This window comes from Falco peregrinus, unplaced genomic scaffold, assembly GCF_023634155.1.
Source record: "Falco peregrinus isolate bFalPer1 unplaced genomic scaffold, bFalPer1.pri scaffold_29, whole genome shotgun sequence".
In the NCBI taxonomy this organism is placed as follows: domain Eukaryota; kingdom Metazoa; phylum Chordata; class Aves; order Falconiformes; family Falconidae; genus Falco; species Falco peregrinus.
In genome coordinates this window covers 2,065,463-2,135,815 of record NW_026599598.1, presented here as the reverse complement: position 1 = coordinate 2,135,815, position 70,353 = coordinate 2,065,463, and the positions used below count along the sequence as shown (strand labels likewise).

Below are 70,353 nucleotides of genomic sequence, written 5' to 3'. Positions count from 1 at the left end.
TTTTTCTGTCCTATGCTCAGATCTTCAGGGCTGTGCTGAGGATCCCCTCTGAGCAGGGACGGCACAAAGCCTTTTCCACGTGCCTCCCTCACCTGGCCGTGGTCTCCCTCTTTGTCAGCACTGGCACATTTGCCTACCTGAAGTCCCCCTCCATCTCCTCCCCATCCCTGGACCTGGTGGTGGCAGTTCTGTACTCGGAAGTGCCTCCAGCAGTGAACCCCCCCATCTACAGCATGAGGAACCAGGAGCTCAAGGGTGCAATGTGTAAACTGATAGATGGATGTTTTTCTGAAGGAATAAATTTATGAATAGAATTTATAATGTAATTCATCAAAGACCCAGACTGCCTTCTGAATTTGTTGTAGTTGCTTGTGGTATTTCATTTCTGATAAAGATGTCATCCCCATTCTAATTCCCTCTGTGATTTTCCTTTCTGAAGGTGCCCTGCTCTCTCTTTGTTTAACAAAGCCAAAGGGCCACTGAGCAACTTTATCCTTGGATTCTCCCTTCCAAGGCCTTTCTGGATCTGCAGGGACAGTTCCTGTGTCCACAGACGGAGGGGAAAAGGTTCCTGGCATGGCAGCACTGCCAGGGAACACCACCCCTTGGCTCTCCATTGCTGTCCTCCTTCCACTTCCACACTCTCCTTCTGACCCCCTGTCTTGGTGTAAGGCCTGAGTGCTCTGGCAGCTTGGGCACTGCCGTGCTGCGTGGCAGTCCTGTGAGCGCAGGCAGGGGCAGGCAACGGGCACTCTGTGACGGTGCTGGCCTCCATCAACTGTTCTGGATTGGTGGAGACCACCTGAATGCAGCGCTGCAACGTGCTTCCTTGAACCGCGGTCCCCGTGCCCGTTGGTCATGACGAGGGCCATCTCCGAGAGGTGCCGAGCAGGGCGCGACACCCCCGGGCTGAGGTGCTGCCAGCCTCTGGCAGGGGCAGCAGGAGGCCAGGCAGTCACTGTGCCTGCTGCAGTGCTCTGCCTCCGCACGTGCCAGGGACGGGCTCGTGCCTCTGAGCACCCCTGTGCGCGTGAGGCTGGGGTTCAACCACGCCAGCAGTGCATGAGGCCAGCTGAGGTGGGGACACCTCCCAGGGCACAGCCGTTCCTGTGTGTGACTGCAGGAACAAAGGCCACTGTCCCAGGGAGATTCATCTCACGCGCCTTGGGCAGGCTCATTGCAAGTGCCTCTGTCTGATCACGGCACCCTTTCTGGATGGTGCCCTCAAATGTGTCCGAGCAATCAGGGAGGTTCTGGGGTCCCGGCAAAAGGCAGACACCCAGCCTTTGTTCAGGAAAAGCAAGAAGGACAATTGGGAGAAATACAGGCTGCTCATCCTCACTGTAGTGTCTGGGGAAATGATGGTGGAAGTACTGCTGCAGCCATTTCCAGGTAATTGTGGGACATCAAAGGGGTTGCTGCACCCATACGTATTGAGGAAAGAAGGGGATGGTTTGTACCTGCACCTTTGCAAGGGCTTTGAATTTTTCTCCTGCACTTTCTGTATAGGCAGATGGGTGACTTCTGGAGTGAAGAAATGGAGGACACTGTGGGTGGGAAGTTGGCTGGGGGCTTGTGGCTATGTCTCGAGCTAGCTCAACAGCGTCAGGGAGCGAAACCCCACCTTGGGAGAGAGACACAGTTATGCCTGTTGGAAGGAAGCCATGGGAGCAAGAGGAGAACCTTGAAGATAGGGAGTGGTCTGCAGAGCTTGTGGCCTTGTAGATAAAGGGAGTTGCTGAGCTGCTGTGTCTGTAATAAAAGAAGAGCCCAGAGTGGAAACTTGCTGAGCACAGTTACAGGCTGACACGTCAGCCCCCTGCAAAGGTATAAAAGGCTTGCTTGATTTTAATAAAGTGTCTTCGAGGTGTCTTCGAGTGTCTTCGTGCCTTCGATCTGCTCCCAGAGTCGGTGCATCATACGCCACAGGGGCTCAAGACCAAATGTCACCAGTGGTCAAGTCCTCCTGGTGGCCACTGACTAGTGGCATCTTCCAGTTCAAGCAGTTGGGCCAGCTGTGTTGAATGTCTTTATTGTCTCCCAGTACAAGTTGACAAAGTGGCTTTTCAGACCCTTCTGTGGATGATGCCAAAGTGGGCAGAGCCCTTGAGAGATGCCATCCAGTTCACCCTGCCTTGAGCAGGACAGCTGGACAAGGGCCTTTACAGGGGCCTCTCCCAACCTGAGATATTCTGGGACTCATTGACTCACTTCCCTGGAGAGCCATCCGGTGATGGGGGCAGTGGTGGCATTGGTACCAACCTGCAGTTAGAGAGGGCTGCAGGGCAGGCTGGGTCGCCTACTGACTGGGTCGTTCGAGTGAGATAAACCCTTGCTTTTCCTCAAAATCCAGCAGTGGAGCATCCGTCCTTGAGCACGACGAGCTTTGTGCATTTACCTGCTGTGCCCCATGCGCTGCTGCGATGTCACTGCTGAGGCGGGTGGGAATGGCTGCGTGCAGGTGCTTGAAACGGGAAGACCTGGAGCTAAAAGCACTGCCAGAAATGACAGGTGTTAGCTAAAAGACTCAAAAGTGTGTGCTGGTTTTTAAATAAAGCGTTTTGCCCCCCATGGGTTGCTTGCTGCGATGAGGAGCAGGTAGCAGATGTGTCACCGGGGCCGGTGAGACAGCCCCTCTCTGCAGTGACCCCTGCGTCACCAGGACAGTGATGGGCGGCAGCGATGGCCCCACAGAGCAGAGGGGAGATGCCCATGTGGTGTTTGTTCTCTAGTGGCTTTTTGATTTAGGAACTGGCTGGAGGGGATGTGAGCGGTGACACTTCACCCTGAGCAGGGACCCGTTCCTCTCGGGTATTGGTTTCTTCCCTTCTGTGCTCCCCTTCCCGCTGTCCCTCCCCACCGCCGCTTGCTCCTGTGTTTTAGAGACCCTGCCTGAGGAGGCTGCAGCCATCAGCATCTCACATCAGAGGGAAATTCTCCTGGAAACAGCTCCAATGTAGAAAAATGGCTTAATTCCCCAGTCGAGAGCAGCAGGAAGGCTGAGCAGACACCTGGCTTTGCAGTTGGAGAGCACGTTTTATTGTTTCAAAGAACTTTTCCCTGGCTTGATTTGGTCCAAATTAACAATTTGCTTAATGAAGGCTTTCTGGTAGCTGAGTGCGGCACCACTTGGCAGGAAGGGGCTGCAGGCAGCCAAGGGGAGGACTGGGGATGGGGTTGGGGTTCCTGCAGGCTGCCCCCCAGCACTGACCCTGAGCGAGAGGGGGTGGCCTGAGGGGGGGTGCAGGGAAGCCTGTGATGGGGAGGCACACTGCCCATTTGCAGCCCAAGCAATGCCCTTCTGCCCCGTCAGATGGACTGGCCCCGTGTAACTCAGTTTATCATGTGTTTGCATCACTGTGGTGGCTGAGGCTGCTGGCCACACCAAGGGAAATGCTTGTCCTGCCCCAGCTGTGCTGTTCCCCACTCCTGCCTCCCTGCCTGCACCTGGCCACGCTGAGCACCTCTGATGATCTGCCTCTTATTCCTGGAGTACTTAGTACTTACTTACTCTCACTTCACCTAAACTCTGCTATGGACACAGCATCTTTCCCAGATCAGTCTCATTGCAAATATTTTGTTTCATCTCTGCTGATTTCCCAGCAGTAGCTGAGCCCAGCTGTGCTGTATCACAGAAAAGCTTGTGGCAGCAGCCACAAAAAAAATCATCACAAAGCCACCGCATAAAATTTGCTGTGAAGCTGCAGCATAAAATGCCCTAGTGGCTTCAGAACATTTTATTGTACCATTGCTACACATTTGGAGGTTTTGTAAAATCTGTATTTTTGAAGCAGACTGTTCCCAGTGGGCTGAGAACTGCCTTTGAAGTGTGCCATGGCCTTTTGATGCCACATGTGGCTGAAGAGTGGGAGTTTTTTGGGTGTTGGAAGTGGTGTCAAAGCCACAGCTGGTTTACTGGAAAGTCAAAGGGAGCAGAATCCCTTGTGCATCTCTTGCTTTCCAAACTGTAAATGCCAAAATATACAAACACCTGCAGCAGTGAAACAAAAAAAAAAACCCCAAAAACCTACAACCAAACCTGAAAAATAAATCCCCTACTCAGTGTAGCTGCCAGTAGCAGGCTGAAGTGCTGCTCTTCTGTGTCTCCAGACCTGAGCATGTCACCTCTCGATTCCCATCGGTGTGATTTGGGACATAGCTTTTGGCCACATGATTGAGCTGTCATTGCTGGGGGTGGCTGTTACAGCTGCACCTGTGCTGCCTCCTTTTTCATCTTCCCGTTTTGGATCCTGCCTCTCTCTGTAGCATCCCAGGGCTGTACAAATGAAGGGACCTGCTGGGAAACAAAGTGCTTCATTTCACATGCTTACACATCCTAGCTGTGCTCAAAGCCACTCCTTTCGCTGTGAAGGCTGCCCCATGTGTGAATGAGGAGAGAAGATTGCCTCCCAGGCACATGCTCCAAGCTGCAGACGAGATTCCCACACACCTTCTGGGCCACGTGTGTTGCAGGCTGAGCCGTGGTGCCCGCCTGGGCACCGAGCAGAGGGGTGCGGATCAGCACCTTTCCCATCCCCACTACCCAGATGCCCATGATTTCTCATTAACCCACACCCTAGCTCTTCCTGGGCTGCCAGCACTGTTTGCATGTCTTTAGCAAACTGTTTTGAATAAAGTGATTCTCCAGGCTAGGACACTGGAAGTCAGGAATACAGACGGGCTTATGAGCCCTGTAAAGGCTGGTGGGATGCTTTTAAGCAGTCACCGTTTTGCAAGTCATCTGTGTGTAACACAAATGAGAGATACTGGGCACCTGCTGCATGGGGTGAGTCGTTGTAGCACAACCCGTCGTTGTTGTGAGCCTTTAAACACCTCAGGTGTTAAGTGCAAGCAAAACATTCAAGGGTCTTAGTGACTTCAAGCTCCTTTAGCCAGCCTGCATTAGCAGTGCCTGACTCTTGCAATTAGGTACCCCACAACCCTTCGCAAAGAGGCTCTTGGTGACCTGTGCTGACCCTGTCTGAGCCCCAGTCCCCTTGGGACATTACAGAAGTGTTGAGCCAGGGCTCTGTGCCACTGCAACATCTGGCCGTGCCTCCTCCTCGCAGCACAGCAAGAGCTCCTCCTCATTTCTCAGCTGTGCGCCGAAAGCAATGGGAGCTGACGGCAATTTCACTTGACCAGAAGAGAGGGGCAGCTTTCTGCCTTCACTCCCCACGCACGGTGGCAGCTCTTGCCAGCAGTATCAAGCATGTACTCATGTACCTTCCACTGCTCGATCTTCTCATGAGCTGCCCCTTGCAGCTGGCTCTAGCCATGGCTGTACCTCCGCAGCACCGCAGCCGTGCCAGGGCACGCCGGGCAGGCACTCGCTTGACTGCTTTAATTGCCTCAAATTAATTACATTGCAAGGGGCTATCATGGTCTGTGAGTGTGGAGGAGCATTTGCTGCTGGAGCCCTGTTAGGCATGCAGACCTAGCTGTGAGACTAAGATACTACTAGGATCAAGAAGAAAACAACTTTAATTTGTTGACTGGACTTCCTCTTTACTCCCCAGAATCTCTTTGCATCATCAGCAAACGCTGGTATTTCCTCTTTGCTCTTTTTTTCCAGCTCATTTGTGAAGGCATTGGATGACTGGACACTGCAGGCAACGCTGCCCGCTCTGAAAATTGACCATTCACTTCCACACATTGTTTCTTATCTTTCAACAAATTATTTATTCATATGATGACCTTTGCTCTTTTCTCATGGAGGATTAGTCAAAGGATGTTGCTCAATGCTTTCTGATAACCCAAGCAAACTGCAGTAATTGTATTTTCCCTTTTCTACCCCGTCATGGGCTCCTTCAGAGAGCTCCCATCTGCTCCTGAGGCAGAGCTGCTCTTTTGAAAACCTATGATACCTTTTCCCCAGTATCCTTATCCTTCTGCATCTTCATTCTCTTCTTTATTCTGCTTTCTCTTAATTCATCATGGTCACTGCTCTGTAGTCCCTCAGCTTGTCACTGAAACCTTTCTGGAAAACTGGCATCATATTAACCACCGTCATCGTATTAACCTGCTACACCAAGAGCTTTCAGCAAGAGGCAACGCCACAGCTAATGCTGAAGCTATTTCATCCCTGAGCTTTTTTATCGCTTTCGGGCGAATACAATTCTAAATCCTTGAAAAAAAATTCACACAGGAGGGAAAGAGCATAGTCTGGCGTATTTATTTTACTTCATTGATTTTCTGGACCTTAACTCACTGCATAAAAAGAAATCTATGTTTTAGGACATAGGGTGGATTATACTGACTGCAGAATACTTGAGATGGGAATGGTGCTTTTAAAAATTCGTTTAAAAATACCAAGTCTGGACTGTTGACCCCAGGTCCTTACAGAAGGGATAAATGAGCTGTTAAATATGCCAGAGAACATTATTCGCTATCTGCAGCTCCTAATACATAACCCCTGCCATTATCGGGGGTGGGGGGGTGGTGGTGTTAGAAAGAAAAGGAACAATGAATAGGAATAATAATAATAATAATAATACTTTTTCTACTATACAGAACTCTTTTTTTTCCTACTAGGACTGGTTGTGCCCAGGCTCTTGCTGCTCCAGGCTGCCTGCTTCGCAGCTCTTTGCTTTCTGCAGTTACAAATCTTGTCATGAATTTGAGTGTTTCTGTGTCTTTACGATTCTTCTTAGAAACATTTTCTGTAAATTTTGCACGCATGAGTCTGGAAAATAAATCCCCACAAGGGCTGTTAATGCAAATTGGCTGTGTTAAGCTCAGTGAGCGTGAGTGGCTAATGCCTGTCAGCTGTGGTGAGACGTGGGCTGCAGCTGTAATTAGGGGGTTGAACCATGGAGGAGTAGCACCAGTTTTAGCGGGGCAAACCCAGGCTGGGGGGTGGTGGTTTGAGAAGCTGAGGAAACCTTGTAGCTCCAGGAGGGCTGAGAGGCTGCAGGAGTCACAAAAGAGGACCATGAGCGTGTGAAAGCTGGAAGTTTTGTTATTCCTAATGAAAGGTTTTGCAGTGTTTGGTGTTTGTACTTAGAGGCAGTTGGGCAAAGGGGAGCAGGAAAGCCTTTTAATAAATTAAAGCTGGGATTGATGCTTGAACTACTTGTGGGGTACAGACAGTAACAATATAAAACCTGATCTCCTACTTTGTCCCTGCTGCAGGGGTGCAGGTATGGATGTAGCAGTTACAATGTAAGGAATGTTTAAAGGACATCTGTGTTCCCCTCCACGTTTCTTGTGCTCCAGAGAATATTAAGTCCCAAATCTGTTTTTCACTCTTTATCCTACTGCTACTCCCCTTCCCTTTAAGTTTGAAACTGTAGTGGCTGAACCCTTTGGATCTTTATGAGCTGTCTCAAAGTATTCAATTCTTTCCTGTAAAAGGAATTGCTTTGCTTTGCTTTCCTTCCCCACCCCTCCTGAGACTGCCCATCTTTTGCACACATCTGTTCTGACTGGATGGTTGCCCTTGCTGTGATGGCTGGTGGATGGGAAACCACAGACTGCAAAAAGAACCATTGCACTGCTTTCTTCCCATGTGCAAGCAAGGGAGAGGGGCCTGCCATACCTATGTGGCAGCTGCTTTTCCACAAGCTGGGATGTCCTTAGAGAAGCTGGTTTGCTTTATACCTACTCTCTGTGTGTGTACTCCTGGGCTACTTCGTGATGGAGGAGCAGGGAGGCAGCCTGAGGTTGTTGGAGGGCACCTTGAGTGGAAAGAAATGGGATGAAATGGTCTCCACTCCTTCTGAATCCTCAGAAGCAGAGTCTGAGTGAAGGACGGGTCTTCATGTTTGCTCAGACCGAAGAGCATCCAGTGTCCCACCCGGGTGGCAGACCTGCCCCTTCTCTTGTTTAGCAGCAGCAGCAGCCAGCGGGGTGGGAGGGAGGTGTCTGTTGCCAGCTCCAGCCTGGCTCTTCAGCAAGTCCCTGTGCTGGGAAATCTTTTATTCTTTGTCCCTCTACTAGGAGGCTCTGCTTCCTCTCAGGGTCGCAGTTTTGCACAAAGAAGAAATCTCCCCCACCCCCCACACTCCCTTGCACAGTCCCCACGTGTTTCCAGGTGATTACACGGTGATATGTGCAGCCTTCTGAATACTAAAGCACTTCAGACCTTTGTCTTTTGAGTCACCCTTCTGCCTTGGATTTTCTGCATTTTTAATTTCTGCTCATCGCTATTTTCTCATTCCCTTCTTCCCTAGGGTAAGATAAAATTGATCCTGTGGCTGCTCTTTCTATGCATCTCATGTAAAAGTGCAGCCCTCCATCTTCTGCTGTCATGGCTCAGGCTGTGATAAAGCAGATCAAAATGTAGGTGATGTTGGTTTTGTCAGGGGTGCCTGAGAACTGGGATTTAAAGCTGGCATGCTGTTCATGCATGTGGTCTGACAGCAAACCTGCGGAGATGCTGTACCTCTGCTGACTCAGCTTCCCCCATGCCTAGGGGGTGCCAAGATGGGGAAGGCTTCTGTGACTTTTGCTGAGGATGGGTGTCTTGTTTTCCTTTTTACAACAATCTGTGAGTGGACAGGTTTAAGTTACTGGTGCTCTGTCTTTTTTGCTGCAGGTCCGTGATACCAAAGAGCTCACTCAGCTGCAGCTCATTGATAAGGAGAGGGAGAGCTAATACTCTCCCCTCTGTCCCAGCCAGATGAGGCGTGGGGGAAGAAAGGAGGATTCTCCCATTCTGACCAGAGCTCCTAGCCTCCTCTCTCAGAATTGGTAACGTGTTGTCCAAAAAAATCCCAGCTCTTGCTAGTTGGCATTTCTTGACAAAGCTTTTTGTCAGGACATCTGATGAGTTCTGCTGTGATCTCTGCTGGTGTGTGCCAGCACCTGGGAGGCAACATTTCACAAATGCTTCCATCTGTATTGCTAATTCCTCTCTCCTGTGCCAGATTCCCACCTCACCTGTTTATCTCTCTTCTCGCACAACCCTTGCATTGTGCCAGACTCCTCTGTCATGGGCCTGTTTCTGCCTGCATCCACACTCCCTGTGTCCCAGCTGAGCAAACATTGAATGTACTGGTATGGGTGGGCATCTAGTAACTGGCAGCATCTGAGCCTCCGAGGCCACTCCTTTGTGTGCATCTCTGGGGAGTTTCTTTACTTTTTGTGGGCTTCTTTGAGACTTGACCTTGCCAAGAGCTGCTGTTCCCGATCCTGTGCCGAGCTAATTGACCTTGTGTCTGAGACCTCTTCAGTAGCAGCAAAAAGTTGGTGCCTTTGCAGATGGCAAATTGGACCCAGTGGCTTGTAGGAGAGCATGGTAAAAGATGAGAGTGCAGAGAAATTATGAAGGTAGTGAGGAAGGAGAAGGGAAGGAGAACATCTGGCAGGTTCTTCTTTGGATCACTCCGGGAAGTTGCTCAGATGTCTATTGGCTTCTCTAAAGGTTACTACAGCTCACCTAGACCTTGGTGAAACCTTGAAATGGTGCTGCTCACATAGCTGAGTATAAGCTGGGTAGGCACAGGTTTAGCATGTGGGGTCCTTGGAGCCTGGTACTAAGGTTATATGGGTGCATAGACCCCCCTTGTGCTTCTAGCTTGAGGGTCAAGGGGAGGAGAAAAGACATTTACCTGAATGAGTTAGACCAGACAGTGTGTCTGTCCCAGGCTGTTCCTGATGGTGGAAGGGAAACACCATGTTTCCTACAGAAGTGTCTGTTGGGTGCAGCCCTGCCTGCTGGTGTGGCACCACTTTGTGGTGAGCAGCAGGAGGGAGCTCTGGACAAATTGGTGTGTCTGGCTCTGCGCTGAGCTCAAATCCCCAAAGCAGGACAAGCACATAAGTGCTGTGTGGTGCCAATTAACCGTGCAGCTCATTACAGCTAGCTAATTTGGGTGCAGGTCTGCACCGATGCGATTATGCTGTTTCTGGTCCCCAGGCAGGCTCGTGTGCTCTGTGTGGCATTGCAGTGATTTTTGTGGGGCTACAGAGCACCAGGCAGGGAGGGTTCTGGAGGCTTTATGCAAGGAAATGAGAAGGAAACTGCAGGAGAGAGGAGGCTGGAAGGAAAGGAGCCCCTGGGAGCAGTCACTTAGGGTGAGGAGCTGTTTGATTTGATGTTATGCATGACATGTGTGGAGCGATAAAATAGCTTTGAAGCAGAGTGGACATCTCCCTGAACTGCCCCAGGGCTGCTCAGCAGCCTGCGTGGTGCTGCTGTGATGGGCATGCTTCCTGCAGGGAAAAACAGACAAGCTGAACAACATGGCACTTTGGCAATAACAGTTCATGCATCATAAATTAGATGTCCTGCCCCTTTGACCCACACTTCAGCCTTGCTCTGCTCCAGTGCTCACTGTTATCAGTCCAAGCTCTCAGCGGCAGGACACATAACCTGCCCAAATCCTCCTGCCACCTCTCCTTTGGCCACGTCATGGCAGTGGCTGGGCTGTGCCAACATTTTGCATAACCTTCTTGGGTTGCCTAGGTTAATGAGCCCAGGTCTCAGCTCTGTGTGCACCAAATAACAGAATAACCATGGGCTAGTTCTTTCCAGACAGCTCTGTTGCATTATTTATAGGTATGAAGTAATATACTGTCCATGAGGGAAACGCATGGGTGCTTGGCTGTCAGAGTGTAGTACAAGTGCTCTTTGTTTTGCAGCAGCCTGTATGCAAGATATCTCTTTTTTTTTTTTTCTTTTTTTTTTTTCCCCTCTTTCTAGTAAAGGTGGATTAAAAATTCCAAAAGATAATAAGCTAAAACTGTAGCTAGTAAGACTAACTTCAGAAAGACAAGCATCTCTCCCACAGCTACCAACCATGCTATCAATGTTACTTCAGTCTGAAATCCTTCCTGAAGTTACACTGAAATCCCTTAAACAGAGCACTCCCCATGTCTCATACTAGTCTTCTTGCCACACTCCCTACCTACAAATGATGTAAAGATGACACAATTGCCCTGTTCGAGTGCTACTCTCCAGCTCCAAGATTCACAGTTCGCAGCCCTCCTGCCAGGTTAATCATCAATTCACATTCCTCCTCCAAAATCTCAACCTTCTCCAAAGCCCCTTTATAAAACAGATGAGAAATGTCAGAGTAAAGAGGCTTTTTTAATTGAAAAATATGGTTCCACTGATATTTTCCGTGGTAAAAATTCATTAGGACAATAATTTTTTAAAGCTTTTCTTCCTATTGCTTCATCAGAAGCAAAAGGGGTTTGGATTTAGCAGAATATTATTTTTCTATTGAAAAGAAACCTTCAGTTTCAGCCTTTTTTATCCAGGACTCCTTAACGTCTCGTTTTCCACTTCATGAGAGATCTCAGCAGTCCAGCTTTCCATTCAGTTTGGGGTAGAAAGTAATTTCAAATGTCTTAACTTTTATGAGGAAAATAATCACTTAGCCCCCAAAAAGGAATTAAAACCAGGAAGAAAATATCTTGGTTATCTATTCTCTCTCCTGCTCAGTTTTAACTGACAAGGGTGTGTGAGTGTTTTCCCTAATGTAAAGAAAATCAGTATTTATGAGAGAGTTCATGTTCCTCCTTTTAACCTGTGTGGCACAGCGATGCTTTAATTTCAGTCAGCAAGAGCTTCTGCCTCGTGCTTCCCAGCATGAATTGTTTTGGCCTGTCTAATGTTTTTTCCTCAGCATTAGCTTTAACCAGGGGAATGCTCCCAGAAAGATAAATTGGTTTATTTAATAGCCTTAATTGTCTCTCTGTGAGAGACAGAGCCAAATACAAATGCTATCAAATACTGCTTTCCCCTTTCCCTTGTGCCTGGAGCCTGACTGATAGATTGTACTGGAAATGTTGGAGCTGTTAGCTGCCCGTTCGGATGCTGGGAGGTGAAATACCTGGGATGGCACATCTGGGAGAGCATCAATGCATGGGGCAGCTTTTCTGTCTGGCACCTGATCAGTGCTGTGGAGACCCCACATTAGTAACCTGTGGTAATAATGTCTGTGTTGTGCTTGATGGAAGCTAGTTTCACGGGTGTGGAGGCTGTGGCTGCAGATACCGTCTGTTGTTGGAGCGAGGGAATAGAGCAGTGAGCTCTGGAACTGGAGTAATTTGTGTGGGATGCTTTTACCCTGCTCCCCTCATCCTCCTACCCGGCAACAGGGCTGCAGCTGGATCCTTGCTCAGACCTTCGTAGGAGGAAATCATCATCCAGGACTGCTCATGACCAAATGGAGCAACCTCTGTGCAAGGGGCACAACTTTTCTGCACCTTCTTGTATTTTGAGGACTGGGCTGTGTATCTCGATCCTGCTGGATGCAGCCCCCAAACGCCAGAGCTCTGTGCACTCTCTAGCAGCCTCATGGCAGGGTGGGATGGGGAGGGAGGGGACCGCTGGTGCCCTTGGAAATGCTGCAGCCACCTTTACCGGAGGGCAGCGTGATGGGATGCAAACAGCTGTAGCCTGTGGTGGTGACAGCATCAGTGACAGCTATCCAGTCCCCTGGTCTTGAATTCAGCCCTGCAGGTGCTCCCTTTTCCTGTTGGGAATTCTCTGTTTCTCGGTTCTCATACCCCATTTTCAGTGTGTACGGCATTGTCACGGTCCACGCAGTGGACTCATGATGGTTTGTTAACTATCATCTCGAAGCGCAAAAATCAAGGCGACCACGCCAAGGGGTTATGCTTCAATTAAACAGCACAATTTTATTGTTTTCCCGTAAAGCGGCGTGCGATAGGTAGAAAGACAAAGTGAATAAAAGGTAAAGTAAAAAGGAAAGGAAAGAGGAGTAGAGCTACCACTCACGGGTCCAAGGCGTCCCTATGGTCCCAGGTCCAGGCAGCGTCCCGCCGGTCCTTCTGATCGTCGTGATCCTTGGTGGGGAAGATCTCCAAAGTTCAGTTGCTAAGAAGGCATCTTTTTATGCCAAGCAACAGGCCCTGCTCCTCCTCTGGTCCACGGATTGTTGCCAGCCTTCGCCTTCTCCAGCCAGGTTATCATGCATGTCCAGAGAAGAGTGCCCGAGGCGCGGTTTTCCTTAGAGGCGGGTAGCTTCAGACAGGAGGCGTGTTTTTGTATTGTTTTCTGGTTCGTTGTTATGACCACGGTTGTGATCCATCTTCCGAGTTATGTGGCCTTATTGTAGTTGTTCCCTTCAATCCCAGGTGGCAGGGAGCGGCACAGTACTCCTCGTACTGTGCAGTTCTCCTTCCCAGGGTCTTTGTGTCTTGGTGTCCATGAGGACCACGTTCCACCTCCAGGTCTGTGTTGGCAATGTTGAGACAATATTGTTCTCTTTAGACCGACTCTTACACCACCCCGTGGCTCAACATTGTTATCAGGACCATGTGGCAGCGATATAATCCTCTAAGAGGGGTAAAAGAGGACAGGGAAAGTAAAAAGGGGAAAGGAAAATGACAGACAGGAAAAGAAGGGGAAAATAATCATCTTTATCTCAACCAATTTACAATAATCAAATGATATTCATAAAAATGACTAAACATAAATCTGTTTAGGTCCTATACAATTTTCATTGTGTCAGTAGATTTAGGGATGTCCACATTGGAGGGGATATTCAACAAGATATGTGCATTGATTACAGATGTTAGATATGTCAATTGCTTTACCATTCTCCAATTTAAGACATACAATATCATTGACAAAACAAGACTGATCAAGACCAATATCAAAAGGACAACAATAGGGTGACACAACTTGTTCAAGATGCCAGTAGCAGTCGGTGACCATCCAAAAAGTGTGTTCCACCATCCATGTTCTGCATCTTTTCTCACTCTTCTCAAGACACGGTGTATTTCTTCCACATTGTGATGGCCAGTTATCAAGGTTTTCTGTCCGTTTTCTCTAACCTTTTCCAGAATCTTGATCAAGTCTTGATGCTGTAACAGTTGTTTTACCAAGGTGAGATTCCTTCCAATGGGTACAGGCTGCAATTCATGAATCAGTGTATAATTAGACTTCAACAGCTGGTGAGATATGACTGGGGCTAAATAGGAGAAGTCACATCCAGTGATGTAAACACAAAAATTTGAATGATTCTTAGTATCTACAATCACCTTATCTACAGATACAGAATTACAAGCAGTTCTCAAACATGCACAACCTTTGCCAATATATACAAGCACTGTTTCAGGGTTATCATCAGGACGAATCTCAAAATGACAGATTTTCTGTGTAGCGTCTAAACTAACGTCCTGAGCTCTGATTGTGTTGCCTTCACAGACAAATCCTTGTTGTTCCCGCATGATACAAGATTCCAAATCTATAGTTTGCCATTTCTCATCCCCCTTTTGGGCCCATACTCTATGCTCAAAAGGATAGAGTATGGTTCCATTGTGATTCAACCCTAAGGCAATAATGGGGTAGGTTACATTTATTGATGCATGGGATATTGTCAATACAAAAGCGGTGGCAATGTTTGTGGTGGGGTTATAAGTAAAGTTTACCAAATTCCACCAGGATTGGAGTTTCCTCTCAAAGTCAGTGGCACTGTCCCAACTATTTTCCAAATTTCAGTGGGAAAAGTGCCTCCTTCACCTTCTCTAATAATTGAGGCAGCCACTGATTGTATCCATAATTGGGCCTGGATACAACTAAGAGCCAAAGAAAGGTTATTTTGGATTATACCAAGTGCATCTAACAGTCCAATTTTACTATTAGTCATTTTAAAATTTAGGGCTATGAATTTTTATTTATTCATAGTTCATGTTCTCAGTGTCCCTCGGAGTTCTCCTGTAAAAATAAAACAACAGAGCTTGCCTCCCTGAGGCAAAAAGGGTTAAAATGATGGGATTATCCAGCAGGTATTTATCTTATGTTCTTTTCCCAGGGCATCGGAGGCGTCTCAAGCACATGCATTCAATGGGGTTTTCAGTACCAGTGGTACATTTCCCACAGTAGGAAGTGCCACCAGAACAGGTTGTCCTGAGAAGTGAGCTAGGTTCTTTAAATCATTTGGTCCCTTTAATGAAGGAATCAAAGAAGGAGCTGTTGGGCAAAAAGCAGTTATTTTGGGGCATCTGTTTACCCCCCATCTATCTTTTACACCTTTAACAGCTTCCCACAAGCGGACATCCCAATTTCCCTCATGAGGTTTCAAAAGTCGTTTTAAGAGACCATTGGCCCTTTCTACAGTTCCATTAGCTTGCATATAATAGGGGGTATGAAACACCCATTTAATCCCTTTGCTTCGTGCCCAATCCTGTACAGTTCTGGCAGTAAAGCGAGAACCGCTATCAGATTGTATTTCTTGTGGCTTTGGAACAGTTCCAAACCATTCACGCAGTGCTTTCAAAGTGTTCTCCCTCTAAAGCCCTGTTAAAGGCTTCGACTTGGACTAGTCCTGATGTTATTTCCACTCCCACCAGCACAAAATGTTTTCCTCCCGATCTCTTAAAGGGGCCAGGCATTCCACAAGCCTTTACCCTCCCTCAAATGCAGAGGGTCATCCTCTAAAGGGTGCCTTTCAAGTCTTCTTCGACATTGTTCACAGGCTGATATACAGGTTTTACACATTTCTCTGGTGACGGGCCAGCCTCGGGCAAGGGCTTCACAGTACCGATCTTTAGCTCCTGTGTGTTTGCATTTTACATGTAACCATTTTAACAGGTGTTCCCAGTCTTCTGAAATCTGGTCCTTCTGTACAGGAGCTAGCCTTGCTAACTCTTCAGCCCAGTTATTCCATTCTCCCGCTGACCCCCCATCTATCTGATGGGAAGCTACCCAACCTACAGCAAAGTTCCCTTGGCTGGCAATACTTAAGATGTCTCACCATTTTTCCTTTTGCCACACTGGAATCCTATTAACCTGCCATTCATTTTGCTCCCAGGAAGGAAGCCATTCGGTACATCCCTTAAATCCAGCATAAGAATCAGTATAAATGTAAACAGGAGAAGTAGTTTGTGCTTCATGTTGAAAAACGCTTCATACTGCAATTAATTCACCAACTTGTGCACTACCCTCTCCCTCTGTTATAATTTGCTCATTGGAAGAGGTACGGAGCGCTACTGCTCGGTATTTCCACACTTTTCCTTCTCTTTTGGCAGAAGCATCAGTAAACCAAGCACTAACTGACTGTTCACAGGGAAAAGGAGGGGCCACCTGAATGACTGAGACAGGTTTATCTTGGCCCTCATCCAGGCTCTCAACTTCTTTTATAGCTAGTTTTTTTTAAAGCACCTTCAGATACAGAGAAAGTGTTACAATAGCGTTCAATCTCAGCATACCACTTTCGTACTGAGGCTTTCTGGGCCACCCTGTCAGGGGAAGGGTCCCAGTAGTGACTGGTTTTATAACTTTAAATGGGCCTCTCAATATAATGGGTTGTTGTATGCTTTTTTCTACTTCTATGAGAGCCAAGCTAACCACAAACAAACCTTTTTCCCAAACAGTGTATCTTTTCTCAGCATAGTCCTCATGGAGGTTCCCAGAATGTGTTGATGGTAACTTCCTTCCCCAAGTGACAGAGGAGCCAATGAGGAGAGGTGCTATACTGTACCTTGTTCTCACCAGCAAGGAGGGGCTGGTGGCGAATGTGAAGCTCAAGCTGCAGTGACCATGAAATGGTCGAGTTCAAGATCCTTAGGACAGCAAGGAGGATGCACAGCCAGCTTGCTACCCTCGACTTCAGGAGGGCAGACTTAGGCCTCTTCAGGGATCTGCTTGGAAGAGTACCAAGTCCTGGGGGGAAGAGGTGCCCAAGAAAGCTAGTTAATATTCAAGGATCACCTCCTCCAAGCTCAGGAGCAATGCATCCCAGCAAAGAGAAAATCAGGCAAAACCACCAGCAGGCCTGCATGGATGAACAATGAGCTCCTGGACAAACATAAAAAGGAAGCCTACAGAGGGTGGAAGCATGCGCAGGTAGCCTGGGAAGAATACAAAGAAATTGCCCCATCAGCCAGGGTTCAGATTAGGAAAGCTAAAGCCCCGACAGAATTAAATTTGGCCAGGTGTATCAAGGGCAACAAGAAAAGCTTCTATAGGTGTGGTGGTGCAAGTCAAGGCGGAATGAAGAGAAACACTATGTCTGCGTGGCTGGGTTCGGACAAAAATGGCCTTTATTGTTTATACAAACTATTTATATATCTTAGACAAGTGCAGGTGTTAGACCCTGATAGGTTTTTGTGTCCTTCTTCTTGCTTGCCATTTGCTGTTGCTGTAGGTGCCTGTATGCTGCGGTTCTAAGTTCCGATTCTTCACACCCTGTTTACATACCTGACAATTTGTGGCTGTCTTGAAAGGTACACGGCTAAGTCTTTGAAGTCAACTAACTTGTCTGCAGACCCGCTTGCAGACCCCAACAATTCCCCCCTTTTGTTTTTGAACAGCTAGTACCAGGTTTGCCATGTTCTGCAGGGCCCTTGCAAACATGATGGCAACCAAGGCAATAGCAAACAAACAATACTGCCAATCGAGGGAATGGATGCCAGAAAAGGCTGACATTTTCTCAGATTTTGGTAACATGTTGCTGCAATGGGGCGCCTAAAATCCACGCAGCACATACCATCAAAATCCTCAGAGCCATGTCCTTGAGCCAACAACAAAAACCAATAGTTGCTCTGTTCTGTATATAACGGTGGCAAATTTGACTCACATTCTTAACTGCCTAACAAACAAGCTATCGACATTCAAAGTGCAAACAATATTGACTTCTTTCGGGTTAACATTATACAGAGGTCTTAATTATTGAAAATATCAAGACTTTCAGTAAGATTTTTCATTCTCTGTATACATTCACTTTTTTGCAACAATGTTTGCAAGTCAGTTTCAAGGAAGAGCATGCCAAACAAGGACTGGTTCAGTAAGGAGGCCACACATCTTTGTTGGGTTGACTGGCAGCAGCAGCGCTCCCACGATCCAGCACACTAAGCTCAGGCTGCACACAGCGAGCAGGTATCCATCGCGGACCTTCATCTGTAGAAACACAAGCATAACCTCTCCCCCAAGTTAACAATTCATGTGGTGCCGACCAATGCCCGGTACGAGGGTCTTTCATGCGTACTGACACCTTCATGCTTTCTCTAATCGTGCCTCTGGGGTCATTCCATTCATTCCCCCTTTTTGGTTTTTTGGTTGGTTGGTTGGTTAGTTTTTTGTTTGTTTTTTTTTTTTTTTTTTTTTTAAGTTAGTGCCACTTTATTAATAGACTCACACCAATTTGTACCCCCAGCTAAAAATACACATGCTATGCAAACTTTGTTATTTAAAAGGTGATAGGTTAAAACTACTTGTTCACATGCTTCTATCTCATCCTAGTTTCTACTCATACTCCCTTAAAGTTATTTAACTCTTTGCTGCAGGATCTCAGCTGCACATCATTCAAAGCGAGACCAAAACTGCACATTATCAATGTCAAAACAACCCACTGTCTGTTCCGTACAATTCAACAATTATTTTTTTTTAACAGCAAAATACATTTCAACCACTGTAACACAGTAGATTATAGACAGCTTTTCCGCGTGACAGAACACAGTCACCCTGTACTGAGAAACAGTTTTTTGCAAGTCCTGTACTACTTTCCAAGCAAATGGTGTATGAACGTGAGGATTACCAGCAGCCGCATCTCCCAGTACAATAGGATATGCATGCGGTGCACTCGTGGAAGGCGTAGGAAGATCAAGGAGCAGTCCGCCTATCTGTTCTACTAAATCCCAGTTCCCGTCTTTTAATGCCCCATCTCTTATAGCCTGCCAAAATCGCCGAGGGTCGCGCGTCATTACTGTACCACTGGAAACTGGATTTTTACCACCTCCACCTTCTTCATTGCCTGTGACTGATAACGTTGTCATAGCTGGACCGAAATCCGGGTTTTCAGCATTTCCATCCTGCACAGGCAGGGCCAGAGCCGAGGGGGGAAGGTGTGTGGGCTGGCACAAATGTTGGAGGGAGTCAGGGGGGCTGGGATCGGTCCACCGATGTTTCTGCTTGTCGTCCTCGGAATTGGTATTAAGTATAAGTCGACGCAGCTGGAGAGATTTAGGGGATTCGGGGCATTGGGGAGTGGCGCCTGGTAAGGGACATGGACTCTCCCCCTCCCCCACCCCCTCATCCTCTTGTCTGTATTCAGGGGGATACAGGAGAGGTTTGAAGGATGTACCCTCATTCGCATTTTGCTGAATATTTAAGCCCCCACTTGCATCTTGCGGACTTTGCAAGCCCCCACTCCCATTTTGCTGACTTTAAGCTCCCACTCACGTCTTGTGGACTCTGCAAGTCTCCACTTGCATTTTGCAGATTTGGCAAGCCCCCAGTCGCAGTTTGCTGATTTTTCAAGCCCCCATTTGCATTTTGCTGATTTTGCAAGCCCCCATTTGCATCTTGCGGGTTCTTGAAGCCCCCTACAACATGTCTAAGCAGTCCCCGTGTAGGCAAAAACCCGGACGCCTCTTTGTCCCCTTTTTCCAGAGCTTCTGACTGTTGATCCTAAATTGTCCCAGGTCCACACACTAAGAGCAGTTGCTGGGGACATTTCCACTCCATGTGTTTTGGCCCACAATAATATATCTTTTAACTGAAGCCCACCTAAAGTAATTCCACGCTTCTCTAATACTAATTTCCACATTGATAGCACCATGGTATCTTCTTTAGATAACTTACTCCCCATGTTGTCCCTGGTGGCTCACCTTACCGGTGTCACTTTCTCCTGGGATCTTGCAGCCGCTCGCTGCGCTACTACTGGGATCATATAGGCACATCGGGGTCACCAAATGTGGTGATGCAAGTCGAGGTGGATTGAAAAGAAACACTATGTCTGCGTGGCTGGGTTCGGACAAAAATGGCCTTTATTGTTTATACAAACTATTTATATATCTTAGACAAGTGCAGGTGTTAGATCCTGATAGGTTTTTGTGTCCTTCTTGCTTGCTATTTGCTGTTGCTGTAGGTGCCCGTATGCTGCGGTTCTAAGTTCCGATTCTTCACACCCTGTTTACATACCTGACAATTTGTGGCTGTCTTGAAAGGTACACGGCTAAGTCTTTGAAGTCAACTAACTTGTCTGCAGACCCGCTGCAGACCCCAACATATAGGTACATCAGTGACAAAAGGGAGATGGGAAAATGCAGGCCCTCTCTGGAAGGAAATGGGAAACCTGGTTACCCAGGACATGGAGAAGGCCGAGGTACTTGATGACTTTTTTGCCTCAGTCTTCACAGGCAAATGCTGCAGCCCCACAGCCCAAGTCACAGAAGGCAAAAGCAGGGACGGGGAGAATACAGAACCACCCACTGTAAAAGATCAGGTTCAAGACCATCTACGGAATCTGAAGGTGCACAAGTCCATGAGACCTGATGAGATGCATCCATGGGTCCAGAGGGAAACGGCGGATGAAGCGGCTAAGCCACTGTCCATCGTGCTTGAGGAGGCAGTCCAGTGAAGTTCCCACTACACAGGAAAAGGGGAAGAGAACCCTCATTTTTAAAGAGGGAAGAAGGAAGCCCTGAGGAACTACAGGCTGGTCAGCCTCACCTCTGTGCCTGGCAAGATCATGGAGCAGATCCTCCTGGAAACTGTGCTAAGGCACATGGAAAATAAGATGATGATTGATGACAGAACACATGGATTCACTCAGGGCAAATCGTGCCCGACAAATGTGGTGGCCTTCTGTGACAGGGGTTACAGCACTGGTGGACAAAGTAAGAGCTACTAATGAATTTGTGCAAAGCTTTTGACACTGGTCCCGCATGACATCTTTGTCTCTTAACGGGAGAGACTTAGATTTGACAGGTTGTCCACTTGGTGGATAAGGAATAGGCTGGACAGTCGTACCCGAGAGTTGCAGTCAACAGCTCAATGTCCAAGCGGAGGTCGCTGTTCGGACCAGTGCTGTTTAGCGTCTGTGTCGGCAACATGGGCACTGGGATTGAGTGCACCCCTAGCAAACCTGCCGATGACACGAAGCTGTGGTGCAGCTGACATGCTCAAAGGAAGGCTTGCCATCCAGAGGGACCTTGGCAGGCTTAAAAGGTGGGCCCCTGCAAACCTCATGAAGCACAACAAGGCCACGTGCAAGGTCCTGCATGTTGGCTGGGGCAATCCCAAGCACATTTACAAGCTGGGCAGAGAACGGATTGAGAGCAGTCTTGAAAAAGATTTGAGGGTGTTGGTTGATGAGAAGTTCAGCATGACCCAGCAATGTGTGTTTGTAGCCCAGCAAACCAACCAAATCCTGGGCTGCATAAAAAGAAGCATGGCCAGTAAGGCAAGCAGGTGATCCTCCTTCCCTGCTCTGCTCTTGTGAGACCCCCCCTGTGCAGTACTGCATTCAGCTCTGGGGTCCCCAACATAGAGAGGGCATGGACCTGTTGGAGCTAGTCCAGAGGAGGCCGCAAAGATGCTCAGAGGGCTGGAACACCTCTCCTAGGAAGACAGGCCAAGAGAGGTGGCGTTGTTCAGCCTGGAGAAGAGACGGATCTGGGGAGACCTTAGAACAGCCTTCCACTGCCTAAAGGGGCCAGCAAGAAAGCTCACGGGGGACTTGTTACAAGGGCATGTAGTGATAGGACAAGGGGGAACGGCTTTAAACTGAAAGAGGGGAGATGTAGGTTAGATACTAGAAAGAGATTCTTCACTAGGAGAGGGGTGAGGCACTGGAACAGGTTGCCCAGAAAAGCTGTGGATGCCCCATCCCTGGCAGTGCCCAAGGCCAGGCTGGACGGGGCTTGGAGCACCCTGGGCTAGTGGAAGGTGTCCTTGCCCAGGGCAGGGGGGGAACGGGGTGATCTTTAGGGTCCCTTCCAACCCAAACCATTCTATGATATTATATATATATATATATATATAATTGCTATTCTGAACATACTAATAAAAGCATTTTCTGCAAATTCTTGAGTTACAATCAGGACAAGTCAAGGAGAAAGAAAAAAAAAAATCAGTTGTTACAGACACTGATTTTCTCTGGAACATAAATATCATCCACACCACAAACTCCTTCCTTATACAAAAGACAGTAACAGAAAACACCGGTTTTCTTATCAATAAGTCTGAGCCTCTCATGAACTTCTGTTAAAAATGACTGAGACATAATTAGCTCTTCTTAAAAAAATAAATCTCTTCAGTACCTCCTTTCATGCAGTTAGTAGCAAATCCAATTTTTCTGCCTCCCTCTATTGAGCCCCTAAGCAGCAGGTTAGTATGCAACAGTGGCGATCATCACATTCATGTTGCCTTAACCTGAATAAAACCACTGCATTCATTTAATAGCACTTAAATTACCAGAGATACTCAGAGAGCTAGAAATACCATTGTGAAAAGGATAATTGCTCTACAAGGAAACATTAACTTCAAGAGCTTAATGGGTAAGTAAAAAAAAGGCTCTGAGACTTGAAAAAATACAGGGAAGTAGGAAAAGATGAACGATAACTACAGTTTCATATACACAAATTGTACAAAATTATAGTCCAATTCCCTTTTGTCAAAACAAACCTTCAACAGCTTGATTCCTGGGTTACAGTTTGTGCTGCATGAAAGAAGTCTGCTAGAGAAAAAACGAACCTCAAAGCATCAGACATGGGCAAAACCAGCTGTCTAGAGCAAACTGGGACAGAGAGCTCGTAACTTGACTTAAGTCACATTGGAAATCAGTGGAAAAATCTTCAAGGATTTGATGCCCCACGGAAAAAAAAAAAAAAAGCCACGAGGATATTTGTTTACATTAATTCCTTGTAGCAAAGACTGGAGACCAAGGGGTGATCCCACACAGAACTATTCCCCTATTATACAGAAACACAAGTAAAGGCCCCTCCAGCCTGTCACCCCAGTGACCACTGGGGAATACCTGTGAATGAGTTCCCAGTCTTACTTTACTCTTCTTGGGTTTCTCAGAATTCAGTCAAAAAAGAAACCACCACAGGCGGCAGCAAGTGTAAACCAAGAAGAGGAACAGGGAAGCCTGAGAAATCCGGGAATAACCAGAAAGGATGTGGAAGAAGTAAGTACCTGTAAAACAGGCATGCAGCCATCATCTCTTCTTTGAACACTGTTCCAAGAAATGGGCTACACGAAATGAGAGCTTGCCACTGAAGAGCTGTGGCAGCTGGAATGTCACTAAACCAGTATTAACCAGCAGGAGGCACACCACCCCCTAAATACTTCAGTCCCTTAAATTAACTGTTCCCAAAATGGGGAGAGAGTGGCTGGTCTTATCCTGTAACAAGAAGCTGTGACCCTTTTTTGTTTCAGACAAGAGTGCTGTTTGGTGTGACAAGATTAATTGTTCCTTTCGTGGTTTACAGGCTTTAGTGGATCTGCAGGTGTCCAAACAAGTCCAAATCCAGATGTTTGAGAGCTGGGAGGAGCTTGGAGAATTTGTCACCATGTTCACAAAAGCTGTAGCTGAAGCACCATTCAGGTGAGCAGTCAGATGAGGTTTGGCCATGTCTTCGTAGAGGCTGCACTTTCACAGTTACTGGAGGGAAGAGCAGCTACGTGGCTGTACTTCAGGACAACAATTTTTAACTGGTTGACAGAAAGGGAATTCTCTCATGTCAACGTACCACTTTGTGTGCATGTTGGCTTGTGTCAGGATGGCTCCCAAGTACAGGATTGTTTCCCTTTTCAGGAGGAAATCTGGGTCTCAAGCAAGGAAACTGGTAATGCATGTAAAGAAAATAGGGTCAGACTTTCATCATTTGACGCCAATGCAATGACAGATGCAGGGATAGGGTTTTCTTCATAGCCTCATTGTCTTACTTGCTTTCCCATTCTCTGTTCTCCCTAGGCGAGCAAAAGAGGAGACGGACTTCCCTTTCTACTCGGGTCCGGGGTGCTGTGGAGGGCCGAAGGTGGATCATGTTGTAAATGGTCTCTTGCAAGTTTGGAAGAGGCAGTTAGAACAAATTAGGCAGGTCAACTTTGCGATGGCTGAGGCTATTGCAGCTGCCTTCCCTTCTCCACAGCTTCTGTACCAGGTGAGATTGCCTCAGGAATACAGAGTACTGTGCGCAGACAGCCAACAAATGTAAGGCGTGGAAGAAATAATGTAACTGGTATTTGACATGATGATTCTGTGGGAGATGTTTAGTAAGGCAGCAAAGGAACGGATGCCTTGGCACCCGTTGCTTTTGGCTGTACAGAGCAGGCTCCTGAGGGAGCACTACTAGTTTCACATCAGCCTGTCAGCTCACAAAAGAGACCTGGTGAGGGAGGGACCAGGTGAAAAATTATGTTGTGAAAGGGTAGAGCAGTCACAGGTGCCTAGCTTTGATTATTTTTTTTTGAGCAATGTATCCAAATGGATGACACTGTTGTTCCTTTTTGTTGATTTTAGGCCTACAGCAGATTAACCTCGGAGACGGAGCGGGAAAACCTGCTGGTGAACATCCCTTCGTGCAGTGGTGCTGGCAGGACCTTCCAGGCAGTTAGACCATACCTCTCCCGACAAATCTATCAGCAGACCACTTCCTACAACCCTTCTCTCTATTTGAATTACAATCCATAGCCCCAGGGAATGAGGCTGTTACAGTTTGACTGGTTTAGGTATTCAGTTTTGTTCTGGGAAGAAACGCTTAGATAATTAAGTTATTGTGCCAAGTTCAAGTTTAAAGTTCAAGGTCCACGTTAAGTTCAAGGTCCAAGTTCAAGACTTTATTGTAGCAGAAGAAGGTTGGATGAAATTGTTGAACGGCTGGAGTCTGCAGAAGAAAGGTGGTGAACATCATCAGAACATGAATTGGACACTGTTTATAGCATTGATAATTCCTTCTATTTCATAAACAATTTTGAATAATTAACTTTGCTTTGTAACATGTTGTCTTGAATATAGACAGGTATGCCATGTGTTGAATACTTTCTACTGCTAGCCTAAACTGCAAGTAGTTACCTTCTCCCTCCAGTGTGAGAAATTCTAATGCTCAAGCAACATGGTGCTGCGCCCCCCAGCACCTGCTCGAGTGAGGTGGAAGAACTTTACCTCACAAAATAAGACTCTCAGTTTTCCACTGTGGCAGATGGGAATGAGTAAGACCAATTTTCAGATATAAGTTTAGACTGCCTTGATTCAGTCTCCAGATGGCTTAATCTATTGAGGGTCTTGAAATCTGGTTGTATGTGCTGGAATTATGAGGTCTAAACAGTTGGCAGAAAAAGCTTTCTTTTACTTAGACTGGGGAACGTGCTTGCCTGTCCACAAAGCCATTAGCACTTGTGGACAGGCACACAAGGGCAGTTGAGGTCTGCAGCAGCAGCACTTACAGAGATGAGTGCCCAGAGTGAATTAAGCTTCCAGTGTGTGGAAGTTACCCCTTGGAACCACGATGCCTCTGAAGAAAAAAGCAGGTATTTGGCGGGAGCCCTTGCCTGGCCAGTAGCACGCTTCTGACCTGAACTGGTAAATCTTATTAGCCTGGCATTTGCAAGCTTAAGACGGCAAAGCAACAGATGCTGGCAGGAATGTCTGCAGAGAGGAAATATTGCTTTGAATGTTGTTTGCCATTTTTCTGAGCATTTCTGGAGAGTTAAGCAAGGAACTTTTAAAGAATGTGACGAGTTAAATACCAAAAGCAAAGCCTAAAGCTGTTTCAAGGAAGCTCAGAAAACAACACAAGCTGCTAAGCCAGAGGCAGGCAGCCCTTCCCTCCTCTGATTCATGCTGTCGCTTTTTTCTGTGATACTTGGGGAATCACAGTTTTACCATTAGGTTACAAAAAGGTGACAGCTTACTGCCTTGATGACCTTGGGATGAAATGCTACAGGCTGTTTCCTTGTGGCACTGCTCTTAGCAGCAACAATCCCAGGTATCAGATGGGAGGCAGCAATTCTGGTAACTAATGAAGGATGTCTCAGTGGAGTCTGTCGCACGGATATTCTCTGAAACCTCCGCTTCACATTATGCGTACGCTGCATTTTAGTGCTCACAAAGCTCTTACGGATATGACAGACCTCGGGATTTCTCTGAACTATAAATTCATTTGTGCAGGTGAGTTTTCTTTAGGTGCAAACCACCAAACCCCCCAGCCTTCCCAACAGCTTCCCCCAGCAAAGCCCTGGCCTGTCTGCTCCTGTGCTGCTGCCACAGTGCCACCCAGTGCTGCCTGCCGCGGCTGCAGCTGCTTTGTCAGCACTAGCTGGTTAAAATAATGATTTCTAACTCCACTTCACGTACTCTGAAATAATTTTTGACAGTTTCTGAAATACCCGAGTGAAAATGCGTTAGCAACATAAACATCCAGTTCAGACAAACTGCTGTGAAAACTGTTGTATTGAAAATTCAGCTCCTTTCAACAGTGCATCAGCTTCTGCACTGCAACATATGGATGTGCAGCCACCCTGCACACTTGTAATTGGTCCTGGAGTAGGCCTTAATATATTACTCCCGTACAGCTGTATCACCAATTTTAGAACAAAGAGAAATGAGAGCAAGGAATGGATATGTATTAAAACCCTCCTACCTCCAGGATAGAGCTATAGGCACCCAGATAACGCAAGGCCTGGTTTTTTCCACTCATACAGATCGGTAGCTTTCTGTGTCTCACCATCTAGGTAAACATCCCATGGAAGTAAGAAGTGTTAACAAGTTTCGGTTAACGTGGGCAAATCATGGGAGTTACAGGCCAACTGCGAAACATGCATGGCAAAGATGATCTGAACAATACCTCTGCTCTGGGTGGAGTGGAGCAACAAACCAATGCTGACTGATTAAAAGCAGTTTCATCAGAACGCAATTCCATAGGAATTCTGCCTGTGCAGATGGTGGAAGGAGATGCTGATGAAGTAAGTGCCTGTCCAGGACAATCACTGCTGTGAGTTCTGTTGTAGCATATTTTGCAGGGTTTTATGGTTTTGAAGAGCGGCTACCACATCCTCGTAGCGAGTGTTCATGCTGATGCACAGGGGTTGACGTTGCAGCTCTGTCAGCTTGCAGGCGGCCAAAGTACAGAGGATGCAGAACAGCACGAAAAGCAGGACTCTCAGCGCCGACCGCGACCAGGAGTGCTTGTGCCGGGGTGGCTGAGCAGGACGAGAACTGGAGGCGGGATCTGTAATGAAAGCGTTTACAGGACAGAGAACGTGAGGAATAAATCAAGTATCTTTTTAATAGTCTACATTCAGAAACAAGCTGTTCGGGTGAGATACTTCAGCCTGTGCTGCAGCTGTCTTTTGTCATGAATTTTCATCACTTAACTGTTCAGTAAGTAGATGTGCAGCATCTGTTTAGGATGAAAAGTTTCAAATTTAGTTTCACGGTCAGCACAGAAGAAGGTGTAAAGCACCTTTGTGGAACACAAGACCTGGTTTTGCACATATAGGTCAGTACACTTAAAAAGAAATGAGTGGAGGTACGTTCTCCTTAGGAACAGCTGAACTTTCTTGTAGCTCAGCAGTTCACCAGGAACACAAATTAAGGGGGAAAGGGCACACCAGCAGCGCTTATTAGAAGTCTAAGGCCGCGAGGCAGGGCAGAGCTGCTGCTGAAAGGGCAGGCCCTTTGGATCATCCGCGCGGTGCAAGCCCAAGCTGGGAATGTTCTTCTTAGATCTGTATGGCTTCCATAGTTTTTTGGTCCCTTCTCCCTGCATGACACCTCCAGGATGCTCCTCAGTAAGTGTTTATGGCTTAGTTATAAGCAGGAGGCTTTGCCTGTTATGACATTTCGGATTTGCACTCCTGCAATAGAACAGAGACAAGCGAGTGCATCTGCCAAGCCAGTCCTGCGGCAGCGTCCCAAGAGCCTCCTGTCGAACAAAGAGCCCTTACTGACTAAAGCAAAACAGAGACATTTGAAACCCTGAGCACAGCACTAAAGGTTCACTGATTTACCTGGATCTGGAGCTCTTGAAGTTGTACCATAACATCTGGCATAGTCAGCACTTGCTGCTCGGTGTTTGGAGCTGTAACTAACGATACCTGCCCTGAAACCAGAGCACTGAGGGCACAGGAGAGTAAGGCCCCAAAGATGAGCAGTGGATGAACTACAGCAGGGGCTCTTCCACAATATCCCTGTGCCACTCCTGTCACTCATTACCGGGGAGAAAGTTAGTTTATTTTGGCAGAGCTGGGCTAGCAACAGCCCAGAGGCTCACCTGCTGCTGTGCAGTGAGACTCTGTCAAAACCTGGGTAGAAAGCCAGGTTTGTAGGTGCTTGTATACACCCCAGTAATCGATCCTTGGTCAAAGGCAGGCAAGCAGCAGTCCTCTCGTAACAGAAATCAGGGCTTTTCTGGCCTTGTGACTAGCAGCAAGTCCTTGAAGGGGAACAGGGAAGAGCAGGAACCCAGCACAGAGAGTGTGAGGGGGCAGCGGGGGGAATGTGCCTCTCCAGTGGCTTTTTGCCCTGCTGTGTTGCAAAAGCAGTGTAAGCACTCACCTCATCTAGCCAGCAGCCTGCTGCTCTGAGGACTGCAGGAATTTCGGTTCAGGCTGGTGGCAGTTGTGAGCCTTGTCACCCGCTCTGTAAGAAGAGGTGGGATAATCTCCTGGTTATTGCTGATCCACTGTGATGTTCTTCCTCTCTCCTCAATAGACGCCGCCTCCCTATGAGCATGCTTTGAGACACCCTCCAGCTTTCTCAGGAACAGTAATGAGCTCAGAGACCCTGGACAGATGTGGCGTGTCAGACCCATTCCAGGCCCCTCTCAGCTACCAAACTCAGTGAAACACAGCCGTGTGAGGCCTCGGCCTCAGCACGCTGCTTCCACCCATGGTGTCAGGGACAGAAGTGCCTGTGGCATCGTTCTGGTCTGCAGGGAACGGCCAAATGTCAGACCTTCACCCAGATTCACACTCAGCCGAGACACAGGCAAGTCAGACCCCAGGCAGCGGTGCCGTCCCTCCTGCAGCACAAGGACAAGCATGGAGCCAACGCCAGCTCTCTAGCTCTGAGCGGAGCAACCAGGGGTGCCTGTTCGCTCTTCTCTGGCAAACGTGCTGTGACCAAAGGAGACAGACCAGCTGCTTGCTTTGACAAAGGGGACAAAGCCAAGGTGAAGGTCTGCTCAGCCAGAGTGATCCCAGTGCCTGAACACTGACCACACATGCTTTAGGAGCAAGAAAAGGAAGTCCTACACTGGTATCTTCGGAGCTAGAATATTATTGTCCTCTCATGCCAGTCCAGCTGTGGTGGTCTGTCCCAGTCGCTCCTTCCCATCCCTCCCTACATGAGGCAGGAAGCTCAGAGCATGGTGACGAGTTTAAAGCTTCCTACTTCTGTGACAGGGATAACATTGATAAAGGCTTTATAAAGAACCGCTCCTTTGGGTAGACAACAGATCGCTTCCCTGCTCTCACTGCTGCGGGGCAGAGGTACGTAGACCTCTTTGGTGTATCTCACAATCCCATCCTCCAGGGCATACAGAGTCTTGTTACGGCCCATCCCCACCTGGAAGAGGATGAGGACTGTTAGAAAGGGAAGGCTGGAGGTCCACCTCTAAAGAAGATCTGATCATTGGTCTGCCTTGCTGGATATCCTGCCTTCGACAGCATCTGTTGCTTTGTATTTCAAAATAAAACCACGCTATTTGCTTCCAGCAATCCATATGCAAAAGTGCTCATTACAAGGGAGGAGATACCGATTCCACCCTGAAGCACAAGCACACAGTTAGGTTACAGAAGCGTTCTGGGATTTCCAGAACTTTCAGACCTTTCCTGAGTCACATGGGCACAGGTGTGAGCGGGCTCTGTGACTAAGAAATACCAGGCAATGAAACCCAGCTTCAGGTTGATATAGAATATAAGAGCATTAAGAACAAGCTTGAAAGAGAGGAGGCACTGAAGACAGCACTCTGTTGTGGGCTGCTGTTTCTGAGAACAAATGAAGAGATACAAAACCACTTACATGAGCCCCTGGATGCCAGCGCATCAACCGCTGCGTAGCCAGAATGTTGCCCGCATGCACAAATTCACCTGCAACAGAGTGACAGAGTCAGACTGCAGAGCAATGGAGCTCCCTGAAGCCCTGGCAGAACACAAACGGTTCCAAAGCCCAGCTTTCTGTGGGAATTTTCTAAGAAATAATTACTTCAATTGCTAAAAGCATATAAACAAAAATGCTCTTAGGGGGAAATGAAAGGCAATTGATAGACCATGGCAAAAAGCAATCCTAGGCTTTGAAAAGATTACTTCTAGGGGACAAGGCATTTTCTGGTTGCTGAAGGCATTTGTTTTATTACCTTTCCCATTGATGTTTTCATCAGCAAAGCTAATAATTATTAAGCACTTGGCTGCAAGAATCTGTACTTTGGCTTCTGCTCAGCCTCATAATTCTCCCCTTTGTAAACATCTAAAATGCCCAGCTTTTCACCGCAGTGTGGGGGGAAAGTAGGTGTCCCACAGTGTGCCCTCCTCCCAGGCGCTCCAGAGAGGCAAAGTCAGAACCAAAGGAGGTTTTCTGCAGGCAAGTTCAGCTGGCCGCTCGCAGGCCCATCTGGGAGGGAGGCTGCTCACCCTGCCCTCCTGCCGGTGGCTACCCTTCATCACCAGGTTTCACTGAAGCTTCCCTTTCCTTTCTCTTGGAAGCTGCCCTGGCCACCTCCTCCTGAAATAACAACTGACACCAGCACCAGGGGAGAAGCTGCGAAGAACCCAATGAAGTGCAAATAAGACTCAGCAGACGCTCAGACCTACCATCTACTTTTTTAAATCCATAGCGCTTGCCAGGGCTGCGGCCACCTACATTTTTGTAGCTGCCTCCAGTTTTCTTAGAAGCACACCTGACGGCAACCAGGCTTGTCTGGGGAGTAGTTAAAACTAGGTTTGGAGGAAGAAAAACAACATCAGCTGAAAAAAACTATTCTTTTTTCAGGTTTAAAGGCTAACAGTTAAGACAGGCTTTAAAACTAAAGGCAAAAGAAAGCCCAGGGACCGGGGGGAGGAGAAGTACTTCTAAGATAAACCATAATTAGACTACCATGGCCTAAGTCCCCAGCAAAGAGGCCACATCTCAAGTACAGTTACTGCCCAGGGAGGAATAAAACACTCGGCAACGATGTTAAAGGATATGCACAAATTCATGTTTCAGCAAGGCCTTGTCAAACGAGGTACAGATGTTACTGGTTGCTGTGGATTGGCCTTATATTGCTTTGAAAAAAGACAAGTTGTGATCTCTGTTTCAGTTTCCCCTTCGACTGAATGGCATTTACTTAGTAATATTTTGAAATCTTACAAATGAGAAGACTCCAATTCAAGACAATATATAAGCACGTATTCAAGTGGGCACTAGTGATACAGCCAGGAGCGGTGTGAGGAGTGTCAAGGATTACAGAGCCCTGGGAGTAGTGGTAAGGGACTCTGGGGAGCTGTCACAGTCCACGCAGTGGACTCATGATGGTTTGTTAACTATCATCTCGAAGCGCAAAAATCAAGGCGACCACGCCAAGGGGTTATGCTTCAATTAAACAGCACAATTTTATTGTTTTCCCGTAAAGCGGCGTGCGATAGGTAGAAAGACAAAGTGAATAAAAGGTAAAGTAAAAAGGAAAGGAAAGAGGATTATAGCTACCACCACGGGTCCAAGGCGTCCCTATGGTCCCAGGTCCAGGCAGTGTCCCACCGGTCCTTCTGATCGTCGTGATCCTTGGTGGGGAAGATCTCCAAAGTTCAGTTGCTAAGAAGGCATCTTTTTATGCCAAGCAACAGGCCCTGCTCCTCCTCTGGTCCACGGATTGTTGCCAGCCTTCGCCTTCTCCAGCCAGGTTATCATGCATGTCCAGAGAAGAGTGCCCGAGGCGCGGTTTTCCTTAGAGGCGGGTAGCTTCAGACAGGAGGCGTGTTTTTGTATTGTTTTCTGGTTCGTTGTTATGACCACGGTTGTGATCCATCTTCCGAGTTATGTGGCCTTATTGTAGTTGTTCCCTTCAATCCCAGGTGGCAGGGAGCGGCACAGTACTCCTCGTACTGTGCAGTTCTCCTTCCCAGGGTCTTTGTGTCTTGGTGTCCATGAGGACCACGTTCCACCTCCAGGTCTGTGTTGGCAATGTTGAGACAATATTGTTCTCTTTAGACCGACTCTTACAGGCATCCAGTTCCCCAAGGCATCACACAGAAAGCTGCAAGGGCCTCGCTCCTGGTAACAGCTCCCTGAATCCAGGTGCTCCTGCCCAGGTCAGAGGCTCCAGCCTGCTCTGTGTATCTGTCGGGATGGCTTTTTGATGGCAGCTGGGTGGGCTCTACCCAGCTCCTTTCCTCTTTGAAGCAGAGATGAGACGTCGTCCAGAGAGGTTTTGGCTGGCTGCTGCAGGAACGACACCTTTGCACTGACTCGCATCCAAGGGGATGTGGGGAGATTACAAAAGTGTGCAATCTCCTACCAGCAAAGAAAGAAGGAAGAAAATGAAATTAACAAAATTTTCCCCTGTATTTCTAGTTTTAGGGCGTTAATGTCTGTTGGACTCTGCTGTTGCTCAGAGTGCAATTTATGAAGAATAGTTGCCTGGCAAAGGTTTTAAGCTCCTGGGGTTGCTCAGATCACCCAAATGTACCGCCTGTCTGCTTTGTGTTGATGTTCTGAAAACTGCAGCTGCTTGGGGCAGTGAAATCTTCCCAACCCCCTGCTCCTGGCAGCCAGCGCCGAGCCTGTGCTCACACTCTGAGGTTGAAGCAGTCTGTATTTTCCTTCTGAACGTGTGGCAGTGCTTACGCAGGGGCTGAGGAAGGAGATTTGAGGGGCTGTGATCATGCAGGCCAGGCTAATTGCTGCCAGCTTCCTCGGTAGCAGCTCTGGGATCTTCTCAAAGATTCCTTCTCAAAGGATTTTCTTGGGTGTCAGTGCAGATGGCAGTATCGGAGGGCAGTCCACTGTATGCCACTAAGTGATGTGCATCATCTTTGCCTTGCAGCAAGCAGTTCAGAAATCAAATTCCATGATGTCTCTTGAAGATCTTTCAAAACCAGATCCATATTAATTCGCACCAGTCCTGACCACAAGCACATCGCAGCACATCTCATATGGTACATCTTTGTCCTCTCCAGAAAGGCCACATGAGATTGCAAGGGCACCGCTCCACCTCTCCTTACGTGTTCCTTACAGACGTACCAGCTGTTGGGGTTTGAGTTTGTTGCTCTAATAGTGATGGTCAGGGAAGAGGAAGAGGAGGGTGCATTTTGCCTTGATTTCATTTTTTCTTTTCCCATCCACTGGGTTTGTCATGACACTTGGGCTGGCAGAGTGAGCAGTAGCTGGCAAGAGGTTCAGCATCATGCAGGGCAGCTGTTCCTGCTGCTGAGATGGATGCAGGGCTGCCTCAGGAGCCAGGCACAGGTGAGGATGCTTGGACTCCCTGCTCTCCAATTTCATAGTTCATTTAGATGCACAGACACGAGAGGGGGATTACTGCAAAGCCAGCCCTTGTCACTCCTGACTGCAGAATCATGATGGGAAATAGAAATCTCTGAACCCTGAACTGCCTCATACTGAAACCTTCTCAGGGTGGAGGACCTGGAGGTATTCCCTGTTCTGCCTCTTCTGGGGCAAGCTCTTGAAGGGAGGGTGTTTTTGGTGTTTTGGGTTTTGGTTTTTTGGGTTTTTTTTTTTAGAAGATAAAGATTTTGAATATTATGCTAGGGATTTGGCTGCAGCTGGATCTTAAATGTTTTTGGGAGCAAGAGCTGACTTATTTAGAGCACAAGTCTGGCATGTGAGCAGGCGGGAAGGGTGAGCTGTGGCCAGCCCCCCAGGGGGATCAGGGGACCTTTGCTGAGCTGCTTCTGCCTTGCAGAGCAGGGGCTGGGAGCTGTTGGTGCATGTCTTGGGGCGGGGGTGAAGGTGCAGTAAGGAAAAAGCTGCTTAAACTGAAAGACTGTGTTCATAAACGAGTGAGTAGGTGACAGTTTAAAGGTCCCTGGGGACTTTCGCCTAGCAGAGCAGCAGCTCAGAGGAGGCTGTAGGGATCAAGCCTGAGCTGTTCTGGGGACTGAGGTTGATGTATTTACAGAAGCCGCTGTGCAGCATGGGGTTTGTGCTGTAGCAGTCCTCTGAACCAGTTTGCTTGGTGGGGGCGGCCACTGTTTCACCCCCCGTGGGCTTTTTCCTAAAGGCTCCACAGGATGGCCTGGCCTCTGCCAGATCCTTGTAGGTGTGTGCCAGCGTTGTGTCTTGGCTCGCAGGCAGCCTCTGCGGGTCAGTGCTGGGCTTAGCCCAAGCAGGAGTTTGCTCAGGGGCTGCAGAATCCTTACCTCCAATGACCTCATCTAATAACTAGTGTGAGCTATCCTTATGGTAGTTGGGAGTTCTATATGTCAACACACACGTTATCCTGTGTTTTGCTGATGAAAGGGAGCAGGGGCTGCAATAAATGCTGCCAAGGTCAAGACACCTCTCTGAAGCCTCCAGCCAGGATCCTTGCAGTCAAGCCCAGCTCCACCACAAGCTGGAGATGCTCACAGGGAGCTTTGCTGGAAAGGCTCTGCGGTCCCAACTGCCAGCAGTGCTACCGCAGAAATGAGTGGCATCATCCCTGGCTGAGACAGGCAGCTGTTTTACTGAGACAAGCATTAGTTTTATGTTACGTCCATGCTCTCAGACAGTGGATTTTCTACCTGTGACTGCCAAAACGTCAGTCTTTGAGGGAAGCAGGGGAAGTGAGGAAAACAGCTCAAGTTTTAAGGCAGCAAAGACAGAATCCCATTCAGCCTGTCTTGGGAAGTGTTTACCTTTAAAGCTAGTGTGATACACCTGTAGAAAGTACAAGGCAACAAAACAAATGCACAAAGTTTTCTCCTCAGTGATAATCTAACCACCAAAAAGGGAGTTCTCCACTTCAAAGTGTGACTGCTCAGGCTGGGGAAGTGCAGATAAAACTGAAGCTGGTTATAACAATGTGACTCATATTTCCTCTAACGGCTGCTTCCGATTTCAGGTCCTGTTTTCCCTGGAAAGCAAGTAGAGTTTTGTTTCTTTTGAACAGAATAGATTTGGAGGATGCCAGAACATTTTTCATTTGACCGTTTTCTATGGCATTTAAATGTGCAGGCAACGCTGTTGGTCAGTGGAAGAAGCTTCACCACCACAGCTGGTGACCGAAGCACTTGGGGCTTGATGCGCTTTGGCAGGGTTTTTGGCTCTGTCGTTGACTTGCTGCCTGCGGTGGGCTTGTGCATTGGGAAGAAATCTTGGATTGGGAGTGAGCTGTGGAGCTGGAGGGAGACCCAGGGTATCTGAACACTGGGGTGATGTGGACTGAGACTCAAGCTGTTATGGGCTGCAGTTTCACACATGTTGGTGTGCTCCTCATCGAGTGTGGGTTTATGGGTCTGTTCCTCCTGAACCATGGTGAGTGAAGCTCTACTGAGCCAAAAGCCTGCTGGTTTGAAGATAACAGCTCAAAGCTGTCGTACCAGCAAGTCTTTCTGCTTTTGGAACGATGGTGTTTGGAAGGGGTTATGGGGTCTTCCCTATGGCCAGAGTTGCAGTCTCTCTCACCTGCTTGCTCTGTCCTCTCCACAGGTCACTGGGTAGGGACAAGGGGAACAAGAGGCACAAGGCAAACTGCACCTGAGCTGGAAGGTTGCTTTGGCCTGTCCTTTGCAAGAAGGTGGGTGTTGGAGGTGGAGGTGAGGCCTGCGACCAGATGTCCCCATTGCCCTCGCTGAAGAGCAGAGCCCTTGCAGAAGCAGGGTGGTGATGGTGCTCGGCAGTGGTAGAAGCTCCCCCCCTGAAGCCTGCTGATTTTGGAAGTATGCTACTGTTTTAAATTGCTGTTTCCTGTGGAAATATTCCTCCTGACTCTTGAGCTGCCAAAGGAGTGACTGCATTACCGTGAACCTCTGCTGTAGCCAGTGGAGTGATAAAATGATCTGGTTCTCCCCTTGGCCTTCTCATACTCACTGTAGAATGATCAAAGTGGAGCAGGAGCAGAGCTGTGTGCTCTGTGACTGCTGTTAGTTCCTGGTACTGATGCTAGATACATCTGCTAGATGAGGTGCTTTAAACAAACATCAGAGGTACTGCGCGAAGCCTGATGAATCTGTGCTGCTGAGGTTTTGCTGTATTGACACTGGGATAAAAATGAAAGTTAAACACAAAAAAAGTGCTGTAGCTGGAATTTTTGAATAGCTTGTTTGCAGTCCGGTTAGCTGGAAATTTGTGGAAATTGGGTTTTGCAGCAGAAAGCCACGAGATGAAGTATTTGTGTGTTTAGGATCATGTTGCAGGAAAGTCTTTAAGCAGATGAAGCTGTTTTGATGATGCCTTTCCAGGGGAGAGAAGTTCTGTAGCATCCAGCAAAGATTACAACTCTTAACCCCTCTTCTCCTGGTCACCACAATCCTACCCGTTAACACTGATCCAGCAGGTACACAACAGCTCTGTGACGCCTTGCTGTCTCTAAAGCAGCACAGTTTTGGGGGGATGCCACAATGCATTGCATAGCTAAGACTTTGATATGCCCAGTGGGGACTGAAATGGATGTAGTCTCTGGACTGAGCATCTGCTTTGGATTTAAATGGGAATTTTGCCTTGCCTTGAGTCATATGTGTACTGCTTGTGATGGTTTATGGCTTGGCGATAAATGTGTTACAGGATGATACTGGGTCCCTGGCTGTGACCAGGATCCCACTAAGGTGGCCCTAGTAGCAAGATGAAATGAGATAATCCTTCCTCTGCAGCCACGTGGGACTTGCTGTGACTGAGACTTCCTGAGGAGAGCATCTGAGAGTGAATCACTCGGAAAAGGCTTTGGGAGTGGGGGGTGAGGGGGTGGAAATCAAACCAGGTAAATGTAATGCCAGACTCCTGGAAGGTGGCAGGAATATGAAGGCACTTCATTTAAAGACATGTGTCAATTGGCATCTCTGCATGCGCTGTCATCTGCTTGGTGTGCTTCTTGAGCAAAAATTGCTCGGTTGGAAAACTTATCAAAAAGAATGTCAGAATGAGTTGCTGACGTTTTGTTTTTTTAAATGAAGTTGTCTCACCCCACGATATGCACAGGGGTGAAAGCATGGCTGGGCTTTATAAAATATTGTAGCTGGTTCCCGACAAATATGAAAAGATTCATGAAATCATGAGACTCTTGGAAACCACAAACTATTTAGCAGGTAGTTAATAACTTCAAATTTGTCTCTGTTTTTCCTTTTTTTTTTTTCCTTTTTAGTAAGACAGCCTCTGTTTGTAAGAATAAGAACTTCTGTCCCTTCCAAAATTCGTGGCTTTTTAAAATCTCTGTTTTCATGAACTGTGGATGTTTTCCATAACGTCTACGAATATTTCACTTTAACTCCTCAGCACACTTTTGGTGGGCACTCACCCTACGAGCGCTCTGGCTCACCCACCTGTAGATACCCCCTCTCTGGGTGCTGCACACTCAAAACAAGGGGAACAACCATTGTTATTCAAGGAGCTCTCAGGGGTTCAACATCTCTAATGTGCTGTAGCACTCAACATGCTGCACAGGTTTTTAGCTACCTCATGGTGATTAGCAGTCCAGAAAATCCCCTCAAACCAATTAAATAATGTGCACCTGACTGAAGGCTGCTGCAGGCTCCAGGGGTTGCTTCAGTACAAAGCCTTGTTGGTCTTACAGGTGGTTTAGTTGTTTCACTGGTTTCAGTTGTTGAATGCATTTACATTTGGCTGTATTAAAGTTTCATTTAAAGGTGAGCTCTCGGGCTAGTGGGGGACAAGCAGTGTGGAAAGGAGAATCTGCTGATTTTCACATCCACCCCAGCACACTCATCTTTTGTCACTGTTCTGCCCTGGGAGATGGTTAGTAAGAAGAAATCTTCACTGCTTCAGTTCACATGACTACAAGCACAGTGAAGACGAAGGTTTGGGGCCTCAGCAGAGCCTTGTTCAGGAACATCCACAAGTGCTTTTTCGGGAAGTGGCACCTGGTGGTGTGTGCAGTGACTCATCTCACTCTGGGTTGGACAGATGTTCCAAAAATTAAGTGCTGAGTTATCTGAACTCTTGCAGCCGGGCTGAAAGAGCAGTTACAGTTGACAGGGTTTTAAACAGGTACTTGCTTTCTCTCTATTCTGCAGACATCCTGTAAATGATTTAATTCATTATTTTTCAACTCAAACGGGAATTGCTTTTTGTGGCTTTATCAAAGCTGCTATTGCTAGTAGTAACAGCACCAATATTTCCTCCTGTAAGTGCTCCCCCATCTCTGGGTCAAGGTTGTAAAATATGTGCCATGGTTTTTCTGGTCCCTGAATTATTGCATGTGCTTCCAATGTCTTGATGCAGGGTTACAGTGCCCAACCTCCCCCGTGGGTAAATCGGCTGTTACAACCCGAGCTGGCCGTGCGCAATGGAGCAGCAGTTGACAATGCAGTAGGTGTCATTACCAGTAAGTATCCAAACTTGTTAAATCTCACTGTCTTTCTCTTGCTTCCTGCTTCCTGCTTCCTGTTCTTGCTTCCTGCCTGTAATAAGATTTTTTCCAAAGAAGAGGCTGACAGTGGGGCTCGGCTGTTAACTTCCTATGTGAGTGCTGCGGCTGCCTCACTAACCTGCTTGTGATCAATGGGAATGAACTCGGCACTTCCAAAAAGCATTACTTTGACTTTGTGTAGGCTCACCAGCTTCTTAGGCAGCTTGTTTTAAAGGATCTGAGCTTTGCTTTCTACGTAGGTCTCTTGTGGACCTTGTGCAGTGTGGGATCACAAAGATGGGGAATCAGCTGGGCAAGGAAAAAGCGGTTTCCCTTTCCCTGGGCTTCTTGGAACAATTTTTAACCTTGTGACTTTTATTAATGAATTCTATTGTCATGCAAGAAGACAGGGAGGGGGTAGAATGATCTCATCTGAGGCATCTCTTTCCAAATTCTTCATCCTCTGGGCAAATTGAAGCAAAACAAACCATGAGGGCAGAGCTTTGCATAATAATGTAAGCCAGGAAGTTCAGAAGAGAGAGCTCTTAAGAAATGTACCTGCTCTCTTCCAGGTTTGCCTTGGTGCTGGTATGTGTTTGGTTGGGTGGCTTTCTCCACCTGCCTGAGAGGAACCTATGTGGGCACCACAATGCCAGTTCCTCTGCATCTGTTCAGAGTATGTGTTGGGGATTGACCAGAACGTTGGTTGGATCTGGAACTGATGGACATCCCCGGTGCTGGAGGACCTTGGCATGGTGTGTCCCACTCTGGCTTTCCTACCTGCTGGCCATGTTACTGCCATGTTTTGCTGCTGGTCCCTGCCCTCCGTGGTGTCAGCGGGAAGCTGTGCACAAGGCACTGGCACGGATGCACCCCGACAAGCCCTGTGTAAGGAGTTGCTTTGATGCAATCAAGCAACTTGTCAGGGTTATGTCTGTGGAAATATCAATCGATCTGGGGTCAGTTTGGTGTCACACATATGCACGTGACTGTCGGGCTCCTCTCTGAGCACAGAGGCAGAAGCATTACAGGCTCCTTTGTTCTGGAGATCAAACAGGCCTGAACCAGAGCATCCAGAGACTGGTTGGTATTTAATGTGTCTATGTTTGTAGTGTCCCCATGTTACAGCCCTGGGGCACGCCATCCTCGGTGTATTCCCCTGCCCAGAACCACATCTGCAGGAACGGACCCAGAAGGAAGAATTCCCCAGTAAAATGGGAAATATCAGGAAGTTTAATGGCTCCTTTATTAGGAAGTTCCTCCCCTGAGCCTCCTGGCTGTGTTATCTGAGTAAGGACCTGCAGCTGGGCTGGTTCTGAGTTTACAAACACCTTGGGGTCACTGTGGTGGTGTGAGGGGACCTGGGGGGTGCTCCCTGTCCTGGTGTTCTTTGGGTGAGGGAAAAGCAGAATTTTGCCCTGATGTCTGGCCTTTGCAGACCTGTTACTCCTCCATTTCTGGTGGCTCTCCAGAGCTACCCTACACAGACAAGGGCAGTGAGGCTGGGAGGGGGAAACGTGTCCTTCACTCCCAGGAGTGGGACCAGCAACTTTGCCCTCCTGCCACCTCCTTGGGCACGGGGTGACTTGTCTTGGCTTTGAAGCAGTTCTTAAAAGACAAAGATGTGGGAAGGCCAGTATGAATCACAACAGGCTTAAATGACCCTGCAACAGTGGATCCTGCTGAAGGAGAACCACTAGGCTGGTGATGCCAGGTCCCCCAGGGTGGTGGAGCCTATGCCTCACTGGCCTGTGTCATTTGCAGGGGTCTTTTGGCTCAGCTGGAGCAGGGAGGGATTTGTAACCTAAAATACTGTTGCAGCACCAACTAGTAAGCTGCAACAAGGCTTTTTACCATTGGTCAGATTCTACTGTCTGTGCTGTTTCTCATTCCTCCAGAGGTCAGGCCACACTACTCCTCCTCAGTGCTATTTAACTACTTAACAGGAACGAGCTACAACTGCACATTGTCCATGTCAGTCAACCCACTGCCTTCGCGGCAAGGCCACAGCTGTGTATTATCGATGCTAATCAACCCTCTGCCTTCATTCCTCTACAAACACTGGAGCAGGGTGGAAATCCCCACCATCTGTGCAGCAGGGCTACCTGTAGCTCCCAGCAGCATCCCACTGAGTGCGGGGGGAGGGTTCTCAGCCATTGATCCGTTTTCCCAGAGGGGAATTGGTGACAGATGTGATGCAATCCTGTGATCCTCTGTAGCACATCAATGAGGCAGAGGCAGGTTTTCCCTATTTCCATGTTTTCCAAAGCACCGTGATGTCTCTTGTCTGCCTGATGTGCTGAGATCTGCTGGTGTAGCGCGCTCTCCAGGGCTTCTTGGAGCAGCCCTATCTCCGCCGCTCTCACGCGGTGGTTCATGCCATGTGGTTCTGTAATTGCTGCTGGAGGTTTGGTGGAGAGATGCCCAGACTGGGGATTGCTTTTTAGATGATGACTTGTCAGATTTAAAAAGCTTTGATGCATGTGCCGTTAGGGTTGTTAATGAGCTTTTCTCTTAGAACAAAGGATCATGCTCTCCGCTCCTTCTTCCAAAATATTTGGTACGATGGTCACAAACGTAACAAACTTTAAAATAATACACAAAAATTGTGTGGTAACTTGAGGTAGAAAGTTCTGGAGGACGTAACTTTTCTGCGCTGGGATGGGTCATTTTGATTATTCTGGACTGAGAAAAATGTCAGTTGTACAGATCTTATCTACCGAGGAGCCAGAGAAATAGAGGAAGGAAATGGAAGTTGAGGTAATTGAAAAGGCTGGAGATGGAGTTGTGGTAAGGGGAATACCCTAAACATGTATTAGAAACCTGAAACTCGCCTCTGCTTTGAGCAGCATGTCGCTTCTCCTTCAGCTGTCCTGGGCAATTAATTTTGCACAATCAACCTCTTCCCTTCGTTCCTCCCCTTATCTATGGGGTTGAACTGTGGGAGACCCCTGAGAGCAGCTCCAGCCCTGCAGCTTTTACCCCAGTTTCTCCTTCTGGAGCTGCAGAAGAGGGTGGGTGAATACTTTGCTTCTGGCTTTCCATGGAAAATAAATGTGAGACACTGAAATAATAGACCAGAGGCAGCCATCATGTGAGACAGATCTCTCCTGTGTTGCACAACTGGCAAGACTTCAGCTAAAAAATATTTCCTTGCTGCTGTCATGCTTGCTAACATGTGATGTGTCAATAAGTGAGTGTCCTGAGAGACTGGCCTGTAGTGTGCCAGCATCTGACTATGCCTTACAGAAGAAAAACATGCTATGGAGGGAAACGTTCAGTGTCAGAGGAACTAGTGGGAGTTGTCAGAGAGCCCCAGTTAAGGCAAATGGAGTCAGAAAAAAAATCTGTGTCCTTGGCAAGAACTGGACTTTGGTATGAAAAGATCAGTTGAGAACAAGAAAAGATCTGTTGAGAATAACTAGAATTTGTTTGGATAAATATGTCAAAGTCATCTTTTGTGCTGGGCAGGCAAGACAAGCTATGCTCTAATGAGGAAGCCTTTGGTTGCAAACCAAAAAATCCGCACATACTGAGTTATATGGCTGTTGATTTTGCACAAGTGGTCTATCATAAGCCACTAAACCATCAGGGCATAGACTTGTGAAGAGCTAAAGCTCAGACCTCTTGGGCATCTTGGCCTCCGAGTCAGGCAGTGGCTCCTCTGGGGTGCAGCTCTACGTCTTCTGCTACATGATCCTTTTTGCCTCATGCCAATGGGCTTTGGACAGCGGCACCCTGAGCAGAGTAGGTTACTGCTGGTCAAAGGGGTCCCATGGGAGCCCCACTGCCCAGCATCAGCCTGGATCTTCTCTCCTATTTGGATACCAGAAAGACATCCCACAGCAAGCGTAGGGTCCCTTGCTGGCAGAATGCAAACTGTAGGACTAGTACTTTGGGGTGCACTAGCTACAGCCTTTTTTTGCCTGTAGGTAGCCCCTGAAGGAAGGATGGGGTGATTTACTTGGTGTTTAGCCTCGAGTAGGACAAAGATCATCTTACTGCAAGATAGACGTCATCCTGCAGGTTTTACACTGCAGCTCAGCCTGAAGTAGTTTGTGCTCTCAAATGTCTAGTGCTCAGACAGATTATGTCAATAAAAATCTTGTTTAAATATTTCCTCTGAATGATTAGAAAAACTCAACAGTCCCATTGTCTGAATTTGGTTATCTTTCCAAATGAAATGCATCCTTATGCAGCTCCTGAATGTGACTCTTCAACCAGACTCAAAATGCAATCAAACAAGTCATGGGGAATGCAGTGTCATTTTACTGAATTGAATACCTTTAGTTTTAATTGCAGGGAGAATGGCTTTATCAATGTTGTATACAAAATCAAGCTCTTCTGATGTTTGTTTCCTTTTACCATGAGAAAGTTGGACTCGGAGGTGATTTCCCATTGTGGCAGGTGTGTGTTGAGTGGCTCATGTATACACCAGCTCTTGGGAGCCTGGGCTAAAAACAAAAGGTCTAAACGCCTTTTTTTTTTTTTTTTTATCCCTTCCCCTGCACTTAATCAAAGCAGAAGGATGTAGAAGAAAGTGTTCCGTAGGGATTTTTACTGCCTCTGTGAGTCAAAAATCTCAATAGTTGGCATAAGCCAGCTGCTACTGACCAGGAAATGTGCTCCTCTCATTGCTTGCTCCCTTGTAAATGATTTCTTTAGATTTGTAGCAACAATAAAAAAAAAAAAAAAGTAGCTTTCCTGTCATCTGTACAAGAACGTTTTTGAACGTAAATATTGACCTTCTATGTAAGAAGCATGAACAAATATTACTAAACGCGACATGACACATCTGATGACGTGAAGCATCCTTATCCCATTGTCTTGAAACATGATGGGAGAAGCAGAATCCTTAAATCTTACAAACTTCTATTTAGATGATATTTCAAATAATTTTGCTGACAAGTTGATGATTAAAGAGGCAATGGATTCCCCTCACCATGTGGAAGTTGACATTGTGGAAGCTTCCTGAGGTCTCTTTGGGCAGCGTTGCATTTGGTTCCCATGACATGTGCTAGCTGGGAACCCACCTCACTTTGGATGTTCTCTGGTGTATACCTGGTCCAAGAGCTGAGGGTGGTCTGTGTCCGTCAGCAGTGTCTGAATAAGCAACTGTGCTGTTTAGGGTTGGGGAATGACATGCTGGTGGCATGTGCGAGTGAGTGGTTCAGGTGAAGTTGCTTAAAGAATAGCTATCAAAGGTATGAGTGGAATAGTTTTAATAAGAGTTTGTGGGAGTGCAACTTCACAAAGTTCGATGGCAAAGTTCACTCTATTAGTTATGATATGGATAGAACACACAAAGAAAAATCACATTAAAAATCAATTTAGAATTAAGCCAAAATGATTTCTGCAGGGATCAAAGATGCAAGGGGTAAGGGAGACCCTACCATTGAGTCCTGAGGTTTAGAGAGGGACCCCCTTGCTTTCTAAACTCTTTGATAGTGTTTAGGCATGGCTAGATCCAATCTTAGTCTCAGACTTGGTCAATGATTTATGGCTAATGGAAAAGATAGAAAGAGTAGGACAAAAAAATAGACCCTTCTGTTGAGTCCTAAGGTTCAGAATGGACCCCCTTGCTTTCTAAGCTCTTTGGAGTTTAGGTGTGGCTAGATCCAATCCTAGTCTGACTTGGACAATGGTTTATGTCTAAAGGAATATAAGGGGTAAGGGAAATAATTCTGTTGGTCCACTCTGAACCTAGTGACTCCCTTGCTTTCTAAACTCTTTGATAGTGTTTAGGAGCAGCTACATCCAATCCTAGCCTTGGGCTTGGACAACAGGTTGTATCTAAGGTACAGAGAGTGAAGGTTTATTCACAGTTCATGGTTGATCACAAAATTGTAACAGCACTTCATCATCAATTAATTTAACATTGGCAAAATGATTCAATAGGAGTTACTTCAATTATAACAGGTTTATTTACAGATCTGAAATTATAACATTTATACTGTATTTTGGTGATGAGGTATCTAAATCAATTTGCACATGCGCACAAAACCAAAGGGTTAGGGGTACAGAGATCCATGTATGAGGGTATACCTCTTAAAAGCTCCCCTCAGCTTCAGTGAAGTAGTCACATCCAGTGCCTTTGCATTTCCCAATGAGCACAGGGATGAGCTTCAAGAAGCTGGGGTATCAGCTTTTGGCGATGGTCACCCTTGTTTAGCAGACTTGGGACTTTGTGAGCTCTGAGCAACATCCCACTTAGGGGGAGATGCTGGCTGCAGCCTGCTGGGGTCCAGCAGATTCAAAGGGTCTCACTTGGACAGCTCTTCATAGGATCAGAGGTGACTGGCTTTAGTTAGCCGTAAAGTTCCATCCTGGCGTTATCGGAGTTGGTCGCTTTTCAATGAAAATGATGCTGTTCCACTTGGGCTATGGTTTGGGCCAGGAGCGTCCCCAGGCTGTCAGAGGATGACTGACTATTGTTTTCCATTTCTGCCAGGAAACAGGAACTCCGGTTCAGGCAGTGCCGCTCCCCACTTTAGTCATGCTAGAGCTGTTGGTACGATCAAGGGGTGCTTAACTGCCCAACTCATTACTCAAATGCCAAGACCTAACAGGAATTCCTGAGGTCATGGAGTGGCCCAGAGAAGGGGGCAAGATGCACCACCACATGGCAGCTCTGTAAGAGCTGTGTGTTGTAAGAGATCCCAAACTGAACATGGCAGTAAGCGAGTGGTTACTCCAGGAGGTGGGACCTCAGCTGGAGCACAGAGAGCTCGTGGAACAGAACAGCTTGAGGAAGATCTCCATGCTTGCTGGCAGGGGGTGGTGGCTGAGCACAGGCTGTTAACATTTTGTAGAAATAATATCTCAAGACCTCGCTGTTCAGGGAACTATCTTCCACATCAGATAAATAGCATGTTTTTTTTCTATAGATGAAAAAAAGTTTGTACCACCCAAGGCTAAAGGCTAGCTAGAAAGGAGCAAACTCACAAAACCAATAGATCTGGGGTCATACTCAATTTTTGAAGATGGAAAAACATGTTCCCTCCCTTCCTTGTGTGGTCTGCAGTGGCCAGGAACTGTGTTGGAATGATGGCTATTTTTTTAATGGTATTTCTTCTTGGGGAGTTTGTAGCTCATAAACCATGTTTGGGCTCTCCACTGCACCTCTCCATGGGAAGAATTCCTTGTGGTGCAGCCTCAGTAGAGAAGGGGAGCTAAAAAATACGGAAGAAATGAGATTTGGAGATCTGATAGAGCTGTTTTCCAGCTTCACTGCCTAAAGACAGCTCTTTGCTTGGAATGCAGCTGTAAGAGAGGATCTCCTGTTGGCACAGCTGCCTCAATTTTGAAACACTGGCGATCTGTTGTTGAGATTCCCATGTCTCAGACTGATGGTGCAGAGATCTGCTCTGATGCTTCAGAAACAGTGTTGGCATCTACATACCCATTGCAAGATTCTTTTGTACCATGAGCTGAAGCTGCTTCATAGCTGGAAGAGAGGCCTGAAGACCAGCTTCAGCCAGGAGGGAGCATAGGTGGCAAGCACAGCCCAGAGTGTACCAGAGAGGGAAACCCAGTGCTGCTAAGGGAATTTCTTCTTTGTTTTTCTGCCTTGGCTGAAGTAGTGGATCAATGAGCCCTGTCGCAGACAGTGTCTGCAAGGGAACAGTACGGGAGAGGATGTGCAAGTCCCTTGCAGTGTCATTCCCCACCTGACTCCCTATCTGCAACAGCCATCAGGGGGCTTGAGCTGCAGTGGGATTGACAGCTTCTCTCTCTTCAGTGTGCAGCAACTATAATAAAGTCACTAACTTGTGACTAAACACTCTTTTTAAGGAGAAGGAAAAAGGCTTAAAATTCTCCAAGTTCCTGGTACTGGTGCAATCTGTATAGCAGGGAGCAGGAAACACGCCCAACAGTGTCAAAAGGTCAGATGCCTATGCCATTAAACCTTGTACGTATTTATCCTCTGGAACATAGACATGAAAAGGGAAATGTTATCTGGTTCTTAATTTCTTGCTGGAATTTCTTGCAATGATGATAATCTTAGGGAAGTGTGAGAATTCCTTGCATCACTGGACTCCAAGGGTGAGATAGTCAAGTAAATAGTGCAAAATCCCTGGCCTTTCGTGCCAGAGCTGAAATAAATTCCGGTGAGAATGAAATCCACATCACAGATATATCACAAATAAACCCTATTCTTGTAAATGGCTAAATTAGGAGCAGTAGTATGAGACTACTGCAAAGTATGAGTCATAGAAGGAAAAGGTCCAGAGGATGAGGATGTAGCATGTCCCCAGGTGTTTCTTGCTAGCAGTGATTAAGGAAGTGGTGGTCTGTCCAGGGACCTCTAGAGAGATATCCCAGGGCAGAACAGGAGGCAACAGCCCCTCCCAAGCCCCATTTCCACCCACACCCCACCCCCCCTCTAAATGGCAGTACTACAACAGATAGGTCTTAAACCCTGGTCAGACTTGGTGGATCCAGAAGTTGTGGCTTGTTCATGGGAGGTTTTTTTGTCTTGGACACCTTCTGTGTTTTGCAATGCATTTTTCAATGTAATTAATTTAACTTTTTTCCTCTATACTGAGCTATCTCGGGGAGTAGGTAGTAGCATGCAAACAGCCTATTCCAGCCTTATGAGATCTTGCAAACTTCTTTGCTGTCTGTGTTGCCAGTGATTGCCTTCTACTGCCCCTGCTTAACTCTGAAGGCTTTAATTCCCCCTGGCAGGTTTGGTTGGTGCTTCTGAGCAACACGCTTGGCCTGCTGGTAACGCACAGTAGGCACCTACTAAAAAGTAAGTGTCTAAAAACTCTCGATACGTGTGTTGAATTGCGTTGTGAGAAATCATTTAACTTCTTATTTTCACGTTGAGCTCCTGGGATGGTGGTTTTGGCTTGTGAGCTGTTTCCCAAGTTGGCCTGAGATGTCAGTAGTGTTGGGAGTAACTCAGGGACAGAAACTCAGGGCTGACAGGCGTAAAGCTCTCGTGTGTGGTGTTGGGATGGTTTCCCTGGCTTTGCTCCTTGGGGAGTGCTCCCTGCCCTTAAGGAGCAAACTGCTTCCCGCCGTAGTTTGTACCAAATGTGTCTGGGAAAGGTTTTGCCTGCAATATTTGTTGCCTTCCAGAATTTATTGTTGTCTGAGCAATATCTATATTTAAACTCCTCTGAAGGCGTATAGAGTACGGAGACAGTAGGTTTGACATTGATAATGTGCAGCTGTGACCTTGCTTTAACGATGGACAGCTATTATCCTGCAGCAAAAAAGCAAATAACTTTGAGGGAGTGCGAGAAGGAACCCGGAGGGAACAGACACAGAGGAGGAACGTGGTCTCACCTCTAGAAGATAAGGAGACAGCGTGAACAGCAGAGTCGCCTATGGTGAACAGTGGCTGGGCTCATGGGCAGTAGAGTTTGACCAATAATAAAGCTTTCAGCAGCACGTGTACAGAGTATGAACTTATAAAAGCTGTAACTAACAGTAAAGGTCTTCGCTTCACTCTCCTTGCAAAGTCTGTGCCTCAGTCACCACAAAGGTGTATGAGCTGCCAAGGAGTGTGTCAGCCTTTGGGATACCAGCTGCGTTCTTCACTTCAGAGCAGCAATACAGCTGTTTGTGTTTGCATAAATAGACTTGTTCTGTAATCCCATCATTTTAGTTTTGAGAGAAATGTGCAAATCTGTGGAATCTGCATTCTATAGATGGAGACATAAATGTGAACATGTTGCTTCATTTCTAGAAAGGTGATGGAGTGGGCTATAGAGTACTTGTCAAGCACGCAGACCTAGAAGCAAGTTGTGGCACTTGATAAACATCTTGGGGGCAACTTTTTCAGGCTCCTCTCACAAGCCCAGAGGTGTTTGTGCTTTTACAGAGGGTAAACTGGAATATGGGAAGGATAGGTTACTCCAGCTTGTATTGTGTGACCACCTAGGTGCTGGGATGTGCTGTTTGGTGGTCTCGGCTTTTAAACTTGCAGGCTGTCCTGTAGTGTATATTTGCTTGTGTTCATATTTCGAGCCTACAAATTTTCCAGGCTGCCAGCATCCCACTGTCCAATAAATGTTCCCAAGGAAATTTATAGCTGTTATTTCTGCCCTCTGTTCTGTCTAAAGAGAACAAAACCAGAATGTGTGGCCAGTGCTGGTGTTGCTAAGCCTGGAGCGTAGTAGAGCTGTTGCTGCAATTCATCCTCCCAGATATGCTCTTTGCTGGAAAACAGATGCAGAAAACCTGACAGTAGCTTAAAGGTGGGTTTACTCTGCTTGAGCATTTTCTCTAGCAAAAGGAAAATCCCATCCTGCTGCTGCAGGCAGTGTAGCATTTACTTGGCTTTTGGCAGGGCAGGCTGATGTGCAGAGAAGCAGTAATTTCAGCCTGTAGAAGGTGAGTGAATCCTCTTGTGCTAGGGTTGAAAGGATTGCATCACTGTTTTCTCTATTTGTAAATCTGTTGTTGAGATCCAGTTTCCTATGGATACCAGAGGATGTGGGTTTAAAAAAAATAGTATGAAGTTGGGGTATTAGTCATTAGGAGCTGCCTTTTCCTGTGTCCTCATCCTGTCCCATGCTGTATAAGCCTCTGTTTTGGAGAACTGAAGCAATTCATTCATTCCTTTATTAGAAGAGTTCCTTCCCCTCACAGCCTGCTTGTGACTTACGCTGTAAGTGCTTCCAGTTATGGTCCAAAATGCATGAGTTTTTTCAGACAATGACAAATGATCTTTCAGCTGTTCTTGTGTGCCATCACCCTGTCAGCAGTTCTTGGGAGCTAGTGTAGCTCGTGGCGGCAAGGCATTTGTATTTAGATCCCTCCTTGTGCTAGTTGGCTGGGATTTGGCTTTATTTTGGCTGCATGTATCACGTCCAGTTGTGGGGCAGTGGTAAAGCGAAGAGAACAACACATGCACTTAATTAAACCTTGTCTATACAGTTCAGAATACAATAACTAGGTGGGGCGGGGGGGCAGGGGGGGCTGGTTGCAAATCTTCAGTAGTGAGTCTTCCCAGAAGTGCTCAAATAAGGTTATTGAGTCGTCATACACTACAAATAAAAGCAGAGACATGGAAGTCATGTGCTCCTGAGCAGGAGCAAGACTGGGCATGGAAGTGGCTTCCCTGAATTGAGTGAGCAGGGGCACAGCCTCTGGGATCACAGGGGGGAGAGTCTGGATGGCCGAGACACTTCCAGCTACGGTGGAGACACCTGATGGTGGTCCTGGGCACGAGGGGAGAGCTCACCTTCCCTGTGCCCAGGTGCTGTGGCAACAACCTACCTGTCAATGTCTGCTGCAGCCATCCCCTTGAAAACAAACTTGGGCGTTAGCTAAGTGCTTGTGTTGCAACAGAAAGCAAATGTTGGGAAGAAAAATGACCCAGGTGAGGGGAGGATAGAAACTTCAGTGGGTTTTTCTTGGAGACCTTCTTGTCCTACCAAGTTGGACCTGCCATGGGTTGATCTGTCTCCACTGCAGCACCTGGTTCTCTGTTGTTTGCAGTCCAGTGTGATCCTGCTGCTTGGCCATCAGGAAGGTTTGTTGTCCATTCTGTTTCTGGCCTTGGACTGTGGGTTTTTGCGATTTCTGTCTTTAGGGCGATGTGCTGGGGCTGATGTGCGTGTGTTGGGCTGATGGGCCCATGGTCACTGCTCAGGGTGGGTAGGCTGTCTGTCTATCTGCAAGTCCACCTGAATGCACGTGAAGAAACAGGATAGCTTCTTTGGACTCTGGGGCATAAATCCTGGCAGACTTGCTGGCCATGGGGCAAATCTGCAAGCAGGTGGTTCTTATCTTCAAAGATATTAAGCTCCCTCTAAATATAGCTATGTTTTAGGACAAGATGGTCAGGGAAACACTAAATTTCTCTAAAATTATTTTGAAGGAAGTTGTGTGTCTCCATTTACAGGCTGCTTGGAAGGTATAATTTTAGAAGTCTTAAGCACATACAAGACAAGGTGTATCATTTTGTGGTTAATAATGAAGTGAGAGTGCTGGCAGTAAAAGCATTGACTAGAAAATCAATATTTTGGCTGAGGAGCTGTTTTACAGCTCATATCTCTGGGATGCCACTGGGATGGTTAAGTTAAACCAAGGCTTTCTTGGGAGTGGAGGGAGGAAAATAATCCATTAAAACTTAAAATCTGTCTCACCAGTAAAGTACATATTTGAGGAACATCTACCAAGATGGTACCTTAAAGAAAACCTTAGGCAAAGGTAAGATATTCATCTATTAGTCAGAAACCCTGGGTACTGCATTAGCCATGCGGTGCAAATCCCTGGCTGGAGGGAGCGGGGGGAGGAAGCTGTGCACTTTGCCTGGCGATGGGATGCTGCCCGCTGCCAAAATGTGTGTAACTTTTCAGCATCCACTTGCAGAAGGCACAGTTTCCTCTGCCTGCCTTCTGGGTCACATTCCACTTATTTCTGGTGAATGAAGCAATCTTTTGGCCTGAAGAGGGGGTCAGGAAGAAAGTAAGTACAAGAGCCTGAACCAAAGCACCTGGGAATTTTGGGAAGAAGGTGGCAGTCTGGCCTAAAGCTCAGAGTAAGCAGGGGAAAGTAGTCTTAAGAAGGTACTGGAGAGTGACATCAATTCAGCTTTGTGCATGTGGTTGTCACATGGCGTCTCAACGAGGGCCAGCGTGCCTGTCAGAAAAAGACAGGGGAATGGTGGTGTTTGTTTGTTGTTGTTGTTTTGGGTTGGGTTTTTTTTCTTTTTGAAAAGGAAACTGTTCTAATTTAATGCCCTGAGACTGGAGCATGTGTAAAGGTAGACAAACGACCTGGTGTTGGAGTATTTTTCTAATACAGAAGCTGCAGTCCTGAACTATGATTGTAAGAGCAAACCAAATCAATCCACAGGTTTACTGAAGGGGCAGTGGTCGTTTTGCAGCACTGTGATTAAACTGAAGGCTGATTGTTTATGTATGACATCTGCTAAATAAAACCCTGAAATTGTGTCTCCCTAGGCTCATCGTCCACCTCTTCAATTACCAGGGGTCAGTGAAGACCAAGCACATAAATCTTTTCTAGGAACACTGCTTTCTTTTCAGAGCACAATTTGCAAATGCAACCAACTTGCCTTGACCTTTCAATCTGTGACGTGATGAAAATGGGGACAAAGTGTAAACAAACAAACACTGGCTTGAACAAAAGAGTGGGCTGTGAACTGGGAGGAGGAATTATGGCTCTATGGAGCTATTCAGGCATATAATGAAAAGGGAAAGGATGGATTCAGGCACTCTCCAGGTCACTTTGCTCACTTTGCTCCTTTAACCTTGTACTGGACTCGCTGATAGTTAAAATTAACTGTGATTTGTCTCCTTGCCACTCCAAAAAAATGGAGAGAAAGCAAGCAGCAGACTTAATCCTCATCTGTACCCTGTGTTTACTGGCCATTAAGTTTTCCTCCCCCCATTCCCATGGTGTCAGCAGCAGCAGAATTTACCATATAATTGCTCATTTTATCGGCATGCCAAACTGCAACTTGCCACCATTATGCAAGAAGTAATAGTGATTTTAAAAACAAGCAAAACCCCAAACAAAAAAACACCACAAAGCCAATAAAAACTCCATAATCACCTAAATCTGCTAATGAAACTGGAGCCTTTTCCCATCTGAGAGCAGGCAGATCTCGAAACTGTCCTCAGCTGGGTTTTTCCCCAGCTCCTGGGCAAGGGGAAAGGCTGGTAAGGAAAGAAAGGACCAGCTGCAATGAGAAGCAACAAATGAGGAGGAAAGGTGCTGTGCTGGAGTGTTGAGGATAATTTGGCACATTTCGTAGCTCTCCAGACTTGCTCTTCACAGGGAGGGATCCAAGCAGTGGCAGCTGAGTTGCTGAGCTGGTCTCAGCAGGAAGGCACATGGTGAGTGTTTGAAATGTGGGAAGCGGTGCCTCCTAAGCCTGTTAAACAGGGAGCAGTGCAGTTGTTTTGCTTTCATCTGCTTCCTGGCAGTTAGAGGATCTCCATGAATGCAAAAGGACCATCTTCTTTGGGAAAAAAAATGTAGGAGGGTGGAAGATGTGCTGACTTCTGCTCATTTTCTAAATGCCTGGTGTCTTTAAGGAAAGGCTAAGAGGAGAGTGTGACTGCAGATGTTTAAACTCCCTCTTTTAATGCGCGTGTCAGTAGAGACATACACCTCTCCTGGTTATGTGTGAGGAGTGCTAAACACAGGTGTGTTAGAGCAGGATTGGTTTCCTTGGGGGAAAGCTGAGATCTTCTCTTGCATTCATGTCAGGACTCCAATGGTAAAAGAGGGAAGTGGGCTGATGTGGCACCCAGAAATGATGAAGAGGTTGGTGTGATTGCTGACGAGAAGGTCATATTGGCCATATGGCAGGAACATCAAACTCAGTGTTCACTCTATAGTTAAAGGAAGGGAGACACAGGGAAGGGTTGTCAGATGGAATTTTATCAACAAGGCTTAATGGTTAATATTAATATTTTTAAAATTTTGCCTTTATTCATCTTTTCAATTCTGATTTCACCATAATTACTCACCTGAGCAAAGGGTAAGCCTGAATATTATCCTTGATCTTACAAACAGGATGATGAGGCTGGAGAAGCGTGTGAGCTCCTGCTTCACAAACACTGATGTTCCTTCCATCTATTTTCTCTTTTTTTAGTATGTGAAAAGCTGTGCTTTCTGGTGTATCTAAAAATCTGTACTGAAGAAAAAGTAACTTGTGAGGTTTGGGTCATGGTCTCAGACATCTGGTTTTCCAGGAGAAAAGATATTTCTTTGTCCTGTTTAACAGTGAAGGAAAAAAGAATAGTTAGGGTCACCATGGTGTTTTTTTCAGGGAGATATCAAAGTAAACAGACCAAATCCTGGTTTTTAATTGCAGCTTCACTTTTATAGTCCTTGGTCTCTGTTATTAAAGGGCAAATTGAGATAACTAGCTTTGGTATTAAGCAATGTTAATTCTGCTAAATTATTTTAATTTCCTTTTACAGAAGGCTTTGGATCGTCCTTTAATATATTAATTGGCTGTGGCTGAACTGCTTTGTCTATACTGGTGTTGGTTGTGTGTCTGCAAAGCCAGAAATGTTTTAGATCTCTGCTCCCTTATATTCTCATCTCTGAGATTCTGTTGTCTATTAATTGTGCTATAGCTGTCTCCAGTCAAAACCAGACCCCTTGGACACTCAGGGTGCATGGATACTTGGAAAAAAAAAAAAAAAAAAGTGTTTTGTTGCCTTAAAGGTTCATAACTGCAGTTATGGTTCCTGTTTGGGCCCCGTGGAGGGCTCAGTGCTGTTCTAGGAAATTATCTGCCTTTTATAGGAATCTTGGTTACGGGTATTGCAGAGGCTTTGAGGCATTGCCATGAACAGAGGAGTTGCGAACTTTTATTTCTTGCAATAGAAGAGTTTGTTTTGACAGTGAAACAAAGAAGAAGCTCAATTAGCATGTGAGTTTGGCATGTAGGGAGAGCAGCTTTTATGCAGACTTCAAAGTAACTCTCCCATTACTTCTCTTAAACAAAAAGATTGCAACAGGAGCTTTCCAATACTAGGGAATGCCACAAAGGTGATGGCATCATTCTACATTGAACTCTATTGCTAATAAGAGTATGATTTGAGGGAGGGGGGGTGGGGGTGGAAAGGTGACTAATGTAAATGTTTCCCAGGCTGCCAGTAGCCTCTGCAGTTTCTCTGAGGCTCTTGGTGGAAGAGACCTCGCACAGGTGGGTGAGGGTGATTTGGCAGCATCTCTGCATGGCTGCACACGTGCAGGTTCCTGGCAGCAGTGGGTGCTCAGCATTGCCATGCCACGCCACAGCCTGGCACACAAATCCTCGATTGGTCCTTGTTGCTGTGTGATGTTCAGGATCACTTTAATTTGCACCTTCCAGAAGCTTTCTATGTTAGGTAATTTTGTCAAAGAAAGTTTGACAGCATCAAGATGAAGCCCTGTTGAGTCATCTGGTACCCTGCAGTCTTCTGGAGTGGGAGTCATCACACCATTTCCGTGCTTGTTCACTGCATCTTGCATCCAAAGTCACAATGCTGGGGAAATGCTTATGTCCTGGCAGTGGGGTCCTGCTCAGCTGGTGTGTAGCTTCCTGCATGGCCTGCTAGCCTGGGAACTAAAGAGGCTGAGGTTTTATGTGGCATCCAGAACCATAACTGGCTTGAGGTGATCCCTGTGCTGTGTGACCTCACGCAGCGATGAAGAGTAGCTCCTCTAGTAGAGGAGGTTCTCCTTTACAGTTGCAGCGTGCATCTCTCTTTACTGACCTTCACCTTGAAGTCAAAGAAGTAAAAGATCAGAATTATGGCTACAATCCATCTATCTGTGGGGCTAGGATGCTAATCTCTCCTCATTCTTGCCCTTGGTCAATCTTCTGCTTCAAGGGCAGTGCCCCTGAGGTAGGGGACTGCCTCACAAGATATCTGCAGGGAGCTTAGCACGAGGGGGTCTCTGAGTGCAGGTGTTGCATAAACACTGAACAATGCAGCATCTGCGGGGTACAGAACTGGAGGGGTGGAAATCGCTAATATGGTGATACGGAAACCTCGGGGAACTGCATCTGGTGAATCTTTGCTTGGTTGTCCACTGGGTGAAGAATTATGTTTCTTTTCAAAACAGTGGACTTACGTCAGGGATGAATTCTGTCCTTTTAATAACGATTTTAAAGATATTAAAGTATATTTTTAAAGTATATAAAGTATATTAACTAAAATTAATAGCTGTCTGAAGTTCACAGTATGGTTCTTAGTGTTAAAGGAAAAATTTAGGCAGCCGTGGATACCGCTAGGTTTGCTTTAATCACCACTCAGAGCTGGGCCACCACCTCAGTGAGTGGCAGAGAACAAAGGGATGCAGCACAGCTTATATACACTTACCAAATCATTAGTCAATGTCCAAAGTTTTTAGAAGCTTCCTTTGGTCCTGTCAGTTCTGCGAATCCATCACCTGACTGTCCCAGTTGATTCACCTGTTCAGTTCCAGTCTGCCTCTGTTCCAGGCTCCTCGGATTGTGATCTTCTTTCTGCCAGCTTTAACTCACACACTCCAAGTGCGCTTAGTCTTTGAACAAGCAGTTCCTATTCACATATACTAATTTTTCTAAAAACACCTGTGTTTCTGAGAGCACCTGTCTGCACAGTTGATCATCTGTTGTTTCTCTGTTCTCCCATTGACTAGCTGGACCGGGTGTTAAACCAGCCTTGGATCAGGGCTGTACAAGGGCCGAGGCCTGGTTATGCCAGTTAGCGGCTTCAGCACTTTAAATTTCTGAATTCAAAATACATTTTCTTTAACACTTAGACTAACCAACCAAACCTCTTTCTATATATTAGCAGTATTCCAGCTAGTTTTGTTGGTTTCTGTTGCAGGAAGTCACCAGTGGCAAGAGATACCAGACTGCTGTTTCACAACAGCCATTCCTCCCAACAAAGTGTACTGCTCTGTTTTGTAAGGCAGCTTTGCCAGAAAAAGCCTTATCTTTCCTTGCATTAACAGCTTTGTACGACGGTACTTGACTGGTAAATTACTTAGTAGTAAAAATAGTTTATGACATTACATCGGTTGTCATAACAATTCTCATTTTTATGTTTCAGCCATAAATTACATCGCATGCTATTGTCTTGATGTATGAGATTAGCAGGAAAGTCCCTTGCAAACATGAAAGTGCAAGTTTTGTATGTAAATAAGATTTGGAAACCAAAACCAGTGGCAAACACACTAAGATCAATGATAAATGGGACTAATGGCTGATTAATTAATACTGAGACATGGAATACATCCCTGGGCTTTATCACTCTCTTAATTTTCCAGAGTATAAAATAACATATATGTAAAAAACCAGGTAATAGTTCTCTGAAGTGAAAAGGAATAGAAGCCCAGAATATTATTTGTAGTCATGCATATGTCTAAGAAAAACCTCTAGGTTCTTCTGTGTTCATAGTATTTGATTTTCATCTCATGTCTTCTGGTTCATTTCTTACGTTGAGTTTCTGGGTAAAGTTCTGGCTAAAGTTAATATTAATATTCTGAGCTGGTATTTCTGGATTAAAGGAAAGGGGTTTTGTGGTGTCAGGGTGGATCAGAGTAGAAGATTCTTTGGCCATAGGAGAAAGTTCAAGTTGGAGATTATCTCTCTTGGAAGTGAAAATTAAGCCTCATTCAGGAGTAGTTTCTAGGATTACTGCAGTATAAATACAGTCCAATAAAGACCCTGCTGGCAGTAAAACAGAATACAGCTGTCTGTCCTGAATCCATCGGGTTAGTTGTCTGGAAGTTGGTTGGGCTTTGAATACAACAGCATGTAAGGAATTTGAAAATTTTGCCTTAAACAGAAATTGGTGCATATGCAGGAGTAGGCTGATGGTCAGCTGTCACAAGTATTCAAGAGGTTTTACAAATGGTTTAGCCAACACATGGAATGTTCTTTGTGATCTTATTTCCAGAACATCTCTTGTCATGTAGTGCAAGGCAAGAAGGTTCTGCTGCCCACAAAGAAAAATAAATACCTAATACATATTTCTAGGTGAATAAGAGAAGGGGAAATTCCTCACTAAAGAAATAAATAGTACTACTTTTCTATTTATCAGGTACTTAATTTATAGTTAAAGGACATAGTGCAAGCTGTATCTACACAGGCTAAAATAAACTTCTTATCAGCGGTTCTTGGATACTGACATCCTTTCCCTGTTCCTGGGAATTTCAGGTTAGACAGTAGATGCTTCCTCTGGATTTCTGTTCCATGCTTGTAGAAAGTAGTCATTTGAGTAACTGGGTATCCCTCACAGAGAACACACTGAAAATGAAAATCTGCATGAAAACAGGGCCAGGGGAACTCAATACTGTGACCCGTAGGGAGAGGTTAGTCTGAAGCACTTCTTGTAAGGCTGGGGATTACCGAATTTTTGTACTCGGAAACTAACTTATATGAAAAATGAATCAAGGCAAAAAAAAAACATTATTCTTGGAATATTGATGTATTTTACACTAGAACTTCTGTTTAGATGGGCTGGATTTGAGTGAAGAATTTAGTCCTGTCATCAATTCCTGAGGTCATTCAATCCTTCAGAGGCCAAAAAAACCCTGGTGTGCATCTGTGTTGCTATGTTCCTTAGCTACAACTTGTTCCCTTGTGCTATTTGCATTACACACTAAAACATGTTAGAACAGTGCTGGCCAACTATTTTTCTCAGTGGCCCATTTGGCAAATATGTGGAAATAACCATTAGTTTCAGTTAAAAAAATAAAGTGCAAGTGCTACACAGCTGAGGCATGCTGAGGGATTGTTCTTGCTTGGAGCAGCCAAAGGACTGAGAAAGCTCTGAAGCTCCACCCACCATTGCACATGCACTTACCTTCCAGTTTCCATATCTGAGACAAGCAGCAGAGTGTAATAGTGCACATGGCTGCAGACTTGTTCTTGAGATGTAAGGGGTTTCAGCTCAGAAGTAGGGAGCTGCAGTGCATTTTGGTTTTCCTTGTTTCTGCTTGCAGCCTGGAAACAGGATCAGTAGATGATACAGCAGCGAAAAAGGGCAGGTATAGATTCATGGGGGCGCAAAAGGACCATTGGCTCCTCATGGAGGTGCTGCGTGCTGCAGGATGTGGGACTGAGGCTGTGTGGCAACAGCAGCAGCTGAAACTCACGTCACTGTCATAGCTCTCCCTGTGCCAGGTAGGGATGCTGAGTCAGCAAGGTGCTGCCAGCTGCTTTCTCCCTTATATACGAGTCAAAGTACAGCTGGTGCCGTGCACTCAGGGCTTCTTTTGGTTTCTTTGTGAAGTGATTGACTTGAAGGCTGCCCTGTACCTGCTTATCTTCTATAATGGCAAGTTATTTTTTAACGAGGAATTCCAGGTCATTTCAGGCGGCAGGAAAATACATGTGATACATCATAGTCAGCTGGGGGTGAGATGAGCAACTCGACCTTGCCAGCAGCACCCAGTGCATGTTAGAAGCTGTCTGCTGCCAGGGGCCTTAAGAGAGCTCTAACCATACCCCCGATAGGTGTTTTTGTAATCCCACCATGGTAAGTTCTGGATTCTTGTATAGATGTGCTTTGAGCAAAGAAGATGCTTAGCCCCGTTTTGGAGGGGCAAAGAGGGGATTACGCTGTCTCTCACGGCCAGGCCAGGAGCAGTGGGGGGGTATTGCTGAGCAGCTCCTGCCACTGCCTTGCAGTGAGCCTTGCACCAGCCGCTTTCTGACTATGGGTCTTACTTTTTTGGGAATTATTTTAACAGGAAGTGTTTCTGAGTAAGTGTAGAAATTAAAGCCCTTTTCTGCATTTCTGTGTTAGAAAGAACAAAGAAGCAATGGTTTGATTGTTCCTCACGAAAATGTAATTAAAAACATTTCCTCTTTCTGTCCAGGTCTGTTTGGGAGCAAAGAGATCCTCCGTGCAGCTATCTCTTAGCAGCAGGTTGCAGAGTGGGATTTTGGTTTGCCTCCTGACTGTTCCCTGGTTTTGAGATGAAGCTCCCCGCTTTTTTTTATGTTTACCCTTACATTGGGTTTGTGTGGAGGGTTTGGCGGGGGGGCTACAGAGGGGGCTGCCCCATGGAGCCCATACCAACCGGCTCCCAGACAGACCCACCGCTGGCCAGGGCCGAGCCCACCAGTGACAGTGGTAGTGCCTCTGGGATAATGGATTTAAGGAAGGGAAAAACACTGAGCAGCTGCAGCCAGAGAGAGGAGTGAGACTATGTGACAGCAACAGTGCACAAAGCTGTCCTCAAAATTTGACAACTGTTATCCAGTGCCTCTACCATGAACAAAGCACCTCCTTCCCTAAGCATACTGGAACACAATTGAAAAGAAGCAGAAAATAAGACAAAGTGTTTAATTCATTATTTAATATACCTGTTTCAAGAGCTTTCTCAGTGTTCTTAACTCCATTTCTAAATTCCTTGGGTGTGACTCAAGTTTCTGTTTCTCCTCCACCTCTTTACAATATTGATCTTCTTTGCTTTGGAGGTCTTCTCTCATTTTCTCACACAGCACTTCTACTCTGAGCCTCTTTTCTTCTTGTTTCAAAGAACACCTGGGATTTAACAGAGTATTTGAGAAACAAAAGCACTGATATAAAAGTAGATATTCCACATGATGAACTTGCAGAGACAACTCAAACCATAAAAAATGTTAAATGTTTTCAGAGTTCGTATTTTTACTGTACTTTTCAACTTTTTAAAGAATTCTAACTTCATGCCATTGTGCATGGTATCAGTTGTACAAGATAGAGAAAAAAAACTTTGAGTGATTTATTAGTTATTTGTAAGTTTGCATAGGGAAACACACACCAGTGTGCACACTTCTATAATAAAAAAATAAATCACCTTCATATTACAGCCATTTTGTTGAAAAAGGAGTTTGTTGTCTCAACAGTTTAAAGCATCGTAAACTTTTACTATGGTTAATATACATTTTCTTAGTATACTGAGCCTACATATTACGGATTCAGTGACCAGAAGCAATACTGGTGAATCAGCACGCCACTTATCTATGGCAGACCCAACAATTTTTCAGCAAGCCTTCTGTAAGTCTAAAACAACTGCTGACCACAGGCAGAACAAGCAGCTTCTGTTTACTCAAGAAGGATGTCAGTGTTCAAAACCAGATTCAGAAATGCATGGGGTTTATGCTTAATACGATTAAAAACAGTTTTAAACCTCAGTGGATGTACCTCTGGGAGAAACTACAGCAATTTCATTTTGAAGCTGATTTACAAGGAAAGCCTTATGGAAGGTCAGCTTCTTTACCAACTGAAACAATCAGCAATGAGCACTGACATGGTAAAAAACGGTCCATGGTGTGCCCACAGTACCCAAACAAGAAAGCAGCTTTGTGTTTGATCATTATCTTGACTATTTTTTCCGATAAACTCGCAACGGTGAACAAGAAAAAAATAAAAATCAAGTATCAACATAAGGAAAGAACTGCCAATTGAAAGCCTGCTTTAGAAATTCTGCAAAACAAGAATCAACAACCACTAAAATTACTTGAAAGACTGACAAACATTTGTATTTGAATGGCGTATATTGCAAGGAAAAAGCTTTACATATAATTTCTAGTGTAATTTCATAAAAAGTGTAACTTTTGAAAGTATAAATTAACGCTGCTTGGAGAATTCATTTAGAATGAAAATATTACTTCTTTATACTTGACAGATGTTTGAGGATTTTGAACACCTGCTGAAGTCAAACCCAGGCCAAGCTGGGACCGGTCTCGTCTTCCTCGTACTCCCCTCCCCCGCGCTGGGAGGCCCAACTCCCCCAGGCCCAGCTCCCGCAGCCTCCCCTCACAGGGCTGGTGCTCCTGCCCCCGGGCCAGCCCGGCATCTCCCTGCCGACCTCACACGGACTGGGCAAGATCGCTGGGGCCGGGGGGCCAAAAACCAGCCGTGCTGGCAGCACCTCAGGAAAAACAAATGTAGGAAAGGGCGAAACCACCACACGGGCAGAGAAGGGGAAAAGCATGTGAAAACCAGCCCCGCAAACGAACACCCAGGTCAGCGAAGGAGGAGGGAGAGGTGCTGCTCCAGGTGCCAGAGCAGAGATTCCCCTGCAGCCCCGGAGAGAACCATGCTGGAGCAGATACCCACAGCGCAGTGCTGCGGAGGACCCCGTGCCAGAGCAGGCGGATCCTTCCCGAAGGACCTGCGACCCATGGAGGGCCCAGGCTGGAGATTTTCCCCAAAGGACTGCAGCCTGGGGGAGGACTCACACTGGAGCAGGGAAAAGGGACGAGGAAGGAGCAGCAGAGAAACTGCTACGTCCCGACTGCAGACCGCAGCCTCCCCGCGCTGCCTGGGGAGGTGGCAGGGAAGGAGCGCAGCAGAGCTTGAGCAGGGGGGGTGCCGACGTGTCCTTCTCAGGTTTGGGGTCTTTGTTTCTCACTATCCAAATGTATTTTAATCGGTGGAGTCTTTTTGCCAGTGACGGTCACTGGGAAGTGACAGCCCTGCCTTCACACTGACCCACAAGCTTTTTCACCCTGTTTTGTCAGGGAGGGGCAGTGGCAGCACCAGGAGGGAGTCTGGCCTTTGGCCAAGGTTAACACTTGCCTAATGAAATTTTAGCATAGTTTAATAGCCCTAGTAAGTGATGCTTATGTTTACATAATGCTTTGTGTATAAATGCAAGCATCGTATGACAGTTGATTTTTGTTATATATTTTTTTATTTATTATTTTTAAGCAAAGCCATTATTTTGCTGTACTCTTTGTCATTAGCTGTTGAGGGGGGTGCTGGTTGTGGCTGGGATAGTGTTAATCTTCTTCGCAGTCGCTGGTACGGGGCCATGTTTTGCAGTTGGGCCGCAAACAGGGTTGGTAGCACGGGGACGTGTTCGTTACGGCCCAGCAGCACTCACACAGAGCCAAGGCCTTTTCTGCTCCTCACCCCACCCCACCAGTGAGCAGGGTGGGGGTACGCAAGGAGCCGGGCCGGGACACGGCTGGGACAGCTGACCCCAGCTGACCCAAGGGATGTGCCATGCCACGCGGCATCATGCTCAGCATATAAAGCTGGGGGAGGACAAAGGAAGGGAGGGACATCCAGAGTGACGGCACTTTGTCTTCCCAAGTATTTGTTATGCGTGACGGAGCCCTGCTGTCCTGGAGATGGCTGAACACCCGCCTGCCCATGGGACGTGCTGGATGAATTCCTTGCTTTGCTTTGCTTGCGTGCGTGGCTTTTGCTATTAAACTGTTTTCATGCCGACCCATGAGTTTTCTCACTTTTCCCTTTCCGATGCTCTCCCCCACCCCACTGGGGTGGAACAAGTGAGTGGCTGTGTGGTGCTTAGGTGTTTAGGTGTGGCTGGGCTTAAACCACATCAAGGGGATATAAAGAAGAAAAAGCTCTTGCTGACTTTTGATGACCGCATTAGAAGGAGCTGAACTGTACTTTGCAAGAAACTGCTTCTCCAGCTCTGACTAGACAGAGAACCAATGATAAAGTAAGGCACGTCGGCTGGTAATACAGGCGACATCTCAGGCTAGGTGACAGTTTCACAGCTTTTGAGGGGGATCTCTAATCAGAAAGAAATATTATATCAACATATGAAATTAAAATACTTAGGAGTGCATACAAAGAAATCGTGTTTTAAGGGGAACTTGTAACAGCTGAAGACAGAGACTTGAAAACATACCCATATGAACCACACCAAGCTCTTCCAACAGCAGCACAGCCTCCTTGCAGGTTGAAGCTTGTAACCGGACATCCTCTGAAGTTGGGTCAGATGAGTGAGTTAAACCAGGGTCATCAGTTACTTCCATTTGTCTGCTGACCTACAAAAAATACAGTACTTTCTGTAATTCCACTGTCTAGGATTACAGACCACTACAAATGCACGAATGATTCATTCTCTCCTTCACAGCCCACAGATTTGTCTCAAATACAATAAAGCTGCATACCAGCAGCAATCCGTACATCTGGTCGATCACTACATAAACACTGCTCCCATCTAAGTGATTAAAAGCTGATAGAAACAGTTTATCAAGAAACTAGTTTTACAATACCTCGTTCTTTTCACTCCTGGTTGTTGCTGCAGGTCTAGAAAACAGAAATGTATTTCAGTACTGGAATGCTTACTTTGCATTATGAATAATACCTACAGCTGCTTTGAAAACTTAATTGCAGAACTGAATTAAACTAAAATCTGTATAGTAACTTTGCTAGATATAGTTCAAGACTGAAACAATTATTGTGTACTATTATGTCTACTGGAAGGCTAATTTTTCCACAAGATGTTAAGCAAATAGTTGAAGTAACTGTTCCCTAAACTTCACGCAAAGTGACAGAAATCTTACAGCTACAGACATGGAGCTATACGGTTACGTGCATTCCCTGTTTAACACCAGGGGTTTAGCTCTCTTCAGTACCGAGAATCCTTCTCCTACAGGTCAAAGAACTGTAATTTTGGATTCTCTGGTGTCCTGGGTCTGGCTGGGATGCAGTTTGTTTTCTTCACAGCAGCCCACACAGCACTGTGTGTTAGATTTCTGACCAAAACGGTGTTGATAACACACCAGATTTTTAGCTAGGGTTGAACAGCGTCAACAACTTCTCTTTCTCACTTTGCCACAACCCACACAAGTAAGTTCAGGGTGGGCAAGAAGTCAGGAGGGTACACAGCTGCAAGAGAAAAGGTGGAGCGGGGAGCAGGGCAAAAAATCCTGAGATACCTGCAGTGAAAAAAACTGAGATACCTCACCCTTTTTAAACACATGAAATACTTCTATGCCTGTGCACACACACTCATGTAATTAATCAGAATTTGTGCACGTGACCTCATTGTTGACTTGGCCAGCATGTTCAAAAGCACTCTAAACAAAAGTGAACTGTTTGTCAACACAAAGCTCATCAGGTAGTCACACAAAAGAACAAGAAAGAACAAGAAAGAACATCAGGTGGTCACACGAAAGAACAAGAATCTTCATATGCATCAGGTTTACAAAAAACCTAAACACACAACAAAAGCCCAAACTAGCCTCTAGCTCTCAGGCCAATTTTTATCATTAAGTAAGTTTTATTTTCAACATTCCTTACGTGCATACCTTCCTTCATCCTCAGATATTTCACTGGAAGTGCTATCATCCGGTACTTGACCATGATTGCCACTGGAAGAGCTCATCTGCTGATGAGCCTTCTGCTTTGAAGGCTGTCTTTTACTTTTCTTTGCACCTTTGGCATTCAGGGCAATTTTACTACATTACACAGAAAGAAAGAAAGAAATCACCAAGTGAGTAGGTTTGCAAAAAATATTTCTGTGAAACAGACATACTTAAGATGATGTCTGAAACAACTGAGATGACAAATATCTATGATAAAATCACAGACTTGACTGCAAAGATCATGGAAGATACCCAAGTATTTAAAATCCTTGCCCTAGGAGTGAGGGGGACACGTGGAGTCTGAGCTAGATCTTAAGCTGGACTATATCCAATAGCCACGGTACAGAAAGCATCTAGAGCAGAGATTCCTTTGAAGGACAGACAGAAAAAACTCCTGCTTAGGTCTGCATAAAAATACGTGTGCCTTCTTTAAACTTTTGAGATTGGTTTGATAATATCTTTTCCCCTCTCCTGACAAAGGGCACATTAACTTAATGAAAAGGAAAACACCAACTGCACGGAGATCACTAAAATCACCTAGAAAAGGGAGTAGTAGCAAACCCCAAGTTCCTACTTTTCTTTTCTAGGTGGCCATTTCCTACAAAAATAACTGCTTTTTCCAGTCTTCGGTTCTGGTTTTGAAGATGCATTTTACCTCAGTGTTGACATGGAAATCACAGGAATTTGGGTGGGGGTTTTCTTTTTTTTTCCCCTTTTCTTTTTTTAGAGCAGGCAATAAATTTGAACCTCCATCGTGCGCTTCGTGTATTCTAAAAAGAAATTTTCTTCATTTTTTGAGAAACGGTGGACTACTCACTATGGCTTTCACCACTGAGGAAACTACTTCAACTACTACAGTATTAGAAAACCTAAGACACTTACATAGCACTACAAATAAGAATTAGAGATTATTTCCTTAGCTTACCATTTCATTGGCATTTTAATCAATTTTGAGCTTCCCCCAGATGAAAAACTCTTTTTGTCTTTTTCTTCTATCGTGTTTTCATTCTCCATTTTCAAACAGTCATTCTTCCTTACAGTAATCTTTTGTTTCATTTGCCGATTAGTGATGTTATTTATCCACACATTCCTGTTTTGCCACTGATACGGAGAAATAGTGTGAAATGGGGACAATGGACATCGATTGTGATTGTATGTGTCTGCTCAAGGAATGTGGGTATGGTGACTGGTCATGGGTGCGGTGTCTGGTCACATAGGCACACAGCTCTGAGGAGACAACTACAGTTTTGAGGAGACACCTGCCCCTCTTCCTCTAACAAAGGGGCTATTTAAAAAAGAATGAGAAAAGGATGAGAGACATTCCAATGCTATCTAGAGGGAGGGAGTGCTAAGTCTTCTTGCTGGAGAAGATCAGATGGTCACAAGGACATGAATCACCTACAAACCTGCAAGACCACCACATTCCAGGCAAAGGATTGATAAACTAATTAACATACGAAGCGAGAGTAAGCGGGTTTAGGTAACGAATATGTATAGGCGTTAATTGAATATTCATTTGTTTTATTGTATAAATGTGAGATGGTTCGTCACTTCGGGCACGCACGCTTGTGGAGGAGCGATCCCCCGTGCATCTGCGCGCAATAAACATACCTACTTTATAACTTTCGAGTTATAGAGTCTAATTCCGCACGTCACCATGGCCTGCACTTTTGAACATCTTTGTTTGCTTTTTTCCTTCTCAACCTACAAAAACAAAGTTAAGCTTCATGTATTTCTAGAAGACAGAAACTCCACATCCAAGATTGATTAATTCAGGTTTTACCCCTGAAATAATATAAAATGAAATCTTTTTTTTAATTCATAGAGAAGCATTTTCACAAAATTACACTACAAAATGTACTATGCCATTGAAAGTACTTTGAATTCTCTCATGATGGAAGACATAACAAAAATACAGCCCTTAGAAAGATAACAATATCTTAAAACATGAAGAACAAAAAAAGTGAAAGCATTACCGATGGACAAAGAGTTAGGAGGACTGCACAATGTTAGAACACCACCAGAAAAAAATCAAGTGGAACTGTGCTGGGCTACTGCTCCCTGAACAAGGGGAGGAAAGAAAAAAAGATCCCAAACCCACAAACACAACTGGTTTCACAGGGAAGAGGAATTTTAGTGCAAGGCAATGAAGACACACCATGCAGATATCTCAGCACATGAATTATTAGTCAAGACCCTGTTCAGAAGCTATTTTCATTCTTTGATTCAGAAGTGGAACTGATAGAATTGTATGGATTCCTTTTTAAGGGAATGAAGTGTAACTACTTGCACTGGAACCGAGTGCCACCTACTGTTAAACTGGAACAATAATGCATTCCGTTTTCCAAAAATGGGGAAAAAGACAACTCTCCACTGTATTCACCAGTCACCTATTTCCATTAGAACAAAACCCAGTTCGTAGGAAGCATCTTCCCGTCGTGACCAATAGCTCAAGTGAACAGGAAATACTCTGCCTGGCTCCAGAAGGCTGCGGGTCTCCCCAGGCTCTTTTACACACGCTCCATCGCTGCTATCGCTTCAGCAGCGGTTTTACCTCCCAACAGAGACTTCCTTAAAAACATGATCTGACTTTCCTGAACAGTGGATCGTATCTCACAGTTTCATTGATTTGCACAGCAGAATCCTGCAGTTTCCATTGAAGCTAACGAAGACTGTGTGCTTTCAAACCCAAGCACGTTCAGCGCCTCCACCATAACTCTGAGTTAGAGCTATTGCCTAAACCACTACATGCTGCACACGCTGCCCGTGCCAGCCCTGGCTAGCCCAGCCCTGTTTTACCGATTCATCCAGGCACTTCCATCAGTGCCTCTGACTTGCTGAATTTACACATGAGAAACCAGGCCTTTCTGACCAACACCCATGCTCTTTAACCGCACCGGTTATTTTTAAATTAATGACACATTACTAATTAAAGTGACCAAGACAAGTCAGAACTACAGCTCGGTTGCAGTCAAAATCACATGCGTCGCAGATTTTCCCTGAATTTCTTCACAGCATCACCTATGATTGCTGTTGTCAAATACATGACTGCTTCTTTCTTTACCTGCAGAAAGCTTGGCACAACACGTACAATATTGTACAACATACAGCTCCATCTGACAGTCAGACCAGAATGACCTTCCTGCAGTGCAGGCGGGCTGCGTATCTCCAGTAGCACCCACAGCCCCAGCCTGCACTGCCTTAGAGACAGCAAAGATCCACGCTGATGAGAAACGCTCTCACGCACATGGCATTTCACCTTGTCCACGGATTTGAAACACAGGTTGCTTTGCAAAATTTAATTGTATGGTTTCGTTCCAAGGCAAAACAGACTGTCCAACAACTTTTGACTTACACTAAAAACCATAAATATCCACCTTCCATATGAACGGATACATGCCAGGATATGTACTGCTGATGAATTTTTTCGCATGCTGCTGGGGAGCAATACCTGCACGTGTTCATCTTTTTGTCCATCTCTACTGGGATTCCTTCTAGCTGGGTACGTTGCATCTCAGGGTTGTATGGAGGGGATTACCTCCAAGCAGCGGGACAGATCACCCCTGTCGCTCCTAAACTGCCTCTGCTGAGCATCTCGATGCCTCCCACAGTGGTGGCTTGCTCAGGAAGAGGTGGCCTGTGATGGCGCCTCTCCAGTGCACATGCCCACAGGACCACCGAGCAAAGGACTATCCCACACCATCTTTCCCCTCTCTGAGAAAGAAAGCACGTACCTATCTATGGCTAATCTCCCTTCTGAAGCAGTACAGCTCAGCTGAGACCTCAGACTGCTTTTCTGCAGCACCTGGGATTCTTACCAACACTGTCTCTGTGGACTCTACCCGGACTCAGTTTTGTGCAGAGGAGGTGTTTACTGCCGCATGCGCAACAGCAACGGCAAGGGCAGGCAGCGCAGCGATCTCCTGTTACCGAACGTGCTGCTCTGGGACTCCCAAACAGGCGGTCAGTTATAGCCCTGGCAAAGTTCTCCAGCAAAGCCACCCCCGATTTGTATCCACCTCAGCTGTACAAACACGGTGTAAACAGACGCGCAGCGGCTCTTTACCTCCAGCACTGTATGTCCCTTTCCTTCCCATGTCACCACCACCTGCAAAAGCGCTCACGGAAATGAGCAAACCCCACCCGCCAGAAAGAGGCAGGGCTTTCAAAGGGAAGGAGGGTATTCAATGGAAGCTGCAGATGTGCCCTGCCTGGAGAAGGTACCACTGGCAACCCCTCCTCTGTGAGAGCTGGGGAGATGCAGAGGGGGAGGAAGGCAGGCGTCGGGGAGTAACTAGAAGCCCTGGTTTGCTACTGCTGCAGCAGCCCTGGCTGGGGGGACAATAGAGCTCACCATGAAATGACGATCAACCAAAATATTTCAGAGGGGCACAGCAGGGAGCACAAGCTGCTGGGCGTCAGCAAAGGGCTGTGCTCAGCTTTTCTGCGGCACGTTGTCACAGGCAAGGTGAACACGAAGCACAGGGAGGATCTGCAGTTCTACCTGCCTTGCAGGGGCTTGGCCTGAGCTCCCCCTTTGCAAACCAAGTCACCCTCCCACCACACCGCACAATCTCTGCTTCATGTATGTCCCAGCAACTGGGGTACCACATGCAGAGAAATCTGAGAGGTCCCCCCTGGTCAGAGCTCTAGTCATCACTGGTTCCAACACCTTCTGATGCTCAGGGTGTCCCCTGCGCCAGGGGTCCTCCCTCCAGGCGCCCCTCCTCCTCTCCATTTGCCCCGGAGTAGACAACTCAACATCACACGCATTCTGGGGAGATTTAAGCCCCAAAGAGCTCAGAACTGGCTGAAGCCAGCACAAAAGCCTGTCTTCTCTCTGAGAGTTGCAATGTCCTTACACACCCCCTGTCCTTCCCGTCTCGATCAGAAACCAAACAGGGGAAGCGGTGCACGCAGATAGACAGAGAATACTGAATGGGACACACTGGCTCCTCTTCCAACTCCTTTATTGTCTCAAAGGTGTTTTCATTCTGTTGGAGGAAAAAGAGAGAACTATGTAGAGTCCCCAGGTTTATCCCTGGTAAGCACTTTCACATGTTCATTTAGTAAAGCAGATTAGATTCATTCCTCAGATTTTTTTTTTTTTTGGGGGGGGGGGGGATTATAATGAACTCATTCAGTTTTTAAATCAGGCTTAGGAGCCATGACTCACTGGCTACGAATACGTGTACACACATGCGTGTACAGGACAGCACAGAATACTCTATTTACTCATATGGGTCTGAAAAGACTTTTTTTTTTTTCTATCATTTTTTGTTCTGTGCATCATTTATGGCTGGACTGCATGAACAAGATGGTTTTCTTAATTCTCTGAAAACACTTGCATCTATTGACGCCTGCACCTCTAAACATAGTGATATGGTCATACAGCCAAATTTGCAAAGCGGATTACTTTTCTTACACCGTTCTGGGCATAGCAGGCATACCCATAGAAACACCCCTAATGACCTAATGGTCATGCCTATTTACACATTTATTTCTTCTATTTCATCCTCTGTAAAGAACAAGTGCTCCTTTCCTCGACCTGTCTCAGAAGAAATCTGAATATTTAAGGAATTAAAACAGGTAAGTCGGCCAAAGGAAAATTTAAACATACTTACTTTAACAGTGCCAAGGTGTTATTACTAAAATGCAAGCACTTTGACAGCAGGTATCTTAGCAGTGCTGTGCAAAGTGACACAGAAAAGCCTCAAGAAAAATCTACTAGAGTTTGGGTCAATACACTAAATCCCAGCACAATGGTTCAAGGGTAAGTGCACTTTAGAACAGAATGCGTCCTGAATCATGTTAGGAAGAAGACAAAGAACATATCCTGCTGGGAAGATCATTAACGATTAGGAAAACTCGACCAGGCTACTAGAAATTTGTCCCAGGTTAGAAAAGGCCAAGAATCTTTCAAAGGACACTACAAAAAAATAACATTTAAGACAAAAGGCAGCGTCGTAGCAAATGGAATTAAAAGGAGTCCTAGAAAGTAAATCTTTCAGTAATAAGCAAGCAAAGCTAATAACAGTTTAGGGCATAGAAAAGATTAGCTCAGCACCAGGATGCACAGCAGACAGGAGAGCAAATTAGTTCTGTCTTTCCAAAATGTAAATGGAGGGGGGGGGGGGGGGGCGGAAATTCAGAACTTACGTGTTTCTCTTTATTTTTCCTGCATCTAATTTTTAACTGTTAAGAGAAATAACACAAAAGCTTTATTTTTGCTAATGCCAGGCAACTGGAATCTCAAATTTAAATTAATCCTTTACACACTGCCATTTGGGGATCATTTCTACCAGATCCAACAAGGATACAAGGGATAGGACAGGAGGAAATGGCCCCAAGTTGCCCCAGGGGAGGTTTAGATTGGACATTAGGAAAAAATTCTTCACCAAAAGGGTTGTCAAGGACTGGAACCAGCTGCCCAGGGAAGTTTCAGGGTGGCCTCACCATCCCTGGAGGCATTTCAAAGATGTGTAGATGTGGTGCTCAGGGACACAGTTTAGTGGTGGACTTGGCAGTGTTGGGTTAACGGTTGGACTCAATGATCTTAAAGGACTTTTCCAACCTAAATGATTCTATGATTCCACACTGTTCAAAATGACCTACAGTCTTCCTTCAAAAAAGAGGGTTTATACTGCTGT

At 46.3% G+C, this 70,353-nt stretch overlaps 3 protein-coding genes across 3 annotated transcripts in view; 2 read left to right on the top strand and 1 right to left on the bottom strand.

Moving 5' to 3' along the window:
• The window catches only part of LOC129783326 (olfactory receptor 14A16-like), a 957-nt gene extending 649 nt beyond the window's left edge, over window positions 1–308 (top strand). Inside the window, exon 1 of the mRNA XM_055793313.1 lies at window positions 1–308. This exon is cut by the window's left edge and continues 649 nt beyond it. Coding sequence (XP_055649288.1) covers window positions 1–308 — 308 coding nt within the window.
• A 22,315-nt stretch (window positions 309–22,623) lies between these two features.
• LOC129783331 (crossover junction endonuclease EME1-like) lies at window positions 22,624–24,663 on the top strand. The gene is made up of 3 exons (XM_055793319.1): window positions 22,624–23,255; window positions 23,625–23,814; window positions 24,174–24,663. The coding sequence occupies exons 1-3, from the start codon at window positions 23,182–23,184 to the stop codon at window positions 24,342–24,344; spliced, it is 435 nt and encodes a 144-aa protein (XP_055649294.1). The 5' UTR covers window positions 22,624–23,181; the 3' UTR covers window positions 24,345–24,663.
• Window positions 24,469–65,485, bottom strand: LOC129783325 (uncharacterized). Its single transcript, XM_055793312.1, has 10 exons — window positions 64,629–65,485; window positions 63,647–63,796; window positions 62,609–62,642; window positions 62,239–62,377; window positions 32,475–32,575; window positions 31,338–31,446; window positions 30,464–30,586; window positions 29,676–29,743; window positions 27,925–29,219; window positions 24,469–26,880 (listed from the first exon to the last, which is right to left on the bottom strand). The coding sequence occupies exons 1-9, from the start codon at window positions 64,757–64,759 to the stop codon at window positions 29,013–29,015; spliced, it is 1,062 nt and encodes a 353-aa protein (XP_055649287.1). The 5' UTR covers window positions 64,760–65,485; the 3' UTR covers window positions 24,469–26,880; window positions 27,925–29,012.
• Between the last annotated feature and the right edge of the window lie 4,868 nt (window positions 65,486–70,353).

Bases quoted from the DNA above. Each gene is read 5' to 3' on its own strand.
- LOC129783325 (XM_055793312.1), bottom strand. From the start codon at position 64,759: ATGAAACAAAAGATTACTGTAAGGAAGAATGACTGTTTGAAAATGGAG. The intron at 30,587-31,337 runs GTAGCTATAATC...CTCCAAACCTAG, and splicing joins GACGCCTTGGACCCGTGGTG to TTTTAACTACTCCCCAGACA. The intron at 29,744-30,463 runs GTAGGTCTGAGC...ACTCTGTTGCAG, and splicing joins TGGATTTAAAAAAGTAGATG to GTGAATTTGTGCATGCGGGC.
- LOC129783331 (XM_055793319.1), top strand. From the start codon at position 23,182: ATGTTTGAGAGCTGGGAGGAGCTTGGAGAATTTGTCACCATGTTCACA. The intron at 23,256-23,624 runs GTGAGCAGTCAG...TGTTCTCCCTAG, and splicing joins GTAGCTGAAGCACCATTCAG to GCGAGCAAAAGAGGAGACGG. The intron at 23,815-24,173 runs GTGAGATTGCCT...TGTTGATTTTAG, and splicing joins CTCCACAGCTTCTGTACCAG to GCCTACAGCAGATTAACCTC.